General features: G+C 46.6%; 1 protein-coding gene across 1 annotated transcript; it reads left to right on the top strand.

Moving 5' to 3' along the window:
• The first annotated feature begins 19,676 nt into the window (after nt 1–19,676).
• On the top strand, nt 19,677–63,512 carry LOC127569685 (pneumococcal serine-rich repeat protein-like). The gene is made up of 20 exons (XM_052014485.1): nt 19,677–19,779; nt 20,055–20,186; nt 20,694–21,239; nt 21,519–22,064; nt 22,254–22,838; nt 23,178–23,876; nt 24,888–25,772; nt 28,815–29,054; nt 32,109–33,122; nt 33,573–33,806; nt 34,200–36,632; nt 41,313–41,567; nt 42,428–42,540; nt 47,470–47,689; nt 51,297–51,434; nt 51,526–51,663; nt 55,817–55,897; nt 57,756–57,868; nt 61,073–61,268; nt 62,737–63,512. The coding sequence occupies exons 1-20, from the start codon at nt 19,677–19,679 to the stop codon at nt 62,979–62,981; spliced, it is 8,916 nt and encodes a 2,971-aa protein (XP_051870445.1). The 3' UTR covers nt 62,982–63,512.
• The last annotated feature ends 8,577 nt before the right edge of the window (nt 63,513–72,089 follow it).

The following is a 72,089-nucleotide window of genomic DNA, read 5'->3' as shown; positions in this document are numbered from 1 at the left end:
ATGACCTTGCAAATGGAGAAAGTGATCCTGTGGTACGGTTAACAACCAAACCAAGGATTGATGAGTCTGAGGATGATCCAGATGTTTACCCATCATGTGCGGTGACTCGAGCTAGAGCTAGAGAATTAGCCAAGACAGACAGTCCGGTGCAGTCTGATGTGGTTCCTTGTGACAGTCCTAAACAGGAAGAAAATTATGATGCCTTATCTGAGACTTTTCTGTCTTCATTGGAGGATCAACATCCTTATAGTGAGCCTGAATTTAAAGATTTGTCTTTGTCGAGGAAGGATTTTATGGTGGAACAGACAAAGGACCCTGAGTTGACAGAATTGAAAGAAAAAGCTCTCTCATGTGAGGAGATTGAAAAAGTGCCAATTGGATACTATGTCAAAAATGGAGTGTTAATGAGGAAATGGAGACCTCCTCATGTTCCTGTTACTGAGGAATGGGAAGTTATTCATCAGGTTGTTGTTCCAAAAGTTTATAGGGATGAGATTTTAAACCTGGCCCACAGTATGCCTTTGGGTGGTCATTTTGGTGTGAATAAAACTGTAGGGAAGATCTTGAAACAATTCTATTGGCCTGGTTTGAGAAAAGATGTGGTGATGTTTTGTCGAACCTGCCACACATGTCAGATGGTAGGTAAACCAAATCAAAAACCCCCTGTGGCTCCTTTGAAACCAATTCCTGCTTTTGGTGAACCCTTTTCGAAGGTGATTGTGGACTGTGTTGGCCCATTACCAAAGTCTAAGACTGGAAATCAGTATTTGTTAACCATCATGTGTGCCACTTCTAGATTTCCAGAGGCAATACCCCTTAGAAATATTAAGGCCAAGACGGTGTCAAAGGCTCTTGTAAAATTTTTTACCTTGTTTGGTTTGCCAAAAGAAATCCAATCTGATCAAGGTAGTAATTTTATGTCAAAAATTTTTCAACAAATAGTCTATGAGCTGGGAGCAAAGCAGATTGTATCATCTGCATATCACCCAGAATCTCAAGGAGCTCTGGAGAGATTTCATTCTACTCTCAAAAATATGCTGAAGACTTATTGCTTTGAAAACACCAAGGATTGGGACGAAGGTATCCATTTACTTTTGTTTGCCGTTAGAGAATCGATCCAGGAGTCAATCGGATTTAGTCCGTTTGAGCTTGTGTTTGGACATCGGGTGAGAGGACCTTTGGAGTTGTTAAGAGAGCAATGGGTTAATGAGGAAGTTCACTTGAGTCTGTTGGACTATGTCCAAAAATTTAAAACTCAGTTGGAGAGAGTCTGCCAGCTAGCGAGAGAGAATTTGAAAACAAGCCAGATAAGAATGAAGACATATTTTGATAGACGTGCTCGGCCTAGGACATTCACAGTGGGGCAAAAGGTGTTGGTATTTTTCCCTAGCCAAAATAATCCCTTGCAAGCTCGTTTTTCTGGACCCTATGTTATTGAATCTCGAGTGACTGATCTAACATATATAATCAAAACACCAGATAGACGCAAGAAAACACAACTCTGTCATGTAAACATGCTAAAACCTTATTATGAGAGGGATTCAGTGGTGGCCTTGGTGGATGATGTAAAGGTTGTTTCTAGAATGCCTGATGTTGATGTTGAGGAAGGCCAATTTAGACCAAATATTGTTCCATCGAAACTAAAAAACCAAAATATCCTGGAGAACCTTGAAACGAAGTTGGACCATTTACAAGTTTCACAAAAACAACAGATGAGAGAATTAATTTTAAAATTTAAAAATCTGTTCCCAGATGTTCCAAACAGAACATCGATAATTACCCATGATGTTGATGTTGGGGATGCAAAACCAATCAAACAACACCCATATCGAATGAATGTGGAAAAAAGTAAACTTGTTGATCAGGAAATAAAATACATGTTGGAAAATGATATTATTAGACATTCTACTTCAAATTGGAGTTCGCCCTGTGTTATTGTACCTAAACCTGATGGAACTGTTAGATTTTGCACAGATTACAGGAAAGTGAATGCTGTAACAAAGTCAGATGCTTACCCTATTCCTAGGGTGGATGATTGCATAGACAGAGTGGGAAAGGCAAAATTTCTTACAAAGATTGACCTATTAAAAGGGTACTGGTGTGTTCCATTAACAGATAGAGGAAGGGAAATTTCAGCCTTTGTAACCCCTTCTGGATTGTATGAATACAATGTTTTGCCATTTGGAATGAAAAATGCTCCGGCAACATTTCAAAGAATGATTAATTCAGTGATTCATGGGTTAAAACATACAGATGCCTACATTGACGACTTAGTGACTGGGAATGATACATGGGAGGATCACATCTCTGCGTTAGAAAGGTTGTTTGAAAGACTTTCCAAGGCTAACCTTACAGTTAACTTGGCTAAAAGTGAATTTGGCCATGCCACTGTGACGTATCTTGGTTATGTTGTAGGTCAAGGCAAGCAAGCTCCTGTTCAGGCAAAAGTTCAAGCAATATCTGAGTTCCCTATTCCCACAGGTACGAGGACTGTTAGAAGATTTTTGGGAATGGTTGGATATTATCGAAAATTTTGTAAAAATTTTGCTGATATTGCTCTTCCCCTAACTAATCTTCTGAAGAAGGGAGTAAAGTTTGTTTGGACAGATTCTTGTCAAGAAGCATTTAAGAAGCTGAAAGCCATTTTATGCTACCATCCTGTGCTCAGAACACCTGACTTTGAAAAGCCATTTTCATTAGCAGTAGATGCCAGTGATGAAGCTGCAGGAGCTGTGTTGTTGCAGAAGGGTGACCTTGATGATATTGACCATCCTGTAGCTTACTTTTCAAAGAAATTTAATGAGCATCAAAAGAATTATTCCACCATAGAGAAAGAATTACTGTCGCTTGTTTTAGCCTTGCAACATTTCAGTGTATATGTTTGCACCGCTCAGAAACCATTGACTGTATATACAGATCATAACCCATTGGTGTTTCTGAGCCGAGTCAAAAACAAGAACAGAAGGCTGTTAAACTGGAGTTTAATTTTGCAAGAGTTTGATCTCATGATAACTCACATTAAAGGCAAAGATAATGTGATTGCTGATTGTCTTTCCCGATGTTAAATGGGAAACATGTATCTGTACTAATCTGATAGTCTGTAGTTGTGTAGCGTGATAATTATTAACATTACTAACTCTATGCGCGGTTAAAATTTTCTTGGGAAAATTTTTTTTTTAGGTGGGAGGTGTTACGGACTCAGTGAAAGTCCCTTTAAGATAGAGAGTGTGTGTGTGTGTGTGTGTGGGGCGTGCTTACGTCAATAGAAGATAAAGGACGTAATGACGTTGTTGAAGAAGAAGAAGGAGAGAGAGAGAGAAGGGAGAGAGACACCAGCCTGCTTGTTTTCTCTATCGATGGATGAGAAACAATAACTGTGTTTGCCACTGAAATCCATGTATGGAAGTTGGAAGTAATCCGGTGGAGTTCACTTTGTTGCTGACCTGTAGAAGGAAACAGGTATTTGTGTGTGGACGACCACGGTTCGGATGCTTTTCGGGGTGAGGAAGTCACTACCGAGTAAACACTGAAGTGTCGTTTGGGTTCCATCCTGGAACATTTGGATTTCGTATGTACTCTCTCTATGTTTTTCTACATCTACATCTTATCTTCAGACAACGGTGGTTGTTGAAGAAGCCCTTGCTCATGTTTCACCTTATGGCTTGCGGAACTGAACTTTAAGAACCATTCCGGAACTGGGAGTTTTGGACTTTGTCACACACACACACGAAGAGTTTAGTTTTGGGGTTAACGTTCGAGGTTTAACATTCTTGAATTCTAACATACTAACATTTTTTTTTTAACTTTTATTTTACGTATTATCATAAGTAGTGATTAATAAAATAGTTTTTAACACTGAATCATGCTCAGTGTGTTTCTTTTGTTGCTGGTTTGTGACAACCTGAAAGTCAAGTGGTCAGAAAACATAAATTAATGTGCTGCTATTACGATTTTCTCTAAATCATAACTATACTTCAAAGGCAATTAATGGGTTTTGGTTCTGTGGGGATGGGCCCACTGTGTCAACCCGCTGTTAGTCTCAGAGTAATACAGCATGGAAACAGGCCCTTTGGCCCAACGTATCCATGCCAAGCTAGTCCCATTTGTCCATGTTTGACCTACATCCCTCTAATCCTTTCCCATATGTTGGCGGCGGAAGCATGGCGACACTTGCGGGCTGCCCCCAGAACACTCTACGCAAAAGATGCATTTCACTGTGTGTTTCGATGTACCTGTGACTAATAAAGATATCTTATCTTACCTGTCCAAGTGTCTTTTAAATGTTGTTATTGTGCCTGCCTCAATCACTTCCTCTGGCAGCTCGTTTCCATGTATGTACCACCTTCTGGGTGAAAAGGTTGCCATTCAGGTCCCTACTAAATCTTTCCCCTCTCATCTGAAACCTATTGAGATTGTTCATTGTCAGGTGAAACATGAATCCCTTTATTAGACCATTATACGTATTTACTTAAACTATTTCCCAACAAAATTATTGTTGGTCCAATATACCGGTTTTCAAACGACTATGAATGGAACTGTTATTCTCATTTATTTGAACAGCAACAAGTCGCATAAGCGAGACCTTTAAAAGAGAAGGCAAATTAAACTTATAAATTTTTAAAAAATTAAATTAAATTTTATTTACAGCATGGTAACAGGCCCTTCCAGCCCAACGAGTCCGCGCCGCCCATTTTAAACCCCAAATTAACCTATCCATACGTCTTTAGAATGTGGGAGGAAACCAGAGCACCCGGTGGAAATCCACGCAGACACGGGAGAATGTACAAACTCCTGGCGCTGTAAGAGCGTCGTGCCTACCGCTACACTACCGAAATACATAATGTTGGATATATTGAATAATAATGTGTAGTTTGTGTAATTGCATATAACTGTGGTATTGAATTTAGTGACATTTGTTTGACACAACTTGGCATGATATTAACAGGGCAGCATGGTAGCGTAGCGGTTAGCGCAACGCTATTACAGCGCCAGTGATTGGGGTTCAACTCCCGTTGCTGTCTGTAAGGAGTACGTACGTTCTCCCGTGTTTGCGTGGGTTTCCTCTGGGTGCTTCAGTTTCCTCCCACATTGCAAAGACGTACGGGTAGGTTAATTTGGGTTTAAAATGGGTGGCGCAGACTCGTTTGGCCGGAAGGGCCTGTTACCATGCTGTAAATAAAAATTTAAAAAAAAACAAGCTCACTTACATTCTTATTTCATGCATTTTGACGAAATACCTTGGTTTTGGTGGGAATGTTTGTATTAGAACATAGAACAGTACAGCACAGAACAGGCCCTTCGGCCCACAATGTTGTGCCGACATAGCTAATTCCTCCTGCCTACAGAATGCCCATATCCCTCTATCTTCCTCTCATTCATGTGCCCATCCAAGCCCCTCTTAAAAGCCCCCAATGAATTTGCCTCCACCACCCTATCAGGCAACTCATTCCAGGCATCCACCACTCTTTCAGTAAAAAATGTACCCCTCACGTCTGTTCTGTACCTACCCCCTCTCACCTTAAATGCATGCCCTCTGGTATTGGATCGCTCAATAATGCGATAAAGATATTGCTTGTCCACCCTATCTATGCCCCTCATGGCTTTATACATTTCCAACAGATCACCCCTCAGCCTCTGCTGCTCCAGAGAAAAGAGCTCAAGTTTGTCCAGCCTCTCCTGATAGCACATGCCCTCTAATCCAGGCAGCATTTTAGTAAAACTCCTCTGCACCCTCTGTAAAGCCTCGACATCCTTCCTCCAGTGAGGTGACCAGAATTGTACGCAATACTCTAAACGCGGCCTAACCATTGTTCTATAGTTGTAAAGTTTAAAGGATTTTAGTAATCTTTGAATATCTGTAACACTCAGATTAAGGTTTGGGACCACTTGAAAATTTGCATGGGGCCTTGAGTGTTATCAGCTGGAATGGTGTCAGATCTGAAGATATTGAAAAATTCACATCGCCTGCCATGCACATAATCACAAAGGACTACCATTCTCAAAGTAGAATTGCAGGAGCCTCCACATTGCACACATGTTAACAGCTGGGCAGAGAATGGGGATCAATGCAGTAAGTTCACATATACTTTTTAATGCAAAAACATAAAGAAGTAATATATAATACTGACAAAAAGAAATCAATTTTCACACCATTACATGGAACAATCAAGCAATTGAAAAATGTTCTTCACACAATATTTTTTTTAAACCAAATAACCATCAGCTAATGCACAATCACCTCTACAATTAAATGCACTGTTACAATGACTGTCTCATGGAAGTTTGAATTTTGATTTAGAACAAGCAAATATGTTACCAAAGGCAAAATTTGACTGTTTGCTGACATTTGGGCTTACTGCACTAAACACACAGAGACTATTACCCATCCTTCGACAATCAATCCACAGCTACTAGTACAAACCTGGTCCAATGACACATTCAGCATTTTTCTTTAGTTTTAGGGCAAATAAAGAATAGCTTAAAAATTAGAAGTGATTGAGAAGAGGAGAGACATACCATGGGATTCAATAAAACTTCATCCACTGGATTTAAAAAGACAATTTAAAATTGTCTATTAATAATTAAAAAGAAATTATTTCCTTTGCAAATATTGGTGATTGATCAGAAAGCTGAAAGCAATGTAAAGATTGGCAGGTTTTAGAACTAAATCATGTGTGTCAGCTACAGTTAAGCTTTGGTTGGGGATGATGTCAGTAGTGATACAAGACAGATGCTGGCGTCAAACATATAACAGTACAGGAACAGGCCCTTTGACCCACGACGCTATGTTGAACTAATTAAGTTAATATCACCTAATCCCTTCTGCCTGCACATGTTCCATATCCCTCCATTCTCTGCGTATTCATGTGCCTATCTAAGAGCCTCTTAAACGCCTCCATCGTATCTGCCTCCACCACCATCCTTGGTAGCTCATTCCAGGCACCCACCACTCTCTGTGTAAAAATAACTTACCCCGCAGGGGATATGCAGAAAAAAGAACCACACTGCTGAAGGAACTCAGTGGGTCGAGCAGCATCTGTGGAGGCAAAGAGATAGTCAACGTTTTGGATCAAAACCCTACATCGGGATTGAGAGTGTAAAAGGGAGATAGCCATTATAAAGAGGTGAGGGAGAGGGGTGTTGTCCATCTCTGATTAGTCCCTGCCTTTTTAAGTGTTCATTAATTCTCTCTCTCAGAATTTTTCCCAGTATCTTCCCTACCACTGATGTTAGGCTCACAGGTCTCTTGGTACCGGGATTTTCCCTGCTGCTCCCGGAAAGGACCACCACATTTGCTGTTCTTCAGTCATCTGATACCTTATTGTGCCCAGCAAAGATTTAAAAATCTCAACCAGAGCCCCAGAAATCTCTTCCCTTGCCTCCTGTAGCAGCCCAGGATAAAATCCCATCCGGTCCTGCGGATTTATCCACCTTGAAGCCAATGAAGACCTCAGGTACCTTGTCTTTATTTATGGAGACCTGCATTGGACTTTCACTTAGCCCTTCACTGAATTCTCCAACTACAAAGTCTGTTTCCTTTATGAATATATTCATTTAGGAGCTTGCCTATACCTTCTGGCTCCATGCACAGATTGCTTATGTTGTCCCTAATGGGCCCTACCTTTTCCCTGGTTATTCTTTTGTCCTTAATATACTTATAGAACATCTTCAGATCTACCTTTCTCCTCAATGCCAGTGATATTTTTATGGCCCCTCTTAGCCTTAATTATTTTATTTTTAAGCACCTCCCTACACTTTTTAGACTCTTGATGGGCCCTTGGGATGGAATAAAGGACAGAGTAGTGGTTGAAAAGGTCTTCAAAGTGTTCCATTAACTGCCCTTCTGTCTCTGATGAGTTCATCCACATTCTTGGCTCTAAGTGAGCTGGGGGCTTGGGTGTTTGGGCCACAGGTGGAATTTATAGGTCTGAAGAACCAGCACATGCCATGGCTGTTGGTGAGTTGTTGACCCCCCTTATGCTCTCTCCATCCACCATTTGTTTTTAGGTCCTGAGCTTTTTTTTCCTTTATATCACCACTCACACCACTTGTCCAGTCACATTTACACTTGGATTTTTTCTCTTAATGTAAATTAACTTGCTTTTCCACATTCTCCTTCCACCCTATTGTTTTGACTTTGGGTTTGTCACTTTACCTAGTCCCATTTGAGCCACACACCCTTTATTTAAAAGGAAGATTACATATATACTCATTCTATAACAATGTAAAATTGTACATGGTTCTTTTTTTAGTAGTATCAATGAGGTAGATTACTTAGTTTGCATAGTGCTTAATGCCAGGAGATATCTTTTATTTATCCAAAACGTTAACAATGGAAAGGAATGTTGTTTTGGATTGCACCTCACTGTCTCATGACTCACATAAATAGTTCCTCTGGAATTAATGGGGAACTATTTTTTATTTTACTGGTCATATAAGTAGTTCCTTTGAAACAGTCCCACTAATGAGGAACTATTTTTTATTTTACTGGGATTCTTGTTGTCGGCTGTCTTTATGACTACCATCTTAATCAATAAATAACAGATCTCATTTGAAATGTAGGACCGACATCCTGGCCAGGGAATCTCATGGATGGAACTCTGAAACAGGAAGCTGTTATAGAATAATCATTAGCAAATGTTCTCATTTGGAGAAGGCACCGGGTATCTGCTGTGATGGCTGAAATAACACTGTCAGGGGAGTGGAGAAGTTGTTCTGTGTATGTAATCTGAGCTACACCTTTCTTGATTGATTCTAATGTTAGATTGAGGCTATAGTAAGGAAAGTGGCATCTCCTGATGCCGTACTGTTAACTACCTGATGGACCCCTTACCAATATGCCATGAAAAATTGGTATTGGTCTGGCAACCATTTCACATAAGCCAATTACTGCTCCCTTAAAATGTATGGTCCTTTAAAACCACATACACATACATTATGTACATATGTGGTGTCAGATTGAATAAAACAGAAAATGCTGGAAATACTCAGTAGGTCAGGCAGAATCTGTGGAGAGAGAAACAGATTAAACATTTCAGGTTAATTTCAGGATTAAAGGAATCCTTTAAAGGATTAATTAAAGGATTAATTTCAGGAAAACATTTCAGGATTAAAGGCAAAGGTAACAAGCATAGGGAACCTTGGTTTTCAAGGGATATTGGTGAGCTGGTTAAGAAAAAGAGAGAGGTGTATAGCAGGTATAGGCAACTAGGAACGGATGAGGTACTTGAAGAGTATAGGAAATGTAAGAAAATACTAAAAAAGGAAATCAGGAAGGCAAAAAGAAGAAATGAGGCTGCTTTGGCAGATAATGTGAAGGTAAACCCAAAGGGTTTCTACAGGTATATTAAGAGCAAAAGGATAGTAAGAGACAGAATTGGTCCCCTAGAAGATCAGAGTGGTCGTATATGTGTGGAGTCTCAGGAGATGGGGGAGGTCTTAAACAGTTTTTTTGCATCAGTATTTACTCAGAAAACTGGCATCGTGGATATGGAAGGAAGGGAAACAAGCACTAGTGTCATGGAACATATAGAGATTAAAAAGGAGGAGGTACTTGATGCTTTACAGCAAATAAAGGTAGATAAATCCCCAGGGCCTGACAAGATATTTCCTCGGACCTTGAGAGAGACTAGTGTAGAAATTGCAGGGGCCCTGGCAGATATATTTAAAATGTCCTTAGCCACGGGTGCGGTGCCAGAGGACTGGAGGATAGCTCATGTTGTTCCATTGTTTAAGAAAGGCTTGAAGAGTAAACCAGGTAATTACAGGCCAGTGAGCCTGACATCAGTAGTGGGTAAATTATTGGAAGGTGTTCTGAGAGATAGGACATATAAGTATTTGGACAGCCAAGGGCTTTGTGCGTGGTAGATCGTGTTTAACGAATCTTGTGGAGTTTTTTGAGGAGGTCACTAAGAAAGTAGATGAAGGTAAGGCTGTGGATGTTGTCTACATGGACTTTAATAAGGCCTTTGACAAGGTCCCACATGGGAGATTAGTTCAGAAGGTTCAGTCAATCGGTATCCATGGAAAGGTTGTAAACTGGATTCGAAATTGGCTGAGTGGGAGAAGACAGAGAGTGGTTGTGGATGGTTGTTTCTCAGATTGGAGGCCTGTGACTAGTGGTGTGCCTCAGGGATCTGTGTTGGGGCCATTGTTGTTTGTTGTATATATCAATGATCTAGACGATAATGTGGTAAATTGGATTAGTAAGTTTGCGGATTACACTAAGATTGGAGGTGTAGTGGACAGCGAGGAGGGCTTTCAAAGCTTGCAGAGGGATCTGGACCAAATGGAAAAATGGTCCAGAAAATGGCAGATGGAATTTAATGCAGACAAGTGTGAGGTGTTGCATTTTGGAAGGACAAATCAAGGGAGGACATACACAGTAAATGGTAGGGCATTGAGGAGTGCGGAGGAACAAAGGGATCTGGGAGTTCAGGTACACAATTCCCTGAAAGTAGAGTCACAGGTAGACAGGGTTGTAAAAAAGGCTTTTGGCATCCTGGCATTTATAAATCAAAGTATTGAGTATAGGAGTTGGAATGTTTTGGTGAGGTCGTATAAGTCATTGGTGAGACCAAATTTGGAATATTGTGTGCAGTTCTGGTTGCCGAACTACAGGAAGGATGTCAGTAAGATTGAAAGAGTGCAGAGAAGATTTACTAGAATGTTGCTGGGTCTTCGGGAGTTGAGTTACAGGGAAAGATTGAGCATGTTAGGACTTTATTCCTTGGAGCAGAGAAGAATGAGGGGAGATATGATAGAGGTTTACAAAATGATGAGGGGCATAGACAGAGTTAATACAAGTAGGCTCTTTCCACCCAGATTAGGAGAGATAAGTAGAAGAGGACATGGCTTTAGGGTGAAAGGAGAAAGGTTTAGGAGAACATTAGAGGGAACTTCTTCACTCAAAGAGTGGTGGGAGTATGGAACGGGCTGCCATCTGATGTGGTAAATGCGGGCTCGCTCTTAACTTTTAAGAGTAAATTGGATACATACATGGACGAGAGATGTCTGGAGGGGTATGGGGTGGGGGCAGATAAATGGGACTAGCAGAATAATGTTTCTGCACAGACTAGAAGGGCCAAATGGCCTGTTTTTCTGTGCTGTAGTTTTAAATTTTAAATTAAATTTTAAATTTTATTTACAGCGTGGTAACAGGCCCTTCCGGCCCAATGAGTCTGCGCCGCCCATTTTTTAAACCCAATTAACCTACCTGTACATCTTTGGAATGTGGGAGGAAACCGGAGCACCCGGATGAAACCCACGCAGAAACGGGAGAACGTACAAACTCCTTACAGACAGCGACGGGAATCGAACCCCGATTGCTGGCGCTATAATAGCGTCGCACTAACCGCTACGCTACCGTGCCGCCCACATTATCCCTCCACAGATGTCAGTGTGCGGCTGTGAAAGAAAGTTAGGGAAGTGCAGAAAAGAATTACAAGTTCTTAAAAATGAAGTCATCTTTAGCTTTGAAATGTTGGAAAGAAAACCGCTAGAAATGGCAAGGCTGAAAATGCTCAGGGGAAGACAGCAGGTTAATACCCCCAAAAGCCTGGGAAGAGCACTTAAGGTTTTAGTTCAGATGCAGGTCTCACTGTCCCAATGGCAAAGGGGAAAATGTTAATGAGAATTCATCCTCAGCTCCATGTGTTGAACCAGACAGTGTACATGCCTGGTGGTCTGACTTTGAAATTTGGTTCTATTGAAATGAAAGTAGAACACTGACAGTACCACATTACATGTTTGTCACATGGACAGTGGATGAATTTCTACCTCAGAACCTCATTAACATTTTACCAGTCAGCTGTGAGCTTACTGAAACCACATAGGCTTCGCTCAGTTTTAAAACTTTCCATGGTTTTCCCTTTCCTTCAAGAGCCATTAGGTGTAGAGTTCAGCAAGAACTTTGCATTCCTTCAACGTTAGACCTGTAATAAATGTCCCACTCTTTGCCTTCCAGTATTGACCAGCTATTGGCCATGCCTTCAAATTCTGGATTTTCCTTTCTAAGCACCTCATTTTCTCCATGGGACACATCTTTCTTTTTTAACCTTTCCTGGGGTGCCTCTGGCAATTTTCTGTGAGATGTTTATGGAGAATGTTGCTGTGCTTGATCAATAGGAGGACAAAATTAACAAAGTGCATGAGCTGAATTTCAAAGGAAAACCCATAGCAAAAATGTTGACAACTTGTAGCATTTTCATTCGCAGCAGCTAAGTCTTGTTTCATGCTAATGAGGTAAAAGTAAAACTGAGTGCACCCTGGAGGAACTGGGAACTCTTGGGAGACTCAACTGATGATATACAAGGGTATGTTAGCATGTCTCACAGGGCTCACTGATAGTACTGACAAAAACAGGAGCTCTCCATCAAACAATCAAAATGAAGACTGCTGGAGCTCAATCCTACTCTGAACGTTGTTTTTACAAAAATACTTTATTACATAGAAAAAAATCCTATGAAAGAAACTGTATACAGTTAATGCAAACACAAGCAGCAAGAGTTGGGAATGACACTACAAAGTGCATTTTCCCCATGGTCCTTTGCACAGGTCACCTCTTGCTTGCATAGCTCCTGCAGCACTTAATACTAGACTTTGAATGGCAACACTTGTCCAGTTTATAGAACAGTACAGTACAGGAACAGGCCCTTCAGCCCACAATGTTGTGCCAAACTAATTAAACTACTAATTAAATGCCGAACTAAACTAACACCTTCTGCCTACATGATGTCCATATCCCTCCATTCTCTGCACATTCATGTGCATATCTAAGAGCCTCTTAAACACCTCTATCGTATTTGCCTGCACTACCATCCCCAGCAGCACATTCCAGGCATCTACCACTCTCTGTGTAAAAATTTGCCCCACACATCTCTTTTGAACTTACTCCCTCTCACCTTAAATGTATGCCCTCTAGTATTAGACATTTTGATACCTGGGAAAAGGATATATTGGTTGTCTACTCCAGCTATGCCTCTCATAACCTTATAAACTTCTATCAGGTCTCCCCTCAGCCTCCGCCGCTCCAGAGAAAACAACTCAAGTTTGTCTAATCTAATACATGCCCTCTAATTTAGGCAGTATCCTGGTAAACTTCCTTTGCACCTTCTCCAAAGCCGCCACATCCTTCATATAATAGGGTGACAAGAATTGAATGCAATACTTCGGATGTGGCCCAACTGGAGTTTTATAAAGCTGTAACATAATTTCCTACCTCTTGAACTCAATTTCTCAACTAATAAAGTCAAGCATGCCATACATCTTCTTTACCACCCTATTAACCTGTGCAGCCACTTTCAGGGAGCTATGGACTTGGACCTCAAGATCCCTCTGTACATCAACACTGTTAAGGGTCTTGCCATTAACAGTGTACTGTCCCTTTACATTAGATCTCCCAAAGTGCAACACCTCACATTTGGTCGGATTAAACTCCATCTGCCATTTTTCTGCCCGTATCTGTAAATGATCTATATCCTGTTGTATCCTTTGGCAATCTTCTACACTATCCACAACACCACTCATCTTTGTATCGTTCAGCTTGGTGACCAGCAGGTGGATCTCTGAGCCTCATTTAAAACTGAGGAGTGTAGCAACTTCTGTATCTCTGTAATTCTCTACCCCAGAGGACCTTGGGGGCTAAATCACTGGAGGACTTAAAGAGGAGGTAGATACATTTTTGAAAGATTGTGGAATTGAAAGCTCCATGGAACTTGCACAGAAGAGGAGTTGAAGTCTGTGACAGATCAGCCATGTTTGTATTGAACAAGGGAGCAGGCTTGAGGACTGGGTAATCTACTCCTGCTCCTATTTTGTTGAAATTTTGGCGAAGTAGATGGTCTTTCACCAGAAATTGATGACTACGTCAATATGCTTCAAGAATTCAGTCATTTATAAAGTCATTTATAAAAATCACAAAGAACAGGGGTCCCAGAACAGATCCCTGCGGAACACCACCGGTCACCAACCTCCAAGCAGAATACGCTCCACCTATCACCACCCTCTGTCTTCTATGGGCGAGCCAATTCTGAATCCACACAGCCAAGCTTCCCTGGATCCCATGCCTCCTGACTTCCTGAATGAGCCTTCCATGAGGAATCTTATCAAATGCCTCACTAAAATCCATGTACACCACATCCACTACTCTCCCTTCATCAATGTGCTTTGTCACATCCTCAAAGAATTAAATTAGGCTCGTGAGGCACGACCTGTCCCTCACAAAGCCTTGCTGACTGTCTCTAATCAGCCTACACTTCTCCAAATGTCCATAAATCCTGTCTCTAAGAATCTTCTCCAGTCATTTGACCACCACTGAAGTAGGACACACTGGCCTGTAATTCCCTGGGTTATCCCTACTCCCTCACTTAAACAAAGAAACAATATTTGCCACCCTCCAATCATCTGCACTTCTCCTGTGGCCAATGAGGATGCGAAGATCATCGCCAAAGGTGCAGCAATCTCTTCCCTCGCTTCCCATAATAACCTTGGATATATCTCACCCTGCTCCAGTGACTTATCCATCCTAATGTTTTTCAAAAGTTCCGGCACATCCCCTTTCCTCACGTTGACATGCCCCAGCATATCAGCCTGTTGTGCGCCATCCTCACAAACATCAGGGTCTATCTCACTGGTGAATACTTAAGCAAAGTATTCATTAAGGACCTCCCCTACCTCTCCTGACTCCAGGCACGCTTCCTCTTTTATCCCTGATTGGTCCAACCCTCACTCTAGTTATCCTCCTATTCTTCACATACGTTTATGTTTTTCTTGTGAATGTTGTGTATCAGAGGCTATGTGCCTGTGATGCTGCTGCAAGTAAGTTTTTCATTGCACCTGTGTACACATGTACTTGTGCAGATGACAATAAACTCCACTTTGACATGCTCAAACACAGTGACTATTTACATTCTATTTGCCAGTGAGACCCTCATGACAAGCACAGAGGTACAACAGTGAACTATGACCCAAACGAATGAACTGGGATCACAATGTGTTAGGACAGTGGGGGAAGATATAACATTTGAGTAACGAAAGTGCAACAGACGTCAAAATATGAAATTAAAACAGAAAGTGGTGCAAATACTGAGGGGCTCAGAAAGCATCTGTGGAGTGAGTGAAGGAGAGTTAACTTTTAAGGATGTTGCCCATGTGTAAAGACATGGATCTGAATTATTCACTGTTTCTCTCTCGACAGATGCTGCCTATTAGTTAAAAATTTCCAGCATTCCAATTTAAATTCAGAATTCGTATTTCATCAAATAATGTAGTGTGATCTCTGAATTTACACACAAATGATAGCTTTCTAGTAGATCTGGAAATAAAAGTTTATAACTGTCCATTTTAATCTAACGAAAGATAAGCTGATGAGTTCTCTTTGGGTTATTCAAAGACAGCAATTTTACTGTAAGTGTCCAAAGCATATTAGAAACAACAGGAGATCGAGTACTAGGAACAGCCACAGACAAAACTTTAAAATGCAAACTACAAAACATTCTGTCATAAGGACAGAAAAAGGAGGGTTCCAAAATTCCATAAAGCGCACAAGAGTCTGCAAACTCTCATTTTTAGTCTGTTCTAGGGGACAACACAGTGCAAAATAAACCTCTCTCACAAAGATATTGAGGTAAAGACAGAAGTGCAAATATAAATTTATTCAGATGAAGGCATGCTTTTCTCGTCCAATTCAGATAAAATCGTGTGGATAAGCATGATTGGAAACACAACTGTTGCGACAACATCTGCGACAAACGGAACAAATACAACAGCAGGCTCAGCAGCCACAACAATGGAGAAGTCCTCAACAGCCACAACAGAACTAATGGCCTCCTCAGCAACAACGCCAAAGACATCCTCAACGGCAAAAACAGCAGAGACATTTTCAACATCCAAAACAGTCGAGACCGCTTCCACAACAGAGATGGCCTCAACAGATTCAACAGTGGAAACAGAACCAACAACAATGTCGGAGGAGACGATTTCAGTAACAGCAACTGAGAACACCTCAGCAACAGCAGCTGAGTCCGGCACAACAGCTGCTGAGAGTACCTCATCAACAGCAGCAGGCGAGACAACATCAGCCACAGCTGCTGAGACAACCTCAGCAACAACAGCTGAGACCAGCAAAGCAACAGCAGCAGGCGAGACCACCTCAGCAACAGCAGCAGGTGAGACCACCTCAGCAACAGCAGGTGAGACCACCTCAGCAACAGCAGGCGAGACCACCACAGCAAAAGCTGCTGAGACAGCAACAGGGGCAGAGACCACCTCAGGAACATCGGGAGAGACCATCTCAGCCAGAGCAGCTGAGACCACGGCACCAACAGCAGCACAGAACAGCATATCAACAGCAGCTGAGACCACCACAGCAACAGCAGCTGAGACCACCACAGCAACAGCAGCGGCAGACACCACCTCATCCACAGCAGCAGAGACACCCTCAACCACAGCATCAGACGAGACGACCTCAGCAACTGCTGCTGAGACCAGCAGATCAACAGCAGCTGAGACCACCTCACCAACAGCAGCTGAGACCATGACATCAACAGCAGCTGAGACCACCTCACCAACAGCAGCTGAGTCCACCACAGGAACAGCAGCTGAGACAACAGCAGCAGGCGACAACACCTCAGTAACAGCAGGCGAGACCACCACAGAAACAGATGCTGAGACCACCACAGCAACAGCGGATGAGTCCACCACAGCAACAGCGGCTGAGACCACCACAGCAACAGCGGCTGAGACCACCTCAGCAGCAACAGGCGAGACCACCTCAGCAACGGCAACAGGCGAGACCACGTCACCAACAACAGCTGAGACCACAGCAGCAACAGAAGCTGAGACCACCACAGAAACAGCAGCTGAGACCACGTCAGCAACAGAAGCTGACACCACCACAGCAACAGCTGCTGAGAACAGCACAGCAACAACAGCTGCGACCACCACAGCAACAGCAGCAGGTGACATCACCTCAGCGACAGCAGCAGGCGAGCCCACCTCAGCGACAGCAGCAGGTGAGACCACCTCAGCAGCAGCAGCAGGCGAGACCACCTCAGCAGCAGCAGCAGGCGAGACCACCTCACCAACAGCAGCTGAGTCCACGACAGGAACAGCAACTGAGACAACAACAGCAGCAGGCGACACAACCTCAGTAACAGCAGGCGAGACCACCACAGAAACAGATGCGGAGACCACCACAGCAATAGCGGCTGAGACCACCACAGCAATAGCGGCTGAGACCACCTCAGCCACAGCAGATGAGACCACCTCACCAACAGCAGCTGAGACGTTAGCAACAGATGCTGAGATCACCTCAGCAAAAGCTGCTGAGACCATGTCAGCAACAGAAGCTGAGACCACGTCAGCAATAGCTGCTGAGACCACCACAACAACAGCAGCTGAGACCACATCAGCATCAGAAGCTGAGACAACAACAGCAGCAGGCGAGACCACCTCAGCAACAGCGGCAGAGACCACCTCAGCAACAGCGGCTGAGATAACCGCAGTAACAGCAACTGAGACCACATCAACAACAGCATCAGATGAGACCACCTCAGCAATAGCTGCTGAGACTAGCACAACAACAGCAACTGAGAACAGCAGATCAACAGCAGCTGAAACCACCACAGCAACAGCAGCAGGTGACACCACCTCAGCAAAAGCAGAAGGTGACACCACCTCAGCAACAGCTGCTGACACCACCACAGCAGCAGCAGCAGCAGGCAAGTCCACCGCAGCCACAGAAGCTGAGACAACCTCAGCAACAACAGCTGAGAGCACCACAGTAACAGCGGCTAAGAGCACCTCAGCCACAGCAGCAGTGACCACATCAGCCACAGCAGCAGTGACTACCACAGCCACAGGAGCAGGCGAGACCACCACAGCAACAGCAGCTGAGACCACCTCAGCAACAGAAGCTGAGATAACAACAGCAGCAGGTGAGACCACCTCAGCAACAGCAGGCGACACCACCTCAGTAACAGCAGGCGAGACCACCACAGCAACAGATGCTGAGACAGCAACAGGGGCAGAGACCACCTCAGGAACAGCGGTTGACACCACATCAGCCACAGCAGCTGAGACCACTGCACCAACAGCAGCTGAGACCACTGCACCAACAGCAGCTCAGACCAGCATATTAACAGCAGCTGAGACCACCACAGCAACAGCAGCTGAGACCACCACAGCAACAGCAGCTGAGACCACCACAGCAACAGCAGCAGAGACCACCTCAGCCACAGCATCAGACGAGACCACCTCAGCAACTGCTGCTGAGACCAGCAGATCAACAGCAGCTGAGACCACCTCACCAACAGCAGCTGAGACCATGACATCAACAGCAGCTGAGACCACCTCAGCAGCAGCAGCTGAGACCACCTCACCAACAGCAGCTGAGTCCACCACAGGAACAGCAGCTGAGACAACAACAGCAGCAGGCGACAACACCTCAGTAACAGCAGGCGAGACCACCACAGCAACAGATGCTGAGACCACCACAGCAACAGCGGCTGAGTCCACCACAGCAACAGCGGCTGAGACCACCACAGCAACAGCGGCTGAGATCACCTCAGCCACAGTAGCAGAGACCACCTCAGCCACAGCAGCTGAGACCACCTCAGCCACAGCAGCTGAGACCACCGCACCAACAGCAGCTGAGACTAGCATATCAACAGCGGCTGAGACCACCTCAGCAACAGCGGCTGATACAACCACAGCAACAGCAGCAGACGAGACCACCTCAGTAGCAGCAGCAGGCGAGTCCACCTCAGCCACAGCAGCTGAGACCACTACAGCAACAGTAGCGGAAGACACCACCTCAGCCACAGCAGCAGAGACCACCTCAGCCACAGCAGCAGAGACCACCTCAGCCACAGCGGTAGAGAACACCTCAGACACAGCGGTAGAGACAACCACTACAACAGCAGCTGAGACCACGTCAGCAACAGCAGCTGAGACAACAACAGCAGCAGGCGACACCACCTCAGTAACAGCAGGCGAGACCACCTCAGTAACAGCAGGCGAGACCACCACAGCAACAGATGCTGAGACCACAACAGCAACAGATGCTGAGACCACCACAGCAACAGCGGCTGAGTCCACCACAGCAACAGCGGCTGAGTCCACCACAGCAACAGCGGCTGAGACCACCTCAGCAGCAACAGGCGAGACCACCTCAGCAACGGCAACAGGCGAGACCACGTCACCAACAACAGCTGAGACCACAGCAGCAACAGAAGCTGAGACCACCACAGAAACAGCAGCTGAGACCACGTCAGCAACAGAAGCTGACACCACCACAGCAACAGCTGCTGAGAACAGCACAGCAACAACAGCTGCGACCACCACAGCAACAGCAGCAGGTGACATCACCTCAGCGACAGCAGCAGGCAAGACGACCTCAGCGACAGCAGCAGGTGAGACCACCTCAGCAGCAGCAGCAGGCGAGACCACCTCACCAACAGCAGCTGAGTCAACCACAGGAACAGCAGCTGAGACAACAACAGCAGCAGGCGACACAACCTCAGTAACAGCAGGCAAGACTACCACAGAAACAGATGCGGAGACCACCACAGCAATAGCGGCTGAGACCACCACAGCAATAGCAGCTGAGACCACCACAGCAATAGCGGCTGAAACCACCTCAGCCACAGTAGCAGAGACCACCTCAGCCACAGTAGATGAGACTAGCTCACGAACAGCAGCTGAGACGTCAGCAACAGATGCGGAGATCACCTCAGCAAAAGCTGCTGAGACCATGTCAGCAACAGAAGCTGAGACCACGTCAGCAATAGCTGCTGAGACCACCACAACAACAGCAGCTGAGACCACATCAGCAACAGCCTCAGACGAGACCACTTCAGCAACAGCTTCTGAGACCAGCACAGCAACAGCAACTAAGACCAGCACATCAACAGCAGCTGAGACCACATCAGCATCAGAAGCTGAGACAACAACAGCAGCAAGCAAGACCACCTCAGCAACAGCGGCAGAGACCACCTCAGCAACAGCGGCTGATATAACCGCAGTAACAGCAACTGAGACCACATCAACAACAGCATCAGATGAGACCACCTCAGCAATAGCTGCTGAGACCAGCACAACAACAGCAACTGAGAACAGCAGATCAACAGCAGCTGAGACCACCACAGCAACAGCAGCAGGTGACACCACCTCAGCAATAGCAGAAGGTGACACCACCTCAGCAACAGCTGCTGAGACCACCACAGCAGCAGCAGCAGGCGAGTCCCCCGCAGCCACAGAAGCTGAGACAACCTCAGCAACAACAGCTGAGAGCACCACAGTAACAGTGGTTAAGAGCACCTCAGCAGTGACCACATCAGCCACAGCAGCAGTGACTACCACAGCCACAGGAGCAGGCGAGACCACCACAGCAACAGCAGCTGAGACCACCTCAGCAACAGAAGCTGAGATAACAACAGCAGCAGGTGAGACCACCTCAGCAACATCAGGCGAGACCACCTCAGTAACAGCAGGCGAGACCACCACAGTAAAAGCTGCTGAGACAGCAACAGGGGCAGAGACCACCTCAGGAGCATCGGGAGAGACCACCTCAGCCACAGCAGCTGAGATCACCTCAGCCACACCAGCTGAGACCACTGCACCAACAGCAGCTCAGACCACCACAGCAACAGCGGCTGAGACCACCACAGCAACAGTGGCTGAGACCACCACAGCAACAGCGGCTGAGTCCACCACAGCAAAAGCGGCTGAGTCCACCTCAGCCACAGTAGCAGAGACCACCTCAGCAACAGCAGCTGAGACCACCGCCTCATCCACAGCAGCAGAGACCACCTCAGCCACAGCATCAGACGAGACCACCTCAGCAACTGCCGCTGAGACTAGCAGATCAACAGCAGCTGAGACCACCGCACCAACAGCAGCTCAGACCAGCATATCAACAGCAGCTGAGACCACCACAGCAAAAGCAGCTGAGACCACCACTGCAACAGAAGCGGCAGACACCACCTCATCCACAGCAGCAGAGACCACCTCAGCCACAGCATCAGACGAGACCACCTCAGCAACTGCTGCGGAGACCAGCAGATCAACAGCAGCTGAGACCACCTCACCAACAGCAGCTGAAACCATGACATCAACAGCAGCTGAGACCACCTCAGCAGCAGCTGCTGAGACCACCACACCAGCAGCAGCTCAGTCCACCACAGGAACAGCAGCTGAGACAACAACAGCAGCAGGCGACATCACCTCAGTAACAGCAGGCAAGACCACCACAGCAACAGTGGCTGAGACCACCTCAGCCACAGTAGCAGACTCCACCTCAGCAACAGCAGCTGAGACCACCACAGCAACAGCGGCTGAGTCCACCACAGCAACAGCGGCTGAGTCCACCACAGCAACAGCGGCTGAGTCCACCACAGCAACAGCGGCTGAGACCACCACAGCAACAGCGGCTGAGACCACTGCACCAACAGCAGCTCAGACCAGCATACCAACAGCAGCTGAGACCACCACAGCAACAGCGGCTGAGACCACCACAGCAACAGTGGCTAAGTCCACCACAGCAACAGCGGCTGAGTCCACCTCAGCCACAGTAGCAGAGACCACCTCAGCAACAGCAGCTGAGACCACCACAGCAACAGCAGCTGAGACCACCGCCTCATCCACAGCAGCAGAGACCACCTCAGCCACAGCATCAGACGAGACGACCTCAGCAACTGCTGCTGAGACCAGCAGATCAACAGCAGCTGAGACCACCGCACCAACAGCAGCTCAGACCAGCATATCAACAGCAGCTGAGACCACCACTGCAACAGAAGCGGCAGACACCACCTCATCCACAGCAGCAGAGACCACCTCAGCCACAGCATCAGACGAGACCACCTCAGCAACTGCTGCTGAGACCAGCAGATCAACAGCAGCTGAGACCACCACAGCAACAGCGGCTGAGACCACCTCAGCCACAGTAGCAGAGACCACCTCAGCAACAGCAGCTGAGACCACCTCAGCGACAGCTGCTAAGACCAGCACAGCAACAGAAGATGAGACAACAACAGCAGCAGGCGACATCACCTCAGTAACAGCAGGCGAGACCACCACAGCAACAGATGCTGAGACCACCACAGCAACAGATGCTGAGAACACCACAGCAACAGATGCTGAGACCACCACAGCAACAGCGGCTGAGACCACCACAGCAACAGCGGCTGAGTCCACCACAGCAACAGCGGCTGAGACCACCTCAGGAACAGCGGCTGAGACCACCTCACCAACAGCAGCTGAGACCATGACATCAACAGCAGGCGAGACCACCTCAGCAGCAGCAGCTGAGACCACCTCACCGACAGCAGCTGAGTCCACCACAGCAACAGAGGCTGAGTCCACCACAGCAACAGAGGCTGAGTCCACCACAGCAACAGCGGCTGAGTCCACCACAGTAACAGTGGCTGAGACCACCACAGCAACAGCGGCTGAGACAACCTCAGCAACAGCGGCTGAGACCACCTCAGCCACAGGAGCTGACACCACTGCACCAACAGCAGCTGAGACTAGCATATTAACAGCGGCTGACACCACCTCAGCAACAGCGGCTGAGACAACCACAGCAACAGCAGCAGGCGAGACCACTTCAGCAGCAGCACCAGGCGAGTCCAACTCAGCCACAGCAGCTGAGACCACGACAGCAACAGCAGCGGCAGACACCACCTCAGCCACAGCAGCAGAGACCACCTCAGCCACAGCAGCCGAGACCACTTCAGCCACAGCGGTAGAGAACACCTCAGCCACAGCGGTAGAGACAACCACAACAACAGCAGCTGAGACCACGTCAGCAACAGAAGCTGAGACAATAACAGCAGCAGGCGAGACCACCTCAGCAACAGTGGCAGAGGCCACCTCAGCAACAGAGGCTGAGACCACCACAGCAACAGCAACTGAGACCACCTCAGCAACAGCATCAGATGAGACCACCTCAGCAACAGCAGCTGAGTCCACGACAGGAACAGCAGCTGAGACAACAACAGCAGCAGGCGACACCACTTCAGTAACAGCAGGCGAGACCACCACAGCAACAGATGCTGAGACCACCACAGCAACAGATGCTGAGACCACCACAGCAACAGCGGCTGAGTCCACCACAGCAACAGCGGCTGAGACCACCTCAGCAGCAACAGGCGAGACCACCTCAGCAACGGCAACAGGCGAGACCACGTCACCAACAACAGCTGAGACCACAGCAGCAACAGAAGCTGAGACCACCACAGAAACAGCAGCTGAGACCACGTCAGCAACAGAAGCTGACACCAGCACAGCAACAGCTGCTGAGAACAGCACAGCAACAACAGCTGCGACCACCACAGCAACAGCAGCAGGTGACATCACCTCAGCGACAGCAGCAGGCGAGCCCACCTCAGCGACAGCAGCAGGTGAGACCGCCTCAGCAGCAGCAGCAGGTGAGACCACCTCAGCAGCAGCAGCAGGTGAGACCACCTCAGCAGCAGGCGAGACCACCTCACCAACAGCAGCTGAGTCAACCACAGGAACAGCAGCTGAGACAACAACAGCAGCAGGCGACACAACCTCAGTAACAGCAGGCAAGACCACCACAGAAACAGATGCGGAGACCACCACAGCAATAGCGGCTGAGACCACCACAGCAATAGCGGCTGAGACCACCTCAGCCACAGTAGCAGAGACCACCTCAGCCACAGCAGATGAGACCACCTCACCAACAGCAGCTGAGACGTCAGCAAAAGCTGCTGAGACCATGTCAGCAACAGCAGCTGTGACCACGTCAGCAACAGCTGCTGAGACCAGCACAGCAACAGCAACTAAGACCAGCACATCAACAGCAGCTGAGAACACATCAGCATCAGATGCTGAGACAACAACAGCAGCAGGCGAGACCACCTCAGCAACAGCGGCAGAGACCACCTCAGCAACAGCGGCTGAGATAACCGCAGTAACAGCAACTGAGACCACATCAACAACAGCAACAGACGAGACCACCTCAGCAATAGCTGCTAAGACCAGCACAACAACAGCAACTGAGAACAGCAGATCAACAGCAGCTGAGACCACCACAGCAACAGCAGCAGGTGACACCACCTTAGCAACAGCAGAAGGTGACACCACCTCAGCAACAGCTGCTGAGACCACCACAGCAGCAGCAGCAGGCGACTCCACCGCAGCCACAGAAGCTGAGACAACCTCAGCAACAACAGCTGAGAGCACCACAGTAACAGCGGCTAAGAGCACCTCAGCCACAGCAGCAGTGACTACCACAGCCACAGGAGCAGGCGAGACCACCACAGCAACAGCAGCTGAGACCACCTCAGCAACAGAAGCTGAGATAACAACAGCAGCAGGTGAGACCACCTCAGCAACAGCAGGCGAGACCACCTCAGCAACTGCAGGCGAGACCACCACAGCAAAAGCTGCTGAGACAGCAACAGGGGCAGAGACCACCTCAGGAGCATTGGGAGAGACCACCTCAGCCACAGCAGCTGAGACCACCTCAGCCACAGCAGCTGAGACCACCGCACCAACAGCAGCTCAGACCAGCATATCAACAGCAGCTGAGACCACCACAGCAACAGCGGCTGAGACCACCTCAGCCACAGTAGCAGAGACCACCTCAGCAACAGCAGCTGAGACCACCACAGCAACAGTGGCTGAGACCACCTCAGCCACAGTAGCAGAGAACACCTCAGCAACAGCAGCTGAGACCATGACATCAACAGCAGGCGAGACCACCTCAGCAGCAGCAGCTGAGACCACTGCACCAACAGCAGCTCAGACCACCACAGTAACAGTGGCTGAGACCACCACAGCAACAGCGGCTGAGACCACCTCAGGAACAGCGGCTGAGACCACCTCAGCCAGGGTAGCTGACACCACCGCACCAACAGCAGCTGAGACTAGCATATCAACAGCGGCTGACACCACCTCAGCAACAGCGGCTGAGACAACCACAGCAACAGCAGCAGGCGAGACCACCTCAGCAGCAGCACCAGGCGAGTCCAGCTCAGCCACAGCAGCTGAGACCACTACAGCAACAGCAGCGGCAGACACCAGCTCAGCCACAGCAGCCGAAACCACCTCAGCCACAGCAGCCGAGACCACCTCAGCCACAGCGGTAGAGACAACCACAACAACAGCAGCTGAGACCACCACAGCAACAGCAACTGAGACCACCTCAGCAACAGCATCGGACGAGACCACCTCAGCAACAGCAGCAGGCGAGACCACCTCAGCAACAGCGGCAGAGGCCACCTCAGCAACAGTGGCAGAGGCCACCTCAGCAACAGCGGCTGAGACCACCACAGCAACAGCAACTGAGACCACCTCAGCAACAGCATCGGACGAGACCACCTCAGCAACAGCATCAGACGAGACCACCTCAGCAACAGCATCAGACGAGACCACCTCAGCAACAGCAGCTGAGTCCACGACAAGAACAGCAGCTGAGACAACAACAGCAGCAGGCGACACCATCTCAGTAACAGCAGGCGAGACCACCACAGCAACAGATGCTGAGACGACCACAGCAACAGATGCTGAGTCCGCCACAGCAACAGCGGCTGAGTCCGCCACAGCAACAGCGGCTGAGTCCACCTCAGGAACAGAGGCTGAGTCCACCTCAGGAACAGAGGCTGAGTCCACCTCAGGAACAGAGCCTGAGACCTCCTCAGCCACAGTGGCAGAGACCACCTCAGCAACAGCAGCTGAGACAACGTCAGCAACAGCTGCTAAGACTACCACAGCAACAGAAACTGAGACAACAACAGCAGCAGGCGAGATCACCTCAGCAACAGCAGGCCAGACCACCACAGCAAAAACTGCTGAGACAGCAACAGCGGCAGAGACCACCTCAGGAACAGTGGCAGACATCACCTCAGCAACAGCAGCTGAGACCACTACAGCAACAGCAGCAGGCGAGACCACCTCAGCAACAGTGGCAGTGGCCACCTCAGCAACAGTGGCAGTGGCCACCTCAGCAACAGCGGCTGAGACCACCTCAGCAGCAGCAGCTGAGACCACCTCACCAACAGCAGCTGAGTCCACCACAGGAACAGCAGCTGAGACAACAACAGCAGCAGGCGACATCACCTCAGTAACAGCAGGCGAGACCACCACAGCAACAGATGCTGAGACCACCAAAGCCACAGCAGCTGAGACCACCACAGCCACAGCAGCTGAGACCACCACAGCAAAAGCAGCGGCAGACACCACCTCAGCCACAAAAGCAGAGACCACCTCAGCCACAGCAGTAGAGACCACCTCAGCCACAGTGGTGGAGACAACCACAACAACAGCAGCTGAGACCACGTCAGCCACAGCAGCTGAGACCACATCAGCAATAGAAGCTGAGACAACAACAGCAGCAGGCGAGACCACCTCAGCAACAGCAGCTGAGACCACCACAGGAACAGATGCTGAGACCACCACAGCAACAGCAGCTAAGTCCACCACAGCAACAGCGGCAGAGTCCAACACAGCAACAGTGGCTGAGTCCACCAGAGCAACAGCGGCTGAGACCACCTCAGGAACAGCGGCTGAGACCACCTCAGGAACAGTAGCAGAGACCACCTCAGCAACAGCAGCTGAGACGTCAGCAGCAGATGCTGAGACAACGTCAGAAACAGCAGCTGAGAACACCTCAGCGACAGCTGCTAAGACCACCACAGCAACAGAAGCTGAGACCACGTCAGCAATAGCTGCTGAGACCACCTCAGCAACAGAAGCTGAGACAACAACAGCAGCAGGCGACATCACCTCAGTAACAGCAGGCGAGACCAACACAGCAACAAAGGCTGAGACCACCACAGCAACAGTGGCTGAGTCCACCACAGCAACAGCAGCTGAGGCCAGCTCAGGAAAAGCGGCTGACGCCACCTCAGCCCCAGCAGCAGAGACCACCTCAGCCACAGCAGCTGAGACCACCACAGCCACAGCGGCTGAGACCGCCACAGCAACAGCGGCTGAGACCGCCACAGCAACAGCGGCTGAGACCACCACAGCAATAGCAGCTGAGACCACGTCAGCAACAGCAGCTGAGACTAGCACAGCAACAGCAGCTGAGACAACCAAAACAACAGCAGCTGAGACCACGTCAGCAACAGAAGCTGAGACAACAACAGCAGTAGGCGAGTCCACCTCAGCAACAGCAGCAGAGACCACCTCAGCAACAGCGGCTGAGACCACCACAGCAACAGCAACAGACGAGACCACCTCAGCAACAGAAGCTGAGACAACAACAGCAGCAGGCGACATCACCTCAGTAACAGCAGGCGAGACCAACACAGCAACAAAGGCTGAGACCACCACAGCAACAGTGGCTGAGTCCACCACAGCAACAGCAGCTGAGGCCAGCTCAGGAAAAGCGGCTGACGCCACCTCAGCCCCAGCAGCAGAGACCACCTCAGCCACAGCAGCTGAGACCACCACAGCAACAGCGGCTGAGACCGCCACAGCAACAGCGGCTGAGACCGCCACAGCAACAGCGGCTGAGACCGCCACAGCAACAGCGGCTGAGACCGCCACAGCAACAGCGGCTGAGACCACCACAGCAATAGCAGCTGAGACCACATCAGCAACAGCAGCTGAGACTAGCACAGCAACAGCAGCTGAGACAACCAAAACAACAGCAGCTGAGACCACGTCAGCAACAGAAGCTGAGACAACAACAGCAGTAGGCGAGACCACCTCAGCAACAGCGGCTGAGACCACCACAGCAACAGCAACAGACGAGACCACCTCAGCAACAGCTGCTGAGACCAGCACAGCAACAACAACTGAGACCAGCACATCGACAGCAGCTGAGACCACCACAGCAAGTACAGCAAGCGAGACCACCTCACCTACAGCAGCAGGCGAGTCCACCTCAGCTACAGCAGCTGAGACCACCTCAGCCACGGCAGCTGAGACCACCACAGCAACAGCAGCGGCAGACACCACCTCAGCCACATCAGCTGAGACCACGTCAGCAATAGCAGCTGAGACCACGTCAGCAACAGAAGCTGAGACAACAACAGCAGCAGTCAGGACCACCTCAGCAACAGCGGCAGAGACCACCACAGTAACAGCAACTGAGTCCACATCAGCAACAGCATCAGACGAGACCACCTCAGCAACAGCTGCTGAGTCCAAGACAGGAACAGCAGCTGAGACAACAACAGCAGCAGGCGACACTACCTCAGTAACAGCAGGCGAGACCACCAGAGCAATAGATGCTGAGACCACCACAGCAACAGATGCTGAGACCACCACAGCAACAGCGGCTGAGTCCACCACAGCAACAGCGGCTGAGACCACCACAGCAACAGCGGCTGAGACCACCACAGCAACAGAGGCTGAGACCACCACAGCAACAGAGGCTGAGACCACCTCAGGAACAGAGGCTGAGTCCACCTCAGGAACAGAGGCTGAGACCTCCTCAGCCACAGTAGCAGAGACCACCTCAGCAACAGCAGCTGAGACAACGTCAGCAACAGCTGCTAAGACTACCACAGCAACAGAAGCTGAGACAACAACAGCAGCAGGCGAGACCACCTCAGCAACAGCAGGCCAGACCACCACAGCAAAAACTGCTGAGACAGCAACAGGGGCAGAGACCACCACAGCAACAGCGGCTGAGACCACCACAGCAACAGCGGCAGAGACCACCACAGCAACAGCGGCTGAGACCACCACAGCAACAGTGGCAAAAACCACCACAGCAACAGCGGCAGAGACCACCACAGCAACAGAAGCTGAGACAACAACAGCAGCAGGCGAGACCACCTCAGCAACAGCAGGCGAGACCACCTCAGCAACAGCAGCTCAGACCACCTTAGCAACAGCATCAGACGAGACCACTTCAGCAGCAGCTGCTGAGACCAGCACAGCAACATCAACTGACACCACCACCTCAGCAACAGCAGAAGGTGAAACCACCTCAGCAACAGCAGCAGACGACATCACCTCAGCAACAGCAGAAGGTGACACCACCTCAGCAGCAGCTGCTGAGATCAGCAGATCAACAGCAGCTGAGACCACCTCACCAACAGCAGCTGAGACCATGACAACAACAGCAGGTGAGACCACCTCAGCAGCAGCAGCTGAGACCACTTCACCAACAGCAGCTGAGTCCACCACAGGAACAGCAGCTGAGACAACAACAGCAGTAGGCGACATCACCTCAGTAACAGCAGCTGAGACCACCACAGCAACAAATGCTGAGATCACTACAGCAACAGTGGCTGAGACCACCTCAGGAACAGCGGCTGAGACCACCTCAGCAACAGCAGCTGAGACAACGTCAGCAACAGCAGCTGAGACAACGTCAGCAACAGCTGCTAAGACTACCACATCAGAAACAGCGGCTGAGACCACCTCAGCAACAGCAGCTGAGACCACTATAGCAACAGCAGCAGGCGAGACCACCTCAGCAGCAGCAGCAGGCGAGTCCACCTCAGCCACAGCAGCTGAGACCAGCTCAGCCACAGCAGCTGAGACAACCATAACAACAGCAGCTGAGTCCACATCAGCAACAGCAGCTGAGAGCACGTCACCAACGGCAGCTGACACCACCTCAGCAACAGCAGCTGAGACCACCACAGCAACAGCGGCAGAGACCACCACAGCAACAGCGGCAGAGACCACCACAGCAACAGCGGCAGAGACCACCTCAGCAACAGAAGCTGAGACAACAACAGCAGCAGGCGAGACCACCTCAGCCACAGCAGGCGAGACCACCTCAGCCACAGCAGGCGAAACCACCTCAGCCACAGCAGCAGAGACCACCTCAGCAATAGCAGCTGAGACAACATCAGAAACAGCAGCTGAGACCACCACAGAAACAGAAGCTGAGACCACGTCAGCAACAGGGGCTGAGACCACCATAGCAACAGGGGCTGAGACCACCATAGCAACAGGGGCTGAGACCACCATAGCAACAGAGGCTGAGACCACCTCAGCAGCAGCAGCAGGCAAGACCACCTCAGCAACAGCAGGCGAGACCACCTCAGCAACAGCAGGTGAGACCACCACAGCAAAAGCTGCTGAGACAGCAACAGGGGCAGATACCACCTCAGGAACAGCGGTTGACACCACATCAGCAACAGCGGCTGTGACCACCTCACCAACAGGGGCTGAGACCACCATAGCAACAGAGGCTGAGACCACCTCAGCAGCAGCAGCAGGCAAGACCACCTCAGCAGCAGCAGCAGGCGAGTCCACCTCAGCCACAGCAGCAGGTGAGTCCAGCTCAGCCACAGCAGCTGAGACCACTACAGCAACAGCAGCGGCAGAGACCACCTCAGCCACAGCAGCAGAGACCACCTCAGCCATAGCGGTAGAGACAACCTCAGCCATAGCGGTAGAGACCATCACAACAACAGCAGCTGAGACCAATTCAGCAACAGCAGCTGAGACCACCTCAGCAATAGAAGCTGAGACTACAACAGCAGCAGGCGAGACCACCTCAGCAACAGAAGCTGAGACAACAACAGCAGCAGGCGAGACCACCTCAGCAACAGCAGGCGAGACCACCTCAGCAACAGCAGGTGAGACCACCACAGCAAAAGCTGCTGAGACAGCAACAGGGGCAGATACCACCTCAGGAACAGCGGTTGACACCACATCAGCAACAGCGGCTGAGACCACCTCACGAACAGTGGCTGAGACCACCATAGCAACAGAGGCTGAGACCACCTTAGCAGCAGCAGCAGGCAAGACCACCTCAGCAGCAGCAGCAGGCGAGTCCACCTCAGCCACAGCAGCAGGTGAGTCCAGCTCAGCCACAGCAGCTGAGACCACTACAGCAACAGCAGCGGCAGAGACCACCTCAGCCACAGCAGCAGAGACCACCTCAGCCATAGCGGTAGAGACAACCTCAGCCATAGCGGTAGAGACCACCACAACAACAGCATCTGAGACCAATTCAGCAACAGCAGCTGAGACCACCTCAGCAATAGAAGCTGAGACAACAACAGCAGCAGGCGAGACCACCTCAGCAACAGAAGCTGAGACAACAACAGCAGCAGGCGAGACCACCTCAGCAACATCAGGCGAGACCACCTCAGCAACAGCAGGTGAGACCACTACAGCAAAAGCTGCTGAGACAGCAACAGGGGCAGATACCACCTCAGGAACAGCGGTTGACACCACATCAGCAACAGCGGCTGAGACCACCTCACCAACAGCGGCTGAGACCACCATAGCAACAGAGGCTGAGACCACCTCAGCAGCAGCAGCAGGCGAGACCACCTCAGCAGCAGCAGCAGGCGAGTCCACCTCAGCCACAGCAGCAGGTGAGTCCAGCTCAGCCACAGCAGCTGAGACCACTACAGCAACAGCAGCGGCAGACACCACCTCAGCCACAGCAGCAGAGACCACCTCAGCCATAGCGGTAGAGACAACCTCAGCCATAGCGGTAGAGACCACCACAGCAACAGCAGCTGAGACCAATTCAGCAACAGCAGCTGAGACCACCTCAGCAATAGAAGCTGAGACAACAACAGCAACAGGCGAGACCACCTCAGCAACAGCAACTGAGAACACCTCAGCAACAGCATCAGACGAGACCACCTCAGCAACAGCAGCTGAGACCACCACAGCAACAGCAGCTGAGGCCAGCTCAGGAACAGCGGCTGACGCCACCTCAGCCCCAGCAGTAGAGACCACCTCAGCCACAGCAGCTGAGACCACCACAGCAACAGTGGCTGAGACCACCAAAACAACAGCAGCTGAGACCACGTCAGCAACAGAAGCTGAGACAACAACAGCAGCAGGCGAGACCACCTCAGCAACAGCTGCTGAGACGAGCACAGCAACAACAACTGAGACCAGCACATCAACAGCAGCTAAGACCACCACAGCAACTACAGCAGGTGAGACCACCTCAGGAACACCAGCAGGCGAGTCCACCTCAGCTACAGCAGCTGAGACCACCTTAGCCACGGCAGCTGAGACCACCACAGCAACAGCAGCGGCAGACACCACCTCAACCACATCAGCTGAGACCACGTCAGCAATAGCAGCTGAGACCACCTCAGCAACAGAAGCTGAGACAACAACAGCAGCAGGCAGGACCACCTCAACAACAGTGGCAGAGACCACCACAGTAACAGCAACTGAGTCCACATCAGCAACAGCATCAGACGAGACCACCTCAGCAACAGCTGCTGAGACCACTTCGGCAACAGCAGCTGAGACCACCACCTCAGCAACAGCAGAGGGCGACACCACCTCAGCAACAGCAGAAGGTGACACCACCTCAGCAGCAGCTGCTGAGACCAGCAGATCAACAGCAACTGAGACCACCTCACCAACAGCAGCTGAGACGACGACAGCAACAGCAGCTGACACGACTTCAGCAGCAGCAGGTGAGACCTCCTCGCCCACGGCGGCTGAGACCACCACAGCAACCGCAGCTGAGACCAGCACGGCAACCGCAGCAGAGACCAGCATGGCAACAGAGGCTGAGACGACAACAGCAGCAGGTGAGACCATCTCAGCAACAGTGGCAGAGACCACCTTAGCAACAGTGGCTGAGACCACCAGAGCAACAGCATCAGACGAGACCACCTCACCAATAGCAGCAGGCAAGACCACCTCAGCAGCAGCAGCAGGCGAGTCCACCTCAGCCACAGCAGCTGAGACCACCTCAGGAACAGCAGCTGAGACCACCTCAGCAACAGAAGATGAGACTACAACAGCAACAGGCGAGACCACCTCAGCAACAGCGGCAGAGACCACCTCAGCAACAGAGGCTGAGACCACTTCAGCAACAGAGGCTGAGACCACCTCAGCAACAGCGCCAGAGACCACCTCAGCAACAGCGGCTGAGACCACCACATCAACAGATGCTGAGTCCACCACAGCAACTGCGGCTGAGACCACCTCAGGAACAGTGACTGAGAGCACCTCAGCCACAGTAGCAGAGACCACCTCAGCAACAGCGGCAGAAACCACCTCAGCAAAAGCTGCTGAGTCCACCAAAGGAACAGAGGCTGAGACGACAACAGCAGCAGGCGAGACCACCTCAGCAACAGTGGCAGAGACCACCTTAGCAACAGTGGCTGTGACCACCAGAGCAACAGCATCAGATGAGACCACCTCACCAATAGCAGCAGGCGTGACCACCTCAGCAGCAGCAGCAGGCGAGTCCACCTCAGCCACAGCAGCTGAGACCACCTCAGGAACATCAGCTGAGACCACCTCAGCAACAGAAGATGAGACTACAACAGCAGCAGGCGAGACCACGTCAGCAACAGCGGCAGAGACCACCTCAGCAACAGCGGCAGAGACCACCTCAGCAACAGAGGCTGAGACCACCACAGCAACAGCAGCAGCCGACACCACCTCAGCCATGGCAGCTGAGACCACATCATCAACAGCAGCTGAGACCACCACAGCAACAGCGGCTGACAGCACCACAGCAACAGCGGCTGACACCACCACAGCAACAGCGGCTGACACCACCACAGCAACAGCAGCTGACACCCCCATCGGAACAGCAGCTGAGACAACAGCAGCAGCAGGCGAGACCACCACAGCAACAGTGGCTGAGACCACCACAGCAACAGCTGCTGAGTCCACGATCCGAACAGCAGCTGAGACAACAGCAGCAGCAGGTGAGACCACCTCAGCAACAGCTGCTGAGACCACCTCAGCCGCAGCAGCTGAGACCAGCACAGCAACAGCAGCCGAGACCATGTCAGCAACAGAAGCTGAGGTGACAACAGCATCAGATGAGACCACCTCAGCAACAGCAGCTGAGACCACCTCAGCAACAGCAACTGAGACAACAACAGCGGCAGGCGACACCACCTCAGCAACAGCCGGTGAGACCATCCCAGCAACAACAGCTGAGACCACCACAGCAACAGCTGCTGAGACAACAACAGCAGCAGGCAAGACCACCTCAGCAATAGCTGGTGAGACCGCCACAGCAACAGCTGCTGAGACCACCTCAGCCACACCAGCTGAGACCACCACAGCAACCGCAGCTGAGACCAGCACAGCAACCGCAGCAGATACCACGTCAGCAACAGAAGCTGAGACGACAACAGCAGCAGGCGAGACCACTTCAGCAACAGCAGGCAAGACCACCACAGCAACAGCTGCTGAGACCATGTCAGCAACAGCAGCTGAGACCACCTCAGCAACAGCGGCTGAGACCACCTCAGCAACAGCAGCTGAGACCACCTCAGCAGCAGCTGCTGAAACAACAACAGCAGCAGCAGGCGAGACCACCTCAGCAACAGCAGGCAATACCATCACAGCAACAGCAGCTGAGACCACCACAGCAACAGCGGCTGAGACCACCTCAGGAACAGCGGCTGACACCACCTCAGGGACAGCGGCTGACACCACCTCAGCTGCAGCAGAAGAGACCACCTCAGCCGTAGAAGCTGAGACGACCACAGCAACAGCAGCTGTGCCCACCACAGCGACAGCAGGTGAGACCACCTCAGCGACAGCAGGTGAGACCACCTCAGCGACAGCTGCTGAGACCACCTCAGCGACAGCAGCTGAGACCACGTCAGCGACAGCTGCTGAGACCACCTCAGCAACAGAAGATGAGACTACAACAGCGGCAGGCGAGACCACCTCAGCAACAGCAGCAGAGACCACCTTAGAAACAGCGGCAGAGACCACCTCAGCAACAGCAGCTGAGTCCACCATAGGAACAGCAGTTGAGACAACAACAGCAGAAGGCGAGACCACCTCAGCAACAGCAGGCAAGACCATCACAGCAACAGCTACTGAGACCACCACAGCAACAGCTGCTGAGAGCACCACAGCAACAGCTACTGACACCACCTCAGGGACAGCAGCAGAGACCACCTCAGCCGCAGCAGAAGAGACCACCTCAGCTGCAGCAGCTGAGACGACCACAGCAACAGCAGCTGTGCCCACCACAGCAACAGCGGCTGAGACCACTACAGTAACAGCGGCTGAGACCACCTCAGCAAAAGCGGCTGAGACCACCTCAGCCACAGCTGCTGAGACCACCTCAATAACAGCAGCTGAGAGCAGCACAGCAACAGCAGCTCAGACCACCTCAGTAACGGCAGCTGAGACCACCACCTCAGCCACAGCAGCTGAGACCACCTCCTCAGCCACAGCAGCTGAGACCACCTCAGCCACAGCAGCTGAGACCACCTCCTCAGCCACAGCAGCTGAGACCACCTCAGCCACAGCAGCTGAGAGCACCTCAGCTACAGCAGCTGAGACCACCACAGAAACAGTTGCTGAGACCACCTCAGCAACAGCAGCAGGCGAGACCACCTCAGCAACGGCCGCTGCGACTACCACAGCAACCGCTGCTGATACCACCACAACAACTGCAGCTGAGACCACCTCAGCAACAGCAGGTGAGAACACCTCAGGAACACCTGCTGAGATCACCTCAATAACAGCAGCTGAGAGCAGCACAGTAACAGCAGCTCAGACCACCTCGGTAATGGCAGCTGAGACCACCACCTCAGCCACAGCAGCTGAGACCACCACAGCAACGGCTGCTGAGACCACCTCAGCAACGGCGGCTGAGACCACGTCAGCAACGGCGGCTGAGACCACCGCTGCAACGGTAGCTGAGGCCACAGCGGCTGAGACCACCACCGCAACGGTAGCTGAGACCACCTCAGCCACAGCAGCTGAGACCACCTCAGCAACAGCAGCTGAGACCACCACAGAAACAGTTGCTGAGACCACCTCAGCAACGGTGGATGAGACCACCTCAGCAACGGCCGCTGAGACCACCACAGCAATAGCGGCTGAGACCAGCACAGCAACAGCGGCTGAGACCAGCACAGCAACAGCAGCAAGTGAGACTACCTCAGCAACAGCTGCTGAGACCACCTCAACAACAGCAGCTGAGAGCAGCACAGCAACAGCAGCTGAGACCACCTCGGTAACGGCAGCTGAGACCACCGCCGCAACGGTAGCTGAGGCCACAGTGGCTGAGACCACCACCGCAACGGTAGCTGAGACCACCTCAGCCACAGCAGCTGAGACTTCCTCAGCAACAGCATTTGAGACCACCACAGAAATAGTTGCTGAGACCACCTCAGCAACAGCAGCAGGCGAGACCACCTCAGCAACAGCAGCTGAGACCACCTCGGCAATGGCGGATGAGACCACCTCGGCAACGGCCGCTGAGACCACCAGTGCAACGGCTGGTGAGACCAGCACAGCAACGGCAGCTGAGACCAGCACAGCAACGGCGGCTGAGACCACCTCAGCAACAGCAGCAAGTGAGACTACCTCAGCAACAGCGGCTGAGAACACCTCAAGGGGACCAACCTCATTAACAATTGCCACAACAGCAAACGCAATCCCAAGCACATTCACTTCACCAAATACAATAGCTATGACAATGACAAGTCCCGTCACATTCAGGATTACCAGCAGTACCACACCTGGTACAACTACCAAAGTGACCCCACAAACCCCTAAATCCACACCAAACACAACTACCAGAACTGCCACACCAGGCAGAAGTACCACAGTGACCTCAACTACCACAGCCATCACAGCAACCACTACCACCAGACCAACCAGAGCCACCACACCAACCACAACCACCTCACCAACCAAAGTGACTCTGTCTACCAGATCAAGCACCATACTCAACACCAAAACTACCTCTGATGCATTCTGTGGTAAGCAACTTCAAGAAAAATTTTCATTAAATGCTCCTGAGCATACTTGGTTTGATTATAAAGGATCTAATTTTAAATGTATACATTTATTTTGACTAAATTAAAAGCAGAAAGTGCTGGCAAAACTTAGCAGGTCAGGTAGGATCTATGGAAAGAGAAACAGTCAACATTCTGGGTCTCTCCAGTTTCACTGCTTGTCACTCTCTCTTTTTTGGGTCTGCTGAAGGATCCCTCCACCGAACATTAACCGTTTCTCTTTCCACAATGCTGCCTGACCTGCTGATTTTCTTCACCAGCATTTCCTGTCATAGAGTTATTGAGTCATAGAGTTATTCAGCAGAGAAACAGGCCCTTCAGCTCAAATCGTCCATGTCAACCAAGCTGCCTGCCTGACCTAGTCACATTTGCCTGCGTTTGGACCATATCCCTCTAAACCTTTTCTATCCATGTGGCTATCTAAATGTATTTCAAATGCTGTAATTGTGCCCACCTCTACAGCTTCCTCTGGTAGCTCACTCCATTTAGTCACCAAACTCCATGTAAAAAAGTTGCCCATCAGGTCCCCTTTATTGTTTCTTCCTCCTCTTTTGTAATGTGGATATGTTTGAGGACATTATTATTCTCTTCCCTGAATCACCTAGCTTCCAAGACCTTCCCCATGGTAAATACAGATGTGAAATATTGATTTAAGAGATTGCCCATCTGCCCTGGCTCCACACCTAAATGACCACATTGATCCTTAAGGAGGCCTATTCTCTCCCTAGTTACCCTTTTGCTCTTAAAATACTTATATGATCTCTTAGGATTCTCCTTTACCTTATCTGCCAGCTACCTTATGTCCACTTTTTACCCTCCTGATTTCCCTCTTGTGTACCTCTACATTCCTAATTCTCCTTAGGGCATAAGTTTGATCCCAGCTGTCTATACCTGACATATGCCTCCTTCTTTTTCCTGACCAGAGCCATAATATCCCTTGTCAACCAGGATTCCCTAAATCCTGCCAGCCCTGCCTTTCACTCTAATTGGTACATGTTGGCCCTGCACTCTCCCTCTCAGTTTTAAAAGCCTCCCACTTGCAAGATGACCATTTACCTGTTAACAGCCTCTCCCAATCAACCTCTTCAAGTTCCTTTTTAATTCCATCAAAATTGGTTGCCCCAATTTAGGACTTTAACTTGTGGACCAGTCCCACCTTTTTCCATAACTATTTTAAAACTAATAGAATTATGCTCATTGGTCCCAAAGTGCTCCTTTGCTAACACTTGACCTGCCTCATTTCCCAGTAGGTGTTTAAGTGTTGCTCCTTCTCTAGAAGGGACATCTGCATTTTGCCTGAGAAAACTTTCCTGGACACGCTAAACAAATTCTGCCCCATCCAAGCCCTTAGCACTATGGCAGTCCCAGTCAATATTAGGGAAGTTAAGCATCCTATCTAGATGCATCGTGGCTTGGTGCAGCAACTGCTTTGCCCAGGACCGCAAGAAACTGCAGAGAGTTGTGGACACAGCCCAGTGCGTCACGGAAACCAGCCTCCCCTCCTTGGACTCTGTTTTTACCTCTCACTGCCTTGGTGAAGCAGCCAGTATAATCAAAGACCCCACCAACCCGGGTCATTCTCTCTTCTCTCCCCTTCCATCAGGTAGAAGACACAGGAGCCTGAGGGCATGTACCACCAGGCTTAAGGACAGCTTCTACCCCACTGTGATAAGACTATTGAACGGTTCCCTTGTACGATGAGATGGACTCTGACCTCACGATCTACCTTGTTGTAACCTTGCGCCTTCACTGCACTTTCTCTGTAGCTGTGGCACTTTACTCTGTACTGTTATTGCTTTTACCTGTACTACCTTAATGCACTCTGTACTAACTCAATATAACTGCACTGTGTAATGAATTGACCTGTACGATCAGTATGCAAGACAAGTTTTTCACTGTACCTCAGTACAAGTGACAATAATAAACCAATACCAATACTATCACAACCCTATTATTCCTACAGCTATCTGCAATCTCTCTACATATTTGCTCTAATTCCTGCCGAGGATTTGGGGGTGGTGGAGGTGCCTATAGTACAATCCCATTAAAGTGAACACCACCTTCTTATTTTTCAGTTCTACCCATGCAGTCTCACTGGACAATCCTCCAGGAATATCCTCCCTCAGCACTGCCGTGATGTTCTCCCTGATCAAACACACAATTCCCCCTCCTTTCTTACTCCTATTTCTTTCATGGCTTCATCTGTAACCCAGACCATTGAGCTACCAGTCTTGCCCATCCTCAATCATGTTTCTGTAATAGCTACAATATTCAAGTCCATATACCCATCCATGCCCTGGGTTCATCTGCCTTACCTGACAGGCTTCTTGCATTAAAATAAATGAAGTTTAGCTTATTATACTTTCTTTGCTCCCTGCTCTGCCCCTGCCTGTCCTGCCAACTGGACTTGATTGCTTTAATTTCTATTTGCCTCAACTTTCTCATCTACCAACCTACTGCTTTGGGTCCCACTCCCCTGCTATATTAGTTTAAATCCTCCCGAGTGGCTCTAGCAAATCTCTTCGCCAGGATATTGGTCCCCCTCCAGTTCAGGTGCAACCTGTCTCTCTTATACAGGCACCTCTGTACCAGAAGAGGTCCCAGTGGTCCAAGAATCTGAATCCCTCCCTCCTGCACCAGTTCCTCAGCCATGCCCTATCCTCTGATCTCTGCCCTCACTAACAGGTGGCAACAGGGGTGATCCAGAGATTAAAACTCTTGAGGACCTGCTTTTCAACCTTCTGCCTAACTCCCTATATTTCCTCTGCAGGATCTCATTGCTTTGTTGATCTATGTCATTGGTACCAATGTGTACAACGACCTCTGGCTGCTCACCCTCTTCCAAGAGAATGTTTTACAACTGCTTTGAGACATCCGTGACCCTGGCACCCAGGAGGCAACACACCATACTGGAGTTTCATTCATTGCTGGAAGTCTGAAATCTTTATTTCAGATTTATGGCATTGGTGTTTTGCTTTTATTTTCACATTTTTTCAGACCTTGTGTTGCCTGAACTCAAAGAGGAGTCAGTATTCTAAGAGTATGTTTCAGAGGAATGCTTGAAATGAAGTTTGCCTTTGGTGGCTACTTGCACCCAAAGTAGTTTTAAGATCACTTGCAGAGCTGATAGGCTAATGCTGTGTGGGTTGACAAGTTACTGAATGTGAGTGAGTGTACATTGTTCAGATTAGCAAGATCCCTGGGACCTCAGCCTTGTCAAGTGTTTTGTCTGTTCCACGACTAGATCTGTATTCTCACCATACACTCCCTTAACTATTATGGCTTTTGGGTCAGGAACCCTGACTGACTTCAATCCCATTGGGTTGAGACCTTTTTGTTCCAAGCAGTCTTTGTTACTATTTTACAAACAGGTGACAATATGGCTGGGAATAAACCAATATTGTTTAAGAACGGGAGCTGGCCACTTAATCCTCTGAGTCTGTCAGGCACGGTAATGTGGTGGTTAGCATAACGCTATTACAGCGCCAGCCACCCGGGTTCAATTCCGGCTGCTGTCTGTAAGGAGTTTGTATGTTCTCCCTGTGTCTGCAGGGGTTTCCTCCGGGTGCTCCGGTTTCCTCCCACATTCAAAAGATGTACGGTTTAGGAAGTTGTGGGCAGGATATATTGGCGCCGGAAGCGTGGCAACACTTGTGGGCTGCCCCCAGAACACTCTACGCAAAAGATGCATTTCACTGTGTGTTTCGATGTACATGTGACTAATAAAGAAATCTTATCTTATCCATTCAGTGAGGTCATCTGGTAAGTGATCTAACTTCATTCCCCTTGATTATTTTGGTTAACAAAATTCATCATTCATGTTTAAAACTTACATTGACCTGGCATCAATATCCACTTATGAAAGGGAGTTCTGAACTTCTATCTAACTTTTGTGCAAGTGTTTCCTAGCTACAGCCCTAAAAAGCATATTGTTAATTTTGAGACTCTGCCCCCAGTTCTCAATAGTGTAAAGATTGGAAGTAATTCTGGTATATCCATATCACTTTGCCTTACTAACTCAGAAGAACTTCAACAAACTGTTCCTTAGTCTTTCAAATTCCTGGGAATACAACCCCCTGTGACAATCAAAGTGAACATGCTGGTGAGTTTAAGCACTGACTCCAGAGTTTGTGAATAACTTCACTCACTTTCCCTTCTTTGCACTCTACAATAGTTAGAAGTGACATCCTTCAGATGAGGTGTTAGACTGATGCTCAGTTGACATGAGGCAAAGGTTTAACAGATATTTGGACAGGTACACATATAGGGAAGGTTTAGAAGGATACGGAACAAACACAACTTGGTCAGCATGGACAAGTTGGGTCAAAGGGTCTGCTTCCATACTGTGTGAATCTATGACTCTAATGGACATATTGGTGGTTGATCCTGGAGTTCTCATGTTGCCTTGAGCAATAGTTCTTCCTTAATCAAGCCATTATAAGGCAATTTTCTTGCCCATTCTGTTCTCTGAATCTACAAGTGGCCAAAATAAAATGTCTGCCACATTTGCCAGTCAAAAGTACAATTGTCAAACATTTTAAGTATGTCTTATGGATGTGTTACGGCGCTCAGTTAGTGCAAAATTTACTTGTAAATTACAAAAATAACAGTCAGTCACTATTAAAAAATGCCTTTCATTTTCAGTACCCCTGAAGTTCATTCGTATAAACTTGATCAGTGTTAAAAGTAAAGAGATTTCAATTTCCTGGGACACGTCAATAAATGCCAAGGTTCATTATGAGGTCACTTTCTTCAGAGCTGGGCTTCTACTGACCACTCTTGTGACAGATAAGAAAAAGGCGGTCTTCAGAGAACTGATACCTGATGAGAAATATCAAATTATGGTATTGGCGAGAACGTGCAATCAGCAACACACCATCCGAACAACAATTATAACACGTAAGTCTTGAGAGAAAGTGCTTGAATAACAAAACATGACAAATATTGCCAAAGGACAAGGATAGATCCACAAGGAAACCTGACCTGGAACAATAACTCTGACCTGAAACGATAACTCTGTTTCTCTTTGTACAGATCCTTCCTGACCTGCTGAGTGTTTCCAGTTTTTCCTGGTTTTTTTTTGGTTCACAAAGACTCAAATGGAAATCATGTGGGGACAGAAATAGTGGCCATGCAGCAGATAATTCATTGTCAAGTGGGGCATTCTTACTGATTTGAAAACAGAGCAGAACCATTGAGGGAGAATATTATGATTAACCATCTCTAACACTGTGTAGGAGCCAAGCAGAACAAAGAGGATGTTATTTGTGGTTGGAGGCATATTAGTGTAGTGACAGAGGAAGACTACCGATCTCATAGAGGATTCTGTTCTCTTTTGAATTCTGTTGGGGTGGTGGGGACAGATTTTCCATCCATTACAACATCCCAACCCCAAACCCTATCCTTTACCACTCACATGGAGCTTACGAGGTAACTTTGGGAGACACACTCATTCCATTCCAAAGGCTTTAAGAGAAGTTACATCATCTGAAAGCAGCAACATCTTCTGCACTAATTTTTGTACTCCAGAATGAGGGTTGGCATTTCAGTGTCCATTTTATTCTTTCTACATAAATCAGCTAATACCCATCCCAGCCATATCTTCTCATCTTGGCTTTTCTAGTTTTTTCTGATCCCAGAAATGCCTACTGAGTTCCAGAGTCCTTAACGTCATGTGGTAACTGGAAATATTTCATTAAGCATTTAACTCTAGTTTTAATCAATGAATATAAGTTGTGCTTTTTTTTAACTGTCTGAAGCTTCCAATGTTTTGAATGCGAAAACAAGAATTACAAACAGGAATTACGAACCAGCATATGGAGACAAGGAGAGTCGTGAATTTAAAGAATTCGTAACCAGTTTCATTCAGGATGTAAGTCTTTGCTCGTCATTTGCTTTTGTCTTTTAGTGAGGTAAAATTTGATCAATAAGAGACAAACACATTGTGTATTTGAATCCATGCAATTAAACAACTGACCAGCCACCATAGAGAGAGGCAGCATGGATGTCAGTGGGTTTAATAATTCAAGTATTTGTATTAATAGTCTGCAGGCAGAAATTCAAATCCAATGCAGATAAAGCCAGGAGGGAGTGGTCCTGGGAGTCTTCAACATAGTTCATGGGACTCCAGAGTCAATCATCATCAGTGAGTCAGCAACTTTCCATGTTGAACTGAACTTAGAAAATAGACATAGGTTAGCAAAGCCATAGAATGTACTCTGTATGGGAACTTCAGATGTCCACCAGCATGAGCAGCTTAGTGGCAAACCAAACATTAAACTGCAGACTAAATACCTATCAGTACTATAGTCACTCCAGTGGCAATAGAATCAACACGAGGGACCTTCTTGATCTTGTCCTTGCTAATCCACCTGTTGCTGATATACACTTCCATTAACAATATTGGCAGGCATTATCAGGATTGCTGCCCGTGTCACATGTTAGCGAGGGCAAGAATAGCAGGATCAGGCAGATGAATGCGTGGCTGAGGGACTGGTGCAGGGGGCAGGGCTTCAGATTCTTGGATGATTGGGATCTCTTCTGGGGGAAGTATGACCTGTACAAAAAGGACAGGTTACACCTGAACCCTAAGAGGACCAATATCCTAGCAGGCAGGTTTAATAGAGCTGTTAGGGAGGGTTTAAACTAATTTGGCAGGGGGAAGGGAACCGGAGTGATAGGGCTGAGGAAGGGGAAAACAGTAATAAATCAAAGATAACACGCAGTAAAGAGGACAGGAAGGACAGGCAGATGATGCAAATTTGCAAACAGTGGGATGAGTTGCAGTGCAATCAAAGCAAAAAGTACCAAATACTAGACTTAAAGTATTATACTTAAATACACGCAGAATAAGAAATAAGGTGGATGATCTTGAAATACAGCTACAGATTGGCAGGTGTGATGTTGTGGCCATCACTGAGACGTGGCTAAAGGATGGATGTCTTTGGGAGCTGAACGTCCAAGGATACATGGTGTATCGGAAGGATGGGCAGGTAGGCAGAGGGGGTGGCGTGGCGTGGCGTGGCTTTGCTGGTAAGAAATAATATTAAATCATTAGAAAGTGGTGACATAGGATTGGAAGGTGTAGAATCTTTATGGGTTGAGTTAAGAAATCGCAAGGGTAAAAGGACCCTGATGGCAGTTATATACAGGCCTCCAAACAGCTGCTGTGATGTGGACTACAAATTACAACAGGAAATAGAAAAGGCTTGTCAGAAGGGCAATGTTATGATAATCGTGGGGGATTTTAACATGTGAGTGGATTGGGAAAATCAGGTTGGTACTGGATCTCAAGAGAGAGAATTTGTAGAATGTCTACGAGATGGCTTTTTAGGACAGCTTGTTGTTGAGCCCACTAGCGAATCAGCTGTACTGGATTGGGAATTGTGTAATTAACCAGAGGTGATTAGAGAGCTTAAGGTGAAGGAACCCTTAGGAGGCAGTGATCACAACATGATTGAGTTCACTTTGAAATTTGAGAAGGAGAAGCTGAAATCCAATGTGTCGGTATTTCAGTGGAGTAAAGGAAATTACAGCAGCATGAGAGAGGAACTGCCAAAGTTGACTGGAAAGGGACACTAGTGGGAAGGATGGCAGAGTAGAAATGGCTGGAGTTTCTGCAAGAAGTGAGGAAAGTACAAGACAGATATATTCCAAAAAAGAAGAAATTTTCGAATGGAAAAAGGACACAACCGTGGCTGACAAGAGAAGTCAAAGCCAAAGTAAAAGCAAAGGAGAGGGCATATAAGGAAGCAAAAATTAGTGGGAAGATAGAGGATTGGGAAGCTTTTAAAAACTTACAAAAGGCAACTAAGAGGGTCATTAGGAAGGAAAAGATGAACTATGAAAGGAAGATAATAAATAATATCAAAGAGGATACTAAAAGCTTTTTCAAGTATGTAAAAAGTAAAAGACAGGTAAGAGTAGATATAGAACTGATGGAAAACGACGCTGGAGAAATTGTAGTGGGAGACAAGGAGATGGCAGAGGAACTGAATGAGTATTTTGCATCAGTCTTCACTGAGGAAGACATCAGCAGTATACTGGACACTCAAGGGTGTCAGGGAAGAGAAGTGTGTGCAGTCACAATTACAAGAGAGAAGGTACTCAGGAAGCTAAATGGTCTAAGGGTAGATAAATCTCCTGGACCAGATGGAATGCACCCTCGTGTTCTGAAGGAAGTAGCTATAGAGATTGCAGAGGCTTTAGTAATGATCTTTCAAGAATCAATAGATTCTGGCATGGTTCTAGAGGACTGGAAAATTGCAAATGTCACTCCGCTATTTAAGAAGGGTGTGAGGCAGCAAAAAGGAAATTATAGACCTGTTAGCCTGACATCGGTGGTTGGGAAGTTGTTGGAGTCGATAGTCAAGGATGAGGTTACGGAGTACCTGGAGGCACATGACAAGATAGGCTGAACTCAGCATAGTTTCCTTGAAGGAAAATCCTGCCTGACAAACCTATTGCAATTTTTTGAGGAAATTACAAGCAGGCTAGACAAAGGAGATGCAGTGGTTGTTGTGTATTTGGATTTTCAGAAGGCCTTTGACAAGGTGCCGCACATGAGGCTGCTAAACAAGATAAGAGCCCATGGAATTACACGAAAGTTATGAGCATGGATAGAGCATTGGCTGATTGGCAGGAAACAGAGAGTGGGAATAAAGGAATCCCATTCTGGTTGGCTGCCGGTTACCAGTGGTGTTCCACAGGGGTCCGTGTTGGGGCTGCTTCTTTTTACATTGTATATCAATGGTTTGGATTATGGAATAAATGGCTTTGTGGCTAAGTTTGCCAATGATACAAAGATAGGTGGAGGGGCGGGTAGTGTTGAGGAAACGGAGAGTCTGCAGAGAGACTTGGATAGACTAGGAGAATGGGCAAAGAAGTAGCAAATGAAATGCAATGTTTGAAAGTGTATGGTCATGCACTTTGGTAGAAGAAATAAACGGACAGACTACTATTTAAATGGGGAGAAAATTCAAAATTCAGAGAGGCAAAGGGACTTGGGAGTCCTCGTGCAGGATACCCTAAAAGTTAACCTCCATGTTGAGTCGGTGGTGAAGAAGGTGAATGCAATGTTGGCATTCACTTCTAGAGGAATAGAATATAAGAACAGGGATGTGATGTTGAGGCTCTATAAGGCATTGGTAAGACCTCACTTGGAGTACTGTGTGCAGTTTTGGGCTCCTTATTTAAGAAAGGACATTGGAGAGGGTTCAGAGAAGGTTCACTAGAATGATTCCAGGAATGAGAGGGTTAACATATGAGGAACGGTTGAAAGCTCTTGGGCTGTACTCCTTGGAGTTCAGAAGAATGAGGGGGGACCTCATAGAAACATTTCGAATGTTAAAAGGCCTGGACAGAGTAGATGTGGCAAAGTTGTTTGCCATGGTAGAGGAGTCTAGTACAAGAGGGCACGACTTCAGGATTGAAGGGCGCCCATTCAGAAAGGAGATGTGGAGAAATTTCTTTAGCCAGAGAGTGGTGAATCTATGGAATTTGTTGCCACGGGTGTTTGTGGAGGCAAAGTCATTGGGTGTATTTAAGGCAGAGATTGATAGGTGTCTGAGTAGCCAGGGCATCAAAGGTTATGGTGAGAAGGTGGGGGAGTGGGGCTAAATGGGAGAATGGATCAGCTCATGATAGAATGGCTGAGCAGACTCGATGGGCTGAATGGCCGATTTCTGCTCCTTTGTCTTATGCAGGCAAAGTCACATCTTTATTTTGAGAACACTTTTCATTTTGTTATGTGGCATTATCATCATGGACAGCAGTTTTAAACTAGAAATCCACAAGGTGCTGTGTGCTTTCGACATCAGTGGAATTGTACTCCATTGCAATTTGTATTCCCTGTTGCCTGGCATATACCTCACTCTATCATTACCTTCTGCCAAGGTACCAGCTTTGGTTTAAAGAATGTAAAAGGGCAAGACAGGAGGAGCACCAGGCACTTCTGAAAGTGAGGTGCTAACCTGGTGATGCTGTATTGACTACTTGCATGCTATATTATAAAAGAGCCAGACTAAGTTAAGTGATCCCTTAACCTTAGCATCAGATCAATTCTTCACAATTCTGTCACATCTAATAATGAATGGTGGTGACAATTAAACAGCTAACGGAGAACGAGGCTCCATTACAATTGCATTCCCCTGTGATGATGGAGCACTCCTCATGAGTGCCAAAGACAAGGTTGTGCTACTTACATGCAAGGCTTCTGGCCATCCAACTCACTGTCATTGAAAAATTTCTGGACTGGGGAGAGCTATGCAGCCAAACAAAGAAAAGGGAATACAGAATCTTTTCCATCACATCCAGCAGGAAGTGATGAGAGAGACTGTAGGGACCAGGCAGCACATACAGTGAACACCACCCTAATCTCTATTTGGAACGATATCAGGTATCATTTTGCTACCTAAACCCTGGAACATTCTACCAACAACACCATGCTGGCATTTTTCTACAAGACTGCCCTAGTTCAAGAAGAACATCGCTATCACGAAGTGTGCTTAAGAACAGGCATTTATCGTTGGCCAGGTTAATCAGTCCCACTGCTGGTAAATGCATCATTGAAAATATGTTGTAGCAAACAGGTTGATAACATCTGGTGCATTTAGAAATGTTGGCTTTTATGTTCCAATGTCATTGGATGCTGAGGCCTACGGCCTATCCATGCATATCCTTTATTCCAGGTCTGCCTGGGACAAATCACGAGGGGCAGGGACTGGAAAGTGAAGGTTGAGGAGAAGATCAGAAGAAAATCCAGACTGAGATGCTAACAACAGATTATTTTTGTTTCTTTCAGTTGCTAAGCAGACTAGAAACAAAAATCAGAGAGCTAGTGAACCGTGGAATAATGAGAATCATCATAAACAGCATCTCACCAGGAAGTGTGAATGTAAATTTTACCATTGTTTATACAACAGAAGAGAATATCACTGTGCCTGAAGTTAAACATGCATTTTCCAGTTCTTTGGAGAGGAGCCAAAAGTTTGACATAGATATTGAAAACACAACCATAACAGGTAAGGTGTTTGGAAGCAAAGCTGTGGTATATAAAATGTCAGGACTTATGTACAAGAACCACAATATAACATAAATATTCATTTTTCTGAATTTAGTCGTCTGTCCATTCTGTTCTCTCCTCTCCCAATCAATGACCACAATTAACTGCAAAGGCATCATACTATTAAATCTGATGGACACTAATATAATGCCCTATTACCACTCCCTCTCTTTGAAGGCATGTAATAAAATAAAACCCGATTTCTCAGTGGGAGATCAAATTTGAAGGCAGAATACAAAGTTAATGGCAGGACTCTTAGCAGTGTGGAGAAACAGAGGGCTCTTAGGGTCCACGCCCATAGATCTCTCAAGGTTGCCATGCAGGTCAACAGAGTTGTTAAGAAGGTGTATGGAGTGTTGGCCTTCATTAGTCGGGGTACTGAGTTCAAGAGCCGCGAGGTGATGTTGCAGCTCCATAGAACTCTGGTTAGACCACACTTAGAGTGTTGTGTTCAGTTCTGGTTGCCTCATTATAGTAAGGATGTGGAAGCTTTAGAGAGGGTGCAGAAGAGACTTACCAGGATGTTGCCTGGATTGGAGAGCACGTCTTATGAGGATAGGTTGAGTGAGCTAGGGCTTTTCTCTTCTGAGAGAAGGAGGATGAGAGATGACTTGATAGAGGTGTACAAGATGATAAGAGGCATAGATCAAGTGGACAGTCAGATACTTTTCCCAGGGCGACAATGGCTAACACAAGGGAACATAATTTTAAGGTGATTGGAGGAAGGTATAAGGGGGATGTCAGGGGTAAGTTTTTCTTTTACACAGAGAGTGGTGGGTGTGTGGAACGCACTGCCTGCAGAGGGTGTGGGGGCAGACACATTAGGGGCACTTAAGAGACTCTTAGATAGACCCATGAATGAAGGAGAGATGGGGGGCTATGTGGGAGGGAAGGGTTAGATAGATCTTAGAGCAGGATAAAATGTCGGCACAACATTGTGAGCCGAAGGGCATGTACTGTGCTGTAATGTTCTATATTCAGTGGTATATTTAGATAAGGTATGTAAGCAAGTAAGCATAACACACGTTGCTAGTTAATAAGTTGATATTGTTGGCTCTTGATGTGCTCAAGTTATTGCCATAGTTAAAGCTTAACAGCACTTGTGCTTTGGTTGAAGGACCATTCCCAAGTTCATTACACACACATTTGCACATCCTCACCTAAAATTTCCTCCTTCACCTGTGCTCATGTCACCTCAGAAGTGCCTGGGAAGTTTTTTTCCCCAAATGTTTTAAGTTTGCACCTTAAAAACACATTACATTTTCTTTTTCAAGTAAATTTCAGAACTCTGGGTGAAGGAACAAGATTCACCACTCAGACCATCACCGAATCTAAATAGATAGAAGACAAAGTGAGGCGAACCATGAGTTCATATTTAGCTGTAAGAATGGGTTGGTGCAGCAGTAAGGCAAGACCGATGGAAGGAAAGAGTTGCAAAGCCTCAGAAACTTTGAAAATAGAGTTGTGATACTTCAGGCAAATTGGCCTTGCCAATTCTGAAGAATACAACTTAAAATTCATGAGCAACTTTTTCATTCACGAAGCATAAACTAAAGGGAACTGTAGAGGTAAATCCAACTGTGTTGATTTAAAAGGTGTTTAGTTTTTGTTTTAGGTGTAAGGATATTAAAGGGTAGAGAGAAAAGGAGGGGATCAGAGTGAGACAAATTGATGGATACATTTGAAGGACCAAGAGACTTACTCCTGCTCTTAAATTACCTAAAAAGTTGCAACAAAAAGAGAGGTAGAGACGTTCTGGCATGGCGAGTGAAGAATCAGCTCTGACGTTTTCTCCCGCATTCTTGAAATGCAAGATCAGTGCTGTCAGACTCCACTTTGCATGGGAACCCTCTTCTCAATCTTCCTTACTACTGTGCTTCTCAACTCTAAAAAGCTTCCTACAGGAGTGAACTTCATCTACAGGACAAGTGCAAAAGTGTTCAAACTGTTGTCACCTTCAGTCCTGAAACAAGACTCCAACCTCTGTCATCAAATTACAGTATGCAGAACACTCTGGCATACGTGCACAGCTAGAAGATGAGCTCAAAACAATTGTTGATTCAGTCACCCAAGTGTTTGAGAGAACATGCCTCATGCTAAGCATCCAGAGGTCAACGATCCTCTTCGAACCAGCCCCACAACATTAATCTCTGACATCAAGCTCTATGGTGAGAGCCTGGTTAGGCTGCGTCCTTCCCAAATCCAGTGCACAAACACAGCCATTGGCTGTCTGCAGAAAAGATAGTTCAAAGTCCTCAAACCCATCACCAAGGTCCTAGTCCACAGTGATACCTCTTGCATGTATCGGAAGCACAGACATCCTGTTGTAGCCAACTTGTAGCACCTGTGAAACACCATCAATGCTGCCTCCATAATCTCATCCATATCCAGTGGCAGGATAAGTAAAGAAATGTCCATGCCCTTGACTGGACTAACATCCCCAGCACTGAGATTCTAGTAACACCCAACCAGCCCAGTGGGCGAACCACATTGTCCACATACCTGACACAAGCACTCTATCCTGAGCTCCAAGGATGTTTTCCGTTTTCCTTGAAATCACAAACATCTTCATCAATTCCTGGGAATTCCTTGTCCAAGATATGCCAACTGGTTAAGAAGCATCTGGAATGGCACTGAGTACTTTGAGTCTCTCTGATGAGAACAGACAGAGACTAGGTGCAAACAGCAACAACCTGTTCAACCTACTCACCTTGCTGGTCACCTTTACATTTCCTTATGACACCAGAGACCATTCAGCCCATCAAATTTATGCTGGCTCTCAGATTACACCTATCTGTCCCATTATTTCCATATAACCTAATCCCTCTCAAATGCCCATCAACTCTCCTCCAATTCTTCTGGGCCCATTTACAGTGGCCAATTAACCTACCAACCTGCACATCTTTACAATGTGGGAGGAAATAGCAGGCACAGTAGTGTAGCGGTTAGCATATTGCTATTACAGCACCAGCAACCCGAGTTCAATTCCCATCGCTGTCTGTAAGGAGTTTGTATATTCTCCCCGTGACTGCATGGGTTTCCTCCGGGTGCTCCGGTTTCCAAAGACGTACAGGTTAGGAAGTTGTGGGCATGCTATGTTGGCACCGGAAGCGTGGCGACACTTGCGGGCTGCCCCCAGAACACTCTACGCAAAGATGCATTTCACTGTGTGTTTCAATGTACATGTGACTAATAAAGAAATCTTATCTAAACTGGAACACCCAGGGGGAGCCCACACAGTCACAGGGAGAACGTACAACCTCCACACAGCGAGCTCTGGAGGTCAGGACTGAACCTGGAGCTACCCGACGGTCTCACCCATGCTGTACCACTCAGAAGCTCCTGCAGAAGGATCTACAGATTCCCCTTAGAACTCAGCAGTTACTTCATCACCCACAGATCTTTAGCGCAAGCAAGTCATCCTTGACCCTAAGGGCTGCCTAAGAAGCCAGAAACATAACTTGCCCAGACTTTGTCAAAACTAATTTAACATTTTAAAATCAGCAGAAGTGATCTGTTTCCAATTGACACCATTTTCTAACACTCCTCTGTTCTTGTCATTGCAGAGAGAGACAGCTGCCAGCCAGGGCTGAACGACTGTTCAGCTAATGGAATTTGTATCAATCTGAATGCGACCTACACCTGCCGATGCAATGCTGGGTTCACAGATACAAGCCCCGCCACTCCGGGACGAGTGTGTGAAGGTAGGGCTGCGTCCGAGTGTAACACCACTTTAGTACTGCGTCAAGGTGAATTTTGCCTCTAATAATCGGTTTAATCTAATTCTCCTCCCAGATGTGGACGAGTGTCAGGCGGGCAACAACACGTGCTCTGATCTCGCTCTCTGTACGAACAACCCAGGCAATTTCTCATGCGGCTGTTTCCAGGGAATTATAGACGCCAATCCAGCGAACCCAGGAACACAGTGCACAGGTAAGAACCTGGAAATGAGCAGTGAGGAATGCTCTCATGGAATGCAGTGGAGACCTTTGTCAGGGCTCCAATGAGACGTGGGGTTGGGGTTGCAAGTTCTCCAGCCCACTTAAGAAATTACACAAACCCTGAGCAGCTTATATCACCCCCAAGTTACTGGAGGCGGAGGGAGGAAGATTACCTTTGGGGAGCGAGTTGAAGACAGGAACAGATTGGGCTGGGAGAAGTTGATAATTTTGCTTGCTACTCACTGTGCATTTTAGATTCAGCGACGGTCCTGTGATGGGCGTCCCACGGGTCCTAAACGCCACTGGATCAAACGTTTTAGCTCCGGCTTCCGTGTGGTTCCGACGCCCGTCATGTTAAACGTCTAACTTTCTTTAACCAGTCCAAATGAAAATGAAGAGCAAACAAAAAAGGAGTATAGACGCTGGAAATCTGAAATATAAACAGAAAACAAACTTTGAATTCTGATGAAGGGTCTTTGACTTGAAATGTTCACCAGTTTCTTTTTCCACAGATGCTGTTTGATAGGCTAAGTTCTTCCAGAATTTGTGTTTTTGATATAAATGAAAAATCCTGGAATTACTCAGCAGGTCAGATGGCATCTGTAGAAAGAGCAAAAGAATTTAACTTTCAGGTTAGTAATCTTTCATCAGAATCAGGAAAAGTGGGAAATCACGTTTTAATTTCCTGAGAAGACAAGACACCTTTATTAATCACATGTACATCGAAACACACAGTGAAATGCATCTTTTTGCATAGTGTTCTGGGGCAGCCCACAAGTGTCACCACGTTTCCAGCGCCAACATAGCATGCCCACAACTTCCTAACCCGTACGTCTTTGGAATGTGGGAGGAAACCGGAGCACCCGGAGGAAACCCATGCAGACATGGGGAGAACGTACAAACTCCTTACAGACAGCGGCTGGAATTGAACCCAGGTCGCTGGCGCTGTAATACCGTTCTGCTAACCGCTACACCACCGTGTAGTGAGTAACTGTCCTGACCCGAAACGTCAACAGCTCCTTTCACCCCCAAAGATCCTGTTCAATCTGCTGAATTTGTTTTTCGCTCCAGATTCCAGCATCTGCAGTCTCTTGTGGTGCTAGTGTTACATAGCACATAGAATATTACAGCACAGTACAGGCCCTTCGGCCCATGATGTTGTGCCGACATTTTATCCTGCTCTAAGATCTATCTAACCCTTCCCTCCCACATAGCCCTATATTTTTCCATCATTCATGTGTCTATCTAAGTGTCTCTTAAATGTCCCTAATGTATCTGCCACCACCACCTCTGCCGGCAGTGTGTTCCAGCATCCACCACTCTCTGTGTAAAAAAACTTCCCTCTGACATCCCCTGTACATTCCCCCAACCACCTTAAAATTATGCCCCCTCTTGTGAGCCATTTTCGCCCTTGGAAAAAGTCTCTGACTGTCCACTCGATCTATGCCTGTTATCATCTTATACAACTCTATCAAGTCACCTCTCATCCTCCTTTGCTCCAAAGAGATAAGCTCTAGCTTGCTCAACCTATCCTTATAAGACATGCTCTCCAATCCAGGCAGCATCCTGGTAAATCTCCTCTGCACCCCAAGGAAGAATGGGAAAGGCTTGCTAGTCACAGCTGATTTGCATGGAGGATATATAAACCGAAGGAGATGGTTGAATTGCTGAAGATCTGAAATGAATGGAAATGCTGGAAATACCCAGCAGGTCAAGCAGCATAAGTAGAGAAAAACTGAAAAAATGTGGGGGAGGAGGGGAGAGCAGATCCACCAGGGGATGGGTCAAAGGTATGGAGGCAGGCAGCATGGGGGGGGGGGGAGGGGGAGAGGAAAAGGAGTGAGAAAGGAAAGAGAGAGAAAAAATGGTGAGGAGAAAAAAGAGAGAGAGGCTAGGAAAGGGAAGAAAAGAAGAGGTAAGGTGGGTAGGGGGTTTGGTTTACTTAAAGTGGGAGAATTCGATGTTCATCCTATTAGGCTGTAAGGTCCCAAGATGGAAAATGAGGTGTTGTTCCTCCAATTTGCATTTGGACTTCTCCCAGCAGTGGAGGAGGCCGAGGACTGATATATCAGTGATGGAATGGGAGGGGGAGTTGAAGTGACTGGCAATGGGGAGATGCAGATGGTGGTTAACCCAAGACGGAAAATGAGGTGTCATTCCTCCAGATTGCTACTTAATCAGTTCTCATTGCACAGCACCCAGTCTCGCAAGGCCTACTCTCTGAATCCTCAACATATTGATTCAGAAAGCCATCCCATATTCTACTTGTTGTTACTTAATTGGGCTAATCCAATTTATGCGCAGATTAAAGTCTGTTGTACCCGTAGTACATGCATATCTAATTTCCCGTTTAATGCCAATCCCCAGCATCACCACTATTGTTTGCAGGTCTGAACACAACTGCTGTTTTCTGCTCCTTGCTCTACCCCATATCACCTGAACTAATATCCTTCCTCACTATTGTATTAATCTCCTCTTTAACCAACAACTCAACCTCACCTCCTTATCTTTTTAAGCTGCCCTTCCTAACTATTGAATAACCCTGGGTGTTCACTTGGTTTCCCTTCAGCCATGTTTCCATAATCCCATTCATATACACATTTATATGTATTTACAAGATTAATTCAGTGTTGAGTCCTGAGGCTTTAACACACTTTGTCAGAAGGTGAGATGCTGTTCTGTGAGCTTACGTTGAGCTTTGCTGGAACAGTGTAAGACACCAAAGGCAAGAGAGTTCAGCTTGGGAGTGGGATGGAAGATAAAAGTGACAGGCAACTAGAAGGAGGTTGCTCAGATAGGCAAGGGCAAGCCCACTGCGGGATTTGAATGTGATGAGAATTTTCATTTAAATTATGACAGTAAAAAGGCAAAGCAGGCCATTCATCATTTTTTCCTTCCCCTCTTTGTTTTCCCTCATTCCTGAGGCCCTCTCACCCCTTCCCTTTCCTCTCCCTTGCCCATCTATTCCCCACCTTTTTTTTCCATGATCCACTGTCCTCTCGTACCAGATTCCTTCTCCTTCAGCCCTTTGCCTCTTCTACCTATCAGCTTCTTACATCGCTCCCTTTCATCCCCCCTCCCCACTCACCGACCTTCCCCCCTCTCACCTGCACTCACCTATCACCTGCCAGCCTGTGCTCCTCCCCCGACCTTCTGATTACGGCTTCTGCCCTCTTCCTTTCCAGTCCTGGTGAAGGGTCTCGACCTGAAAGGTCGACTGTTTATTTCCCTCCATAGATGCTGCCTGACCTGCTGAGTTCCTCCATCACTTTGTGTGTTGTTGCTCCAGATTCCAGCATCTGCAGAATCTCTTGTGTGTCCCTGTGTGCATTCATAAATATTAGTGTTCAAGTGTTGTTCAATGGGGCAATTTAAAAAATTGTGTGATTAATCATGAATTTTACTTTAATTATGCATTACTCCTAATTTTAACCAATCTCTCTCTTTGGCTGGTCTGGGACATGCTCTTATTGTCTCTTCCCCCTCTCTCAGAGAGTAGAATGCCACAATGTGTTTTCTTCATCTGTGGGTCATAAAGGTCCTGCTGCACCATGACCAAGGTGCAATGTCACATAAAATATTAAAATTCCTAATACTGAGGGAGGTGGGCCAGAACTCACAGTCTTTCCTCATGTACAAGCCAACCTTTTCTGCTTCCACAAAAGTTGGTGCTGCGCAGACTGATCTAGATCCTAAATGACAAAGCCCTGCCTCGTGCCCTCTTACCCTGAAACATCAGCACTGAGCTTATCATTTGTTTATTTCCCTCTCATCCTATATCCTACAGTGGAAGCTTGGTTTAAAATAGTGTTCAGGTAACTCTTATAATCAGTCTCTAATATCGTCTCAACAAATTTCATTTCTTTTCAAAGCAGAAGAGTTTATGTTAGCTTAGACCCTGTCACTTTGAAGGGCATTGTCATGTAGATCAGGTCAGCATCATCGTGGATACACTAAGTGTCTGCCTGTATGTTAGATGTGGGTATGTCTGCCTCACCACTCTAATAGAATCTGCACCCATTACTTCTGGAATGCTAAACATTTGTTAGAAACAAAAAGACCTCATAATACTCTTTTTATCACTAATCTTTGATTTGAATCCTTGCTCAGTATTGATTAAAGTATTATTTTTTATTTATCCACAGATCCTAATGCATGTTTTGTTAATAAGAGAGATATCTGTGTTTTGTCTGCCTGCTTAATGACTGAAGTAAATGACTGCAAAGGTAGGTATTTATGCTCTCCTCAGACGTTCTGTGATGTAACCAAGATGTGCTCCCATTCCTGTTGCTTCTACAAACTTTCCTCCTTTGTTTGACCATTGAATGTGAACACTGCATAACCATGGCAGCATTAAACTCGAGGCAAAGCAAAACAAATCTCATTCAGTTTTACTAAGTGGAGTGCCATTAAGGGTTGACACTGTAACTGAGGAAGGTTGGCTATCTCACACCTAACACACATATTTATCAGGAATTGTTGCTGATTGATTAACTCCATTCTAGGCGCTTGTCACATGGACCTGACACCAATATGGAACAGGTATTCCTTGGCCACCTCCATTGGTGAATTTGGTAAGATTGCAGGGAGACGCAATGACCTTGGAGAGGCTGAAGTTCCAGGAGCCAATGCTGCTCTGGAACAATGAACATACTGAGAAGGGTCATATCAGAGTCACTTGTGAAAGGAGGAGAGATAACAGTGCACCATTCTGAGGGAAATACACCTTGTTTATAGAAATATTAAACTTTTGCTAAAACTCTAAAAGATAAGTTTAGCTTAATTTGGCATCATGGTCGGCATGGACACTGTGGGTTGATGTGCCTGTTCCTGTGCTACAATGTTCTATGTTCTGTAATCAAAATGAAGAAAAGGTTGAATACAGTTTAAAATGGCCTCTATGGAAATCACTTACCAGTACTAAGTTATTGCATGGTAGGGATAAATGTCTTGTTTTGCGGTGTCTTTTTCTTCACTGCCTTGTATAATTGGTGTACAATTTATATATAATTTATGTACTATGTGTTGTCTGAATCTATGTGTCTGTGATGCTGCTGCAAGTAAGTTTTTCATTGTACCTGCACCTCACTGCACTTGTGCATGTGACAATAACCTCAACTTGACTTGACCAAGAGAGGGCAGATATGATGGGTTCCCAATTTTCTTTTTGTCGACCACATTGTGTACAATCTTTCTTCCTTCCATTCTTTCCAGCAAAATTACACATTACAAATCTCACCGATAAATTAAACCAAAGGATTGATGAACTTGCTGGGAGGTAACCTCTGGAGGAAGCTTACCCTTTCTGACCATTGTAGATTTTGCGCAGGAAGCTAGTTGGCTTCATTACTGATCTGCTTCTTCCTCAGTCTGCCCTTTATTCTATGTTCCAATCGTCACAGGATTTCAACCACAAGTGGAGTATTATACCCAATTCAAAACATGGAAAGACTTAGAGAGGTTGCAGAAGAGATTTTTAAAAATGGGGCTATGAGATTTTTTTACAGTTTTAAACATATGATATTCAGACATTTAAAACTATTAAAATTCCTGTAAATAAATTAAGTACATTTAAACAAATTAAAAACAAAATAAATAATATGTAATAATAATTAAAAGCACATTAAAGGATTTAGAAAGCTGTATGAACATTAACTTAAAGTGAAATTATCTTCCCCATTCTTTCCAGATCAAGAATCCCCATTGAAATGAATGGGGACTCCAGACTGATGCTAGGTCTGACACACACAGGAGCAGAGAGATGGATTAGCCAGCATTAACTGAGGGACCTCAGAAAGATGGAGCAGTCTTGTGGATTCCTTGTGGAGTCCAGTGACACACAGAGTGACAGAAGTGCCAGCATCTGCCTGGACTTACAGGGGGTCTGTCTAAGTCTGGGACTTCCATCAGTGGGAATGACTGAACAGCCACATGATTCAGTCCAGTAACTTCTAACTACATTGCAGAACTATTCCTTTTCTGTGAATCTGGGGGAGCACCTCCATTGTTTGACTGCCTGGCTTTGACACAGTTTCGAGTGCATGGACCAGTAAATTAGCTAATGATTTGTTACTGTCTCTACAGGTAAAATAGCATTCAGAATGAAGGCAACACTGAGATCCAAACAGTTCACCAACAATCTGAAAAATCCTGGAAGTGAGGCATACAGGAATTTATCTGCCAACTTTATAAATACAGTAAGCAAAATTAGTTTCGACTTGCTTTTGTTCTTTCGCACTCATCATTGTTAGATGCATTGAGTTAGAGTTCATAGAGTCATACAGCATGGAAACAGGCCCTCCGGCCCAACTGGTCCATACCGACCAAGGTGCCCCATCCAAGCTAGTCCCATTTGCCAGCGTTTGGCCCATAACCTTCTAAATCTTTTCAATCCAAATACCTGTCCAATTGTCTTTTAAAAGTTGTTATTGTACCTGCCTCAACCACTTCTTCTGGCAGCTCATTCCACTTACATACCATTCTTTGTGTAAAAAAAAGTTGCTCCTCAAGTTCTTATTTAATCTTTCCCCTCGGACCTTAAACCTGTGCCCTCGAGTTCTTGATTCCCCAACCCTGGGTAAAATATCGAGTGCATACACCCTTTCTATGCCCCTCATGATTTTTTATACACCTCTATAAGACCACCTCTCAGTCTCCTACGGTCCAAGGAAAAAAGTCCTAGCCTGTCCAACCTCTCCCTATAGCTCTGTCCCTCAAGTCCTGGCAACATCCTTGTAAATCTTTCCATTCTTTCCAACTAGTAACGTGCTTCAAAAGTCTCACATGTAATGTACTTATACTTTTAATGAAGGAGGCCATTTGGCCTATTGGGTCCATGCCAGTTCCCAGGGGAGCAATCCCATCATTCCAACTCCACTTCTTATTTCCCTGCACCTGTGCCACTTGTTCACTCTCACACATGCCTATCAGCTCCCCTTTGATTCATTTTTTCCTTGAACCTACTCTAAGAGGAAACTTAGTGTAGCCAGTTAACCAACCAACACTTCTTTGGGATGTGGGAAGAAACTGGCCTACCTAGGGGCAACCCGTGTGGTCACACAGGGAGAATGTGCAAACTCCACACAAGTGGCACCCGAGGTCAGGATTGAACCCAGGAACCTGGAGCTTTGTGACAACAACACTGATGGCTGTACCATACTGCTGTCAATTAGTCATTGGTCAAACTAGTAGCAGTTGTATCTCTTATATGCAGATGGAGGAGTCAATGAACTGGTGAGGAATGAACATAGATAATGGGGGCAGACACGGTAGTGTAGCAGTGAGCGTAACGCTTTACAGCACCAGCGACCTGGGTTCAATTCCAGCCGCCGTCTGTAAGGAGTTTGTATGTTCTCCCCGTGTCTGCGTGAGTTTTCTCCGGGTGCTCCGGTTTCCTCCCACATTCTAAAGACGTACGGGTTAGGAAGTTACGGGCATGTTTTGTTAGCGCGGGAAGCGTAGTGAACTTGTGGGCTGTCCCCAGAACACTCTACGCAAAAGATGCATTTCATTGTGTGTTTCGATGTACGTGTGACTGATAAAGAAATCTTATCTTAAATAGATGAATGATGGTTAATGGATGAAGAAGGTCTATCCCATGAGCAAATTTTAAAAATCTATCCATCCGAACACTCGTTCATGAATGCACACACCATTCAACTATCATCCTTCTTGGGATGGACAAGGCTATCCCATGTCATGGGATAGCCTTGTCTATCCCATGACATCACCTGTCCCTAATTGCCTTCTGAATAAAGTGGTTTACTATCCTAATTCAGAGGACAACAGGAGTCAGGCACAGTCCCGTAGATTCTAAGTTATATTGGGCCAGAATAGTCATGAACCGTAGATTTCCTTCCCTGAAAACGTTAGTGAACCAGATGGGATTTTATGACAATCTGCTGGTTTCATTGTCACCATTGCAAATACTAGTTTTTAATTCTTCATTTGTTGAACTAAATCTCTAGCACCCATTTGTGGTATTCCAGTATATGTCCACAAATCATCAGTGCAATGCACAGGATTACTAGTTCATTAATTTGACAATAAGTAGCTATTGTATCAGAAATGATTGATGTTTGAGCACGTGAATGACTGTCATATGGGTAGACAGATCAACGGGTAGTTGGATATTTGGACTAGTAACTGGTTGGATGAGAGGATAGATGACGGTGTTTAATAAACTTGCTGGAGTTCTTTGGGGATATAACAAATGGGAGGGATAAAGGGGAACTATAGATATGGTGCAGTTTGATTCCAGAAAGCACTTGCCAATCTGCCACATAAATTGTTACTGCACGAGACAAGAGTGCATGGGGTTGGGGTAATATATTGGCATGCACAGGCTATTGGCCGGCTGGCAGAAAACAGAGACTTGGGAAAGATGAATCACTTTCCGATTGGGAATTATTAATGAGTGGTGTGCCACAGGGATCAACGCTGGCCTTGACCGTTTATGGTCTACATTGATGACCTGGATGAAGGGACTGAATTCCATGTAGCCAAGTTTGCTGATGATACAAAAAAAAGGCAAGTTAGCAAGTTGTGACACAAAGTACCTGCAAAGGTTAACTAAGCGTTGAAGACATTGAGAAATGGAGTATGATGTGGGAAAATGTGACGTTATCCACTTTGGAAAGAAGAATGAATGAGCAAATTATTATTTGAACAGAATGAAACTACAAAATGTTGCTGTGCAAAGGCATCTGGGGCCCTGGTACACGGAACTTAAGAAGTTAACATGCGGGTAGTGGTGTGGAGTATCAAAGCAGGGAAATTTTGATGCAACTTTACTGGGCACTAAAGAGACTGCACAGGGAGCACTGACTACAATTTTGTTACCCATTTTTAAGAAAGGATATACTTGCATTGGAAGCAGTGCAGAGAAAGTTCATTAGGTTGATCCTGGGATGAAGAGGTTGACCTATGAAGAAAGGTTTTTTTTTGGGCCTATTCTTTGGAGAATAGAAGAATGAGATGTGACCTGACTGAAACACATAAGAGGGGGATTGATAGGGTGGATGCTAAGGGAATGCTTCTCCTGGTGGAGATGCCTACAACTAGGGGTTGTAATTTCAGAAGAATGGGACAGCTATTTAAAATGGAGGTGAGGATTAATTTCTCCTCTCAGAGGGTTGGTAATGTTTGGAATTCTCTATCTCAGAGGGTTGTGGAGGTGGAGTCATTGAATGTAGTCAGAGCAGAGACTGACAGATAGATAAACTACAAGGGTGTGAAGGGGAGTGAGGGGAGAGGTGCTGGGTTGAACATTGCACCAGTTGTGATCTTATTAAATGGAGGAGAAGACTCAGGGGGCTGATTGACGGACTCCTGCTCCTGCATCTTCTGTTCTCATGAAGCATTTTTAATGGCAATATAACAATACTTGTGCTTTGTCTTAGGTTGTGCCAACTACACAAATCAAGCTCAATGACAGTAGTTTTAATATCAGCATCATTGGCTTTCAAAACGGAAGTGTGCAGGTAAACTTTCTGGCCGTTTTGAACAGCAACTCAACCGTCAATTTCTCCACATTGCAAAGTGCTGTTGGTGATGCGATCAGACAACTTGATGGTAACAGTTCAGTCACCATAACAGGCAAGTGTTGAAATATTTATTATCATTTTATTAATTCCATTAATAGCCTGTTTAGTATTTCTATGGAATTTCTCATATTACTTCAAAATGCGGCACAGTGGCACAGCTGGTAGAGCTGCTACCTCACAGCTCCAGTGATCTGGGTTCGATCCTGATCTTGGGTGCTGTCTGTGTGGTGTTTGCGTGTTCTCCCTGTGCCCACAAGGGTTTCCTCTGCCTGTTCTACTTTTCTCCCACGTCCCAAAGGCGTGCAGTTTGGTAGGTTAATTGGCCACTGTAAATTGCCCCCAGTAAGTATGTGAATAGTAAAATCTGGGTGGAGTTGATGGGAATTTTGGGAGAGTAAAATAGAATTAGTGTAGGATTAGCATAAATGGGTCCTCGATGGTTGACACAAACCCTATGGGTCGAAGGGCCTATTTCTGTGCTGTATCCCTTTATGACTCTATGACACCGATCCTTCACTATTTACTGAGGTATTGAAGTCGACCTTCCCTATATCACTTCCTCATGTGAAAGCTATGTGACCTCGTTGCTTTTCCAGCTTCTAATTATTCAAGTATTGAAATCTACAGGAGATCTGGAATGAAAGTCAGAAAATGTGGAAATATTCAGCAAGTTGCTGTCATTGCAGTAGTAATGGGTCAGGCTACACCTGTAGAGAGCAAAATTGAGTTAACATCTCAAGTCAATGACTTCATCTTTCATCCAGAGTTTGCAGTTGTTCCGATTATTCTGCTTGCATCTGATTATTACATTTTAATTTATCTTATCTTCTCCCCTACCCTATCCTATTTTTTTCCTACATGATGAAACAGTGTTTCTCAGTTGGAAAAATGGTCTTTCTTGACTTGCAAATTTGCTGTTTAAATCTTGAGTGGTAATGTATATTGGATGGGGTATATATGTATATTGGATGGGGTATGTCGAATAGCAATCACTGATGCATATTTTGTACTCCTGCTCAAAATGGACTTTACACCTATGAATGCATTAATCGGTGACTAGGAACATTCCACCTTACCTAAATGGCTGAATCAATAAATGATATGCTGGAGGAACTCAGTGGGATGAGCAGCCTCTGTGGGTGGAGGGAGGGAAGAAATTGTTGAAGTTTTGGGTTGAGACCTTACAGATTGTTTGTTGCTCCAGATTCTAGCATCTGCAGTCTCTCGTGTCTACCCAATGACTCAAAAAGATGTAATTTGAGATTGTGTTAGGGAGTGGTTAGTGCTAACACTCAACATTGCCTCCATACACTGTTGAGCAGATCCCAACAAAATCATTTGGCAAGGGTGTGAGATTGAAGTGTAGAGAATCAAATTCATCTTACCTTGCAAATCTGCTTACAACCAGTTCTGCGTTATATTGGCAGTAGCTTAGAAACAGGGAAACTACCTGTAACACACTCTCTGAAGGATACTTAGATAACCATTCTTAATAATGGTGGTATTTTTTTCTGTGCCAGGTACAACACTCACTACCACTGAGGCTCCGATCCAATCACAGACTGTTCCCACAGTGCAGGCCAAACCTGGATCTGAAAATCCTGGATGGAGGGTGGCTGTGATTGTTTTGGGAGTTATTCTGGGTGCAGCTCTTCTGATTATCCTGGTGGTAGTAGCAGTAATGATCCATACAAAGAAAGTAACCAGGAAATATAGCATAGGAACGTCTGATATTGTACGGCAAATCAGCTATTCCAATATTTAGCTAATTCCTATAAGACTGCAGTGTTTTTATCTTACCAAATAAAAGATCATTTAGCAGGACCTGCTTATCTAATCGTATTTTATCTGTGAAACAGATTATCTTGCACTTTTTGTTGTAATCATGAATATTACCTCATATCACAGGGCATGTTTTATGTTGTAGTCAGTTACATGGATGGGGAACTTCTTTTTCTGACTGGGATTAAGTCGAAGTAACAGGAGAAAACATTTAAGAGTGATCTCCTGTCAATGCTTGTAGGTGGGTTCATTTGCCCAGCTGGGTACTGAGCCACACAAAATTGAGGGATCCCAGGTTGCAGCAACCTCCGAGCTGCTGCAGGGGAAGCCCAAACTTGATTCATTTCCCGTGGTGGAATAACCTGCTTGTGTATGGAGACTGGACCAGAATGACGCATTGGAGAGGTTCCTGCATCTAGGGGAAGTTTGGAAATATAAAAAGGGGAAAAAAAGCTACATAATATAATTTCTTTTGTTAGGCACCAGTTGGTAGTCTTGGCTCTTGTAGACATATTATTGCAGAATGACTGTGCCAAATTTTTTGTTATACTTGACTTCTTATGTTGAAGACAATTGTACATTCCCTATTTTTCCCAAAGTATTTTCTAAATTATTGCATGATTCTATAAAATAAAGATATGTCTTGTAAAATATGGAATTTGTGAGAATTTTTTTTTGCAAAAATGGAGAAGAAGAACGTGGGAGAAACTTTAACCCCAGCAGTCTGGGAGCTCCAGGTGGGGAATTAACATTAATGGATAATTGTTTGAGAATGTAATGTAGCTCCAACATGCCCACTTCCAGGGCTATGGAGCCACGCTGATGAGAAACTCACCTGCTGAAGCCAAGAATATAGTTGCTCTGGCTGGGTCTGTGGACAGTAGTGTAAACAAAGATCTGGGAGCCATGAATAAATTGATTCATAAATTGTTTTGGATCTGTTCAAACATATTCTGTGTAACATGGTCTTGGAGCTCAGAGAAGTGATGAGGGAATTGGAGGTGAGATGAAGAATTTGGCAGAAAGCTCTAATGCATTTTCTACCTTCAATGGTTCCAAATGGACAAGGCTAAACTGGAGGCTCACTGTACATGTATGACAGGACACCAGTGGAGGATGACCATCATTAGTAAGGCATTTGACAAGGTCCCACATGGTAGACCGGTCTAGAAGATTAAGGCACATGGGATCCAAGGTGAGCGGGCTAAATGGATCCAAAATTGGCTAGATGGGAGGTAAAGAGTAGTGGTGGAAGAATGTTGGAAGTCTGTGACTATTGGGGTATCACAGGGATTGGTGCAGGGGCCATCGCTGCTTGTGATGTACAAGAACTTGGATGTGAATGTTGGAGGCACGATCAGCAAGTTTGTGGATGACATGAAAGTTGGTGGCATTGTGGTAGTGAGGAAGGTTATCTAAGGCTACAGCAGGATATCGATCGGTTGGAGAGTTGTTTGAAGCATTAGTAGATGGAAATTAGTCCTGACAAGTGTGAGGTGATACATTTTGGGAAGTCAAATAGCGGTAGGACATATACAGCAAATGATGGTAGGACATATACAGCAAATGATGGGGCACCAATGAATGATAATGAACAAAGAAAGCTAGGGGGTCCAAATCCAGAGTTCCCTGTACATGGAAACACAGCTGGATAGAGTGGTGAAGAAGGCAGAGGGCATGCTTGCCTTCATTGGTCAGGGCAACAGAATATAACAGTTGGGCCGTTATATTCCAACTTTACAAAACCCTGATTAGGCTGCACTTGGAAGACTTTGCGCAGTTCTGGTCACCATGCTATAGGAAGGATTTGATTTCACTGGAGAGAGTGCAGAGGAGGTTCACCAGGATGTTACCTGGACTGGAAGACTTTGGTTGTGGAGAGTGTTCGGATAGGCTGGGCTTGTTTTCCCTGCAGCAAAGGAGGATGAGGAGTGACCTGATAGAGGTATGCAGGATAATGGGGGGAAATAGATAGGGTAGAAAGTCAAAATTGTTTTCCTGGGGTCTGGGTATCAGGGATCAGAGGGCACAGTCTTAAGATGAGATGAATGGGTTTTGAAGAGGATCTGAGAGATTAGTTTTGTTTTTTAAGAAACACTGGAAGTGGTGGATATCTGGAATGCACTGCCAGAGGAGGTGGTGGTGGAAACAGATGCAATTACTTTGTTTAGACAGACACTTAAAAAGGCAAAGAATAGAAGGAATATGGTCCTAATGCAGGCAAATGGGGTTAGTGTAGATGGGCAAAAAAGTCAGCATGGACGTGGTGGACTGAAGGGCCTGTTTCTGTGCTGTACGACTCGGTGGCTTAATCGTCCACCACAGCCTGGGGCTGCTGAGGGAGATCAGCACCTGGGAGGGAGCCGTGGGAGATGGAGGTGCATTATCCCACTCACAGGTTTTACAAGCAGGGCTTCACTTCTCTGAACTCACGGAGAAATAGTATTTCCATGTGCTGGGTTTTCTGTAGCACGAGTGTCAGGTATTGATAGTACATTGAAAAAGTCATGGAATTGTTATGCACTGGAGAAGTCTCTGCTTTCTTCCAGTAGATCCCCTCAGTTTCATTCCCTCACTCTTTCCCTACAGCCCTATAAATTATTCTCCCTCAAATGCCCATTGATTACTTCCATTTCCACTAGCTTTCTAGGCTGTGAATTCCAAAACAAAACCTCTCACCGTTTCAAAAAAGAATCCTCATTGGGATTGGGTCCACTGAGGAATCATCCCATGATGTTATGTGAATATTTCTTTAAAAAATTAATGTGACATCTCTGCAAGATAAAAACAAGGAGATAATTTAATTGTGGTAAACACTGGCCATTCTATTCAGACTTCTCACAGTTCAGGCATTTATTAATTACTGTCATTAGTCATACAGTCCCAGCCACTGAATTCCTACAGTTACCCTGATTACACTTCCTTCCACTCTGTTTCCTGCAAGGGCTCCACTGCATTCTCCCTGTTTCTCAATCTCCATTAAGTCTATCCTGGCAACGTCATCTTCCACACTAATGTTGCCGATATGCCTTTTTTCCCTCACCCATGATTTGCCCTCTGCCTTAGCTGACGGGGATCTCTATCTATCCCATTTCCCTCTCTTCCCACCTAGAACCAAGATAGGGGTCCTCTTCTCCAACTCACCAGCTTCCATATTGAACAGACCATCCTCCATAGTAATGCACCACAAGACAAATCTTCCTCTTCCTTCAACTTTCAGCATTCTAAAAGGTTTAGGTGTCCAGGATGCTCTGGTTTATTCTTCCTCTGGCTTCCTTCTAACCCGTGTGAAACTTACTAGAATCTGGAAATTTGGAATTTGACACCCTGCATATCCAGTACCTCCATTGCCAACATCATCAAAATTGTAGGATGCAAGTCATTAAGTCCTGGGGAATAAACATCTTTCAGTCCCATTAATAATTCAATACTGATTCCTTTAGTAATGATGATTTCTTTTTGCTCCTCATTCTTATGGCATCTTCCTGCGGAAGGAAAGGAGAAACAATGAGGACCTTCTTATCTTCTCCCTTCCCACTGTCCAGGTTCCCAAACACTCCAACCAGGTGAAGCACCAATTCACTTGTGCTTCTTCCAGTTCAGTATGTACGACATTGGTCACGATGTGGTCTCTTTAAATCACTTTGCAGAATACCTCTGTTCAGTGCCTAAGGGTGATCTACAGTTTCAGTTTACTAGTAGCTCTATTTTCAGCTTCCAACAAAACAGTTTCAGTTTACTAGTAGCTCTATTTTCAGCTTCCAACAAAACAGTTTCAGTTTACTAGTAGCTCTATTTTCAGCTTCCAACAAAACACAAATTGAGCTCGTGTAATAGTACCTCATCTTACAGCTAGGCACTTTACAGCCTTCCAGACTCAACACTGCATTCAACAATTTGAAATGATCAGCCATTCCAGTTTTATATCTCACATGTCCTGCCTTCAGTTTTATTTCCACTCTCTTCATATGATAATTTCAGGTTTTATTCATCTTCTCCTGTTTACACATCCCCAGTGATACCTCTTGTTATTCAGTGTTTACCGCCCTCTTTCAGACAGCAGCACCATCACTTGGGTCATTCAATGTCTTCTGGTCCCAACCCCATCATAGATCTTTCCTTCTGTTATTTCTACCCCTCCCATTGTGTCTGTACTGGCTCTCTACCAGAGCAACTCACAACTTCTAGTTCCTTCTCGGCTGCAATTTTTTCCCTCACCATATATTTACCCAATTCCCTCTTGGAGGCCACAGTGGAATCTGCCTCCTGCACGTCTGTAGGCAATGCACTCCGGATTCCATCACATGCTGCATAGAAAAACGCTTTATCACTCTTAATTCCCTTCCTCTTTATAGCTGTGATTTCTAGTTCTTAATCCTTCCACCAATGGAAACAGCCTCTCACTATCCATTCTGTTCACACCTCCACTGCTCAATGACCAGGTACTTTGTCTGTACTCAGCTAGTGTGAGGAAGATATTATCCAGGGTTGACCCTCAGAAATCAGCGGGACCTGATAATGTACCTGGCCATGTGCTCAGGGACGGCGCAGACCAGCTGGCAGATATATTCACCGACATCTTTAATGTTTCTTTGAGCCAAGCAGTTGTTCCCGTATGTTTCAAATCTACCACCATTATACCAGTGCCTAAATAGACGCCTGTAACCTGACTAAATGACTACCGACCCGTGGCACTGATTTCAGTCATCATGAAGTGCTTCGAGAGGTTAGTTTTGCAACACATTAAATCCATTCTCCCTCCCTTACTGGACCCCCTTCAGTTTGCATCCTGCCCCAATCGGTCAACCGAAGATGCAGTGTCCTTTGCCCTCCACCTGGCCTTGTGTCACCTAGATCAAAAGGACACATGTTAGAATGCTCTTTATAGACTTCAGCTCTGCCTTTAACACTATCATCCCACAGAACCTCATAAGGAAGCTACACCTACTGGGCCTTAGCACCTCCACCTGCAATTGGATTCTGGACTTCCTCTCCGAAAGGTCACAGTCAGTTCGTATTGGAAATACCATCTCAAAAATCACCAGGCTGAGCACTGGAGGCCCCCAGGCCTGTGTGCTCAGTCCACTGCTGTTACGCTGCTGACCCATGACTGTTCTGCCAACTCAAGCTCCAACCATATCATCAAGTTTGCTGATGATACAACAGTGGTGGGCCTCATCAGCAGGAACGATGAAACAACTTACAGAGAGGAGGTGGCGAGGCTGGCGGATTGGTGCTCAGTCAACAATCTCTCCTTGAACGTGGACAAAACAAGAGAGATGATTGTGGATTTTAGAAAGGCCCAGGCTGACAACTTACCCCTGTGCATCAATGGCATCATTGTACAGAGAGTCAGCTGTTATAAGTTCTTGGGAATACATGTAGCAGACGACCTGTCCTGGTCAACTAACATCTCCTCCCTCGCCAAGAAGGCACAGCAGCGTCTCCACTTTTTACGGCGGCTGAAAAGAGCAAACCTGCCCTTCCCCACCCTCACTACATTCTACAGGGGTATCATTGAGAGTGTCCTGACTAGCTGCATCTCTGCCTGGTACGGTAACTGTAACACCTCTGACCGTAAGTCTTTGCAGAGAATTGTGAGTACAGGGAGAAAGATCATTGGAGTACCTCTTCCCTCCGTCTCGGATATTTACAATACACAATGCACACGTAAGGTTTACAGAATCATAGATGACCCTTCTCATCCCTCTCACGACCTATTTGTCCCTCTGTCATCTGGCAAGTGGTACCGGAGCATCTGGGCCAGAACTACCAGATTGCTCAACAGCTTTTTCCCCCAGGCTGTCAGGCTCCTGAATACCCTGGTAGACAAATGCCGCATCAAAAGCTCTGGTTTGCACAACAGCGTATAAGAACTTTGGCCGCTACTGAACACGTTTATACAATGAGTACAACACACTGAGCTTGTATTTCTCTTGTCCAACTCGGTTTTGCACTAACTCTGCACTAAATTTGTATTTTGTATATACCATTTTTTGCACTATTTGTACTTGCACTATTTTTTTTGATTTTTTGTGTTTTGTTGTGTTTATTGTATGTCTTCTGTTCTACGTATTTCCTCTGTTGTGTGAATCTGGGGGAAACGACATTTCGTTCCGCCATGTGTTTTTATAGAATGGATGAATGACAATAAAGTAACTTGAACTTGAACTTGAACTCATCATTGGGTAAACTTCTATCAAATCTCTCCTCATCCTTTTGTTCTCTAAAGGCAACAGTCTCAACCTCCCTAAATCTGATCTATTCTTGTCTGAGGAAGGATCCTGACCTGAAACATTGTCTTTCTCCATGGATGCTGCTTGGCCTGCTGAGTTTCTCCTGCACCACAGTGTTTTTCATTTAGATATTCCAGCATCAGCAGTCCTTGGTTTCTCTACTCTTGTAACTGTTGTCCGTCATCCCACTCTCACATATCAATGTTCAACAAGATACTAACTCCGTTTCTATTTCCACAGATGCTTCCTGATCTGATGAATAGTTCTAGTTTTATCCAGTTTTATTTCCAATTTCCAACATTCACAGATTTTTTTTTACTTTGGCATATTGACATATAGACATATTATAGGCAAATATAGACATATTTAAGGACTAACTAATATGCACAAACAGTTCAATGAACTTCCTAAGAAAAGCTAAGTACTAGGTTTTGTTGAAACTATTTGTTACTTCAGGCATCATTGATTCCTCTTGAGATATGCTCATTACAAAACAAATTCAGTTTCATTTCAATAGACAAGTTGGCAATTGCTGAAATCCTGATCAGCTGCTCTTGCTTAAACACACAGAGGAAAAAACTGAATGCTCTTTTGCTAATTAAGGGACAGTTTCCAAAGAGAGAAAAGTAAAATGATTCAATCATTTCAGTTTGCATTTTCTCCAATAAACTACCTGTTTTGGATTCAAGTTAAAGTTTGTTGTTGCCATAGGCATACAAACACAGGGTATAAGTGCCAGGAAAATTACGTTTTTTACAGTACAAGTCGAGGACAAACATAAGTTAATATTGACAAATTAACATAAGTTATACATAACTTACACGTATGCAAAATAAACAACAAAATAAACAGAACAACACTACCGTGAGATTGAGAGAGAGAAAAAATATATTATAGTCTGAGGTATCGTTAGGGTTTCTCAGATTGGTTCAAGAACCTGATGGCAGTGGGGAAGAAGCTGTTGTTGAAGTTTGAGGTGTGGGTCTTCAGGCTCCTGTACCTTCTGCCTGATGGTAGCATCGAGAAGCGGGCATGGCCCAGATGGTGGGGGTCCCTGATGATGGATGCAGCCTTCTTGAGACATCGCCTCTTGTAGATGTCCTCAGTGGTGGGCAGAACTGTACCTGTGATGGAACTGACTGAGTCCACCACTCTCTGCAGCCTCTTGCATTGCTGTGTATTGGAGTTTCCATACCAAGCCTTGATGCAACCAGGAGAATGAAGTGGAACATCTGTAGGGGAAATCCAATGCATGAGATCCCTTCAATTTCCCTACAACTGAAACATACCTGTTCTGGTACATCTTGAAATAACAAGGCTTGTGGAGTGCAAATTAGAATTGAATTATCACGATGGCACACTCCACTTCAATTAATGCCTGTGGCTTGTCCTCACGGACAAGTGCTTGTGCCAAAAAAATGTGTTGATGGCAATTTGTTAGATTATCACACAGAAGGAGTCAATCCTTAAGATTTTTTACAACAATATGCCTAATACATTGTTGACACATACCTATCCTGCTTCCGAGTCAGAGTGTTGTGGGTTTAAACCAGTCGTGAACAACATCTTTGTATATTGTCAAATTGATAAACTCCGTCACCTGAGATCCACTCATGAAATGTTTTGTTTTAACCACATGTATCCCATCTGATGTGGTAAATGCAGACTCACTCTTAAGCTTTAAGGATAACTTGGATAGATACATGGATGGGAGAGGTCTGGAGGGTTATGGACTGGGTGCAGGTCAATGGGACTAGCGGAATAAAGTTTTGGCACAGACTAGAAGGGCCGAATGGCCTGTTTTCTGTGCTGTAGTGTTCTATGGTTCTATGGTTCTATGTTATTTTTAGTTACAGATATGAAGGCACAATTCTGAAATTTATTATCAGCTAGGTATATGAAAGATCATTGACCTGACACATTAACTTTGTTTCTCCCTCTCCACAGCTGTTGCCTGGCCTGTTGCATCTCTCCAGCATTTTTCTGATTTTTATTTCAGAGTTGCAGTGTTTACATAATTTTGTTTCCAAGGTGTATGTTTAGATTGCTGTCAAACAACAGCAACCCATACTGCTTTGTTATTTCACGTGCAGGCAGTGAGTTATTGGCCTTCATCGCTAGAGGGATTGAATTTAAGAGCAGGGAGGTTAAGCTGCAACTGTACAGGGTACTGGTGAGGCCGCACCTGGAGTACTGCGTGCAGTCCTGGTCTCCTTACTTGAGGAAAGATATACTGGCTTTGGAGGCAGTGCAGAGGAGGTTCACCATGTTGATTCCAGTGATGAGGGGGTTAGCCTATGAGGAGAGATTGAGTTGCCTGGGACTATACTTGCTGGAATTCAGAAGAATGAGAGGGGATCTGAAAGAAACATATAAAATTATGAAAGGAATAGATAAGATAGAGGCAGGAAAGTTGTTTCCACTGGTAGGTGAGACTAGAACTAGGGAACATAGCCTCAATATTTGGGGGAATAGATTTAGGATGTAGATGAGGAGAAACTGCTTTTCCCAGAGAGCAGTGAATCTGTGAAATTCTCTCCCCAGGGAAGCAGTAGAGGTAACTCATTAAATATATTTAAGACACAGTTAGATAGATTTTTGCATAGTAAGGGAATTAAGGGTTATGGGGAAAAGGCAGGTAGGTCGATCTGAGTCCACGGCCAGATCAGCCATGATCTTATTGAATGGCGGAGCAGGTTCGACGGGCCAGATGGGCCTGCTCCCACTTCTTATTTTATGAATCTTCTATTAATGGAGATGAGTTCCTCAAAGTCCTCAGAGTCCCTCAAAATTAAGGATAACTTGCTTCCAATCCTGTAGATTCTGGGGTGACTGATGGTAGGTACAGCAGACTT

This window comes from Pristis pectinata, chromosome 4, assembly GCF_009764475.1.
Source record: "Pristis pectinata isolate sPriPec2 chromosome 4, sPriPec2.1.pri, whole genome shotgun sequence".
Classification (NCBI taxonomy): Eukaryota; Metazoa; Chordata; class Chondrichthyes; order Rhinopristiformes; family Pristidae; genus Pristis; species Pristis pectinata.
This window is presented reverse-complemented; position numbering and strand designations above follow the sequence as displayed.

Bases quoted from the DNA above. Each gene is read 5' to 3' on its own strand.
- LOC127569685 (XM_052014485.1), top strand. From the start codon at position 19,677: ATGAGACTAGCTCACGAACAGCAGCTGAGACGTCAGCAACAGATGCGG. The intron at 33,807-34,199 runs GTGAGACCATCC...AAACAACAACAG, and splicing joins CACCACCTCAGCAACAGCCG to CAGCAGCAGGCGAGACCACC. The intron at 55,898-57,755 runs GTAGGTATTTAT...CTGTCTCTACAG, and splicing joins TGAAGTAAATGACTGCAAAG to GTAAAATAGCATTCAGAATG.